Source organism: Chenopodium quinoa, unplaced genomic scaffold (assembly GCF_001683475.1).
Source record: "Chenopodium quinoa cultivar QQ74 unplaced genomic scaffold, ASM168347v1, whole genome shotgun sequence".
In the NCBI taxonomy this organism is placed as follows: Eukaryota; Viridiplantae; Streptophyta; class Magnoliopsida; order Caryophyllales; family Amaranthaceae; genus Chenopodium; species Chenopodium quinoa.
Genome location: NW_018742630.1, coordinates 2,079,679 through 2,151,767, shown reverse-complemented (window position 1 = coordinate 2,151,767; position 72,089 = coordinate 2,079,679). Strand labels below are relative to the sequence as shown.

General features: G+C 34.5%; 5 protein-coding genes and 1 pseudogene across 5 annotated transcripts; 4 read left to right on the top strand and 2 right to left on the bottom strand.

Moving 5' to 3' along the window:
- Window positions 1–10,760: 10,760 nt before the first annotated feature.
- On the top strand, window positions 10,761–12,990 carry LOC110721830 (geraniol 8-hydroxylase-like). Its single transcript, XM_021901029.1, has 2 exons — window positions 10,761–11,992; window positions 12,085–12,990. The coding sequence occupies exons 1-2, from the start codon at window positions 11,099–11,101 to the stop codon at window positions 12,691–12,693; spliced, it is 1,503 nt and encodes a 500-aa protein (XP_021756721.1). The 5' UTR covers window positions 10,761–11,098; the 3' UTR covers window positions 12,694–12,990.
- A 559-nt stretch (window positions 12,991–13,549) lies between these two features.
- LOC110721765 lies at window positions 13,550–15,523 on the top strand (annotated as a pseudogene).
- A 29,131-nt stretch (window positions 15,524–44,654) lies between these two features.
- LOC110721829 (respiratory burst oxidase homolog protein E-like) lies at window positions 44,655–51,725 on the top strand. The gene is made up of 14 exons (XM_021901028.1): window positions 44,655–45,631; window positions 45,789–45,945; window positions 46,499–46,547; window positions 47,820–47,933; window positions 48,138–48,560; window positions 48,661–49,044; window positions 49,138–49,233; window positions 49,352–49,467; window positions 49,560–49,730; window positions 49,814–49,964; window positions 50,056–50,250; window positions 50,344–50,472; window positions 50,732–50,810; window positions 51,206–51,725. The coding sequence occupies exons 1-14, from the start codon at window positions 45,004–45,006 to the stop codon at window positions 51,313–51,315; spliced, it is 2,802 nt and encodes a 933-aa protein (XP_021756720.1). The 5' UTR covers window positions 44,655–45,003; the 3' UTR covers window positions 51,316–51,725.
- A 1,910-nt stretch (window positions 51,726–53,635) lies between these two features.
- On the bottom strand, window positions 53,636–58,868 carry LOC110721828. The gene is made up of 2 exons (XM_021901027.1): window positions 58,638–58,868; window positions 53,636–54,020 (listed from the first exon to the last, which is right to left on the bottom strand). The coding sequence occupies exons 1-2, from the start codon at window positions 58,787–58,789 to the stop codon at window positions 53,885–53,887; spliced, it is 288 nt and encodes a 95-aa protein (XP_021756719.1). The 5' UTR covers window positions 58,790–58,868; the 3' UTR covers window positions 53,636–53,884.
- A 990-nt stretch (window positions 58,869–59,858) lies between these two features.
- Window positions 59,859–64,333, top strand: LOC110721827 (peroxiredoxin Q, chloroplastic-like). Its single transcript, XM_021901025.1, has 4 exons — window positions 59,859–60,239; window positions 60,360–60,497; window positions 63,051–63,140; window positions 63,926–64,333. Exons 1-4 carry the CDS (start codon window positions 60,039–60,041, stop codon window positions 64,142–64,144), a joined length of 648 nt encoding a protein of 215 aa, XP_021756717.1. The 5' UTR covers window positions 59,859–60,038; the 3' UTR covers window positions 64,145–64,333.
- A 699-nt stretch (window positions 64,334–65,032) lies between these two features.
- On the bottom strand, window positions 65,033–71,694 carry LOC110721826 (probable flavin-containing monooxygenase 1). The gene is made up of 5 exons (XM_021901024.1): window positions 70,831–71,694; window positions 69,599–69,839; window positions 66,647–66,825; window positions 65,963–66,309; window positions 65,033–65,632 (listed from the first exon to the last, which is right to left on the bottom strand). The coding sequence occupies exons 1-5, from the start codon at window positions 71,263–71,265 to the stop codon at window positions 65,290–65,292; spliced, it is 1,545 nt and encodes a 514-aa protein (XP_021756716.1). The 5' UTR covers window positions 71,266–71,694; the 3' UTR covers window positions 65,033–65,289.
- Window positions 71,695–72,089: the final 395 nt, after the last annotated feature.

Here is a 72,089-nt window from a genome sequence, read left to right as displayed (position 1 = left end):
TATTACAATAGCATAATACTTCAATAATTAATTTAATGTATTGGTAAAAGACAGACGATTAATATTAAAAAGTATATATAGATCAGATTATCAAAATAATACTATCTATAAATCTACAGTAGATAGTAATTCAAAGATTACATATCAATCAAGATATAACAAACTATTGATCAAAACGGTAAAACTATGTATATGCTACTTAAAGAGTATAATTTCCAGCAAAAAAATTTTGAATTCTGGGTATTAATTCATGAAGAATCTAATTAATTTATTGTTCTCATTAAATCTTAAACCTTAATCTTATATATTCATAATTGGCTACCTACTAAAGAAAGATAAAGTAGGCCAATGTTATAAGGCAGATTCAATCATATATATTATACAATGAGCCGGAGTGTTGGACATCATACATAACTAATAGGAAAAATTCATGGGAATAATCTCACCTTTGGGTCATTCATTTTTAATATTCCCACCTTTGAGATACTTTTTTAATAATCCGACCTTTACCCCTCATTCTTTTTAATGGTCCCAACCGGTCATGTAACCTGTTATAACAGGTTACATGACACATGGCGACCTGTGATTGGTCTTAATAATAAAATTTAAAAAAAATTAAAAAAATCAATTAATTAACTTTTTAAAATCTTAAATAAAAAAAAACCACCTCTTTCTTCCTGTTCAGACCCCCTCCACCTTCACCCCTCCTCTCTCTCCCCGTTTAGACCCCCAACCCCAGCCCTCCACCGACTCCCGCCACCTCAAAACCCCTCCGAATCGAACCACCCTGACCATGGCAGCCTACTCCTCTTCCCGACCCAACTTCACCTTGAAATCCCACCCAACTCCCTTAGCTTGTCCCAAGAATCCGGCCACCCCCCCCCCCAAATTTCGACCTTGCTGACCAACCCCATCCCCCGATTCCGGCGTCGCTGACCTTCCCCATCCTCCGATTCAAGCCGCGTCCCTTGCTCAAATAGCCATTGATTTTGGTGAAGTTTCAGAAGATAGTTTTCAAGGGTTTGGTTCTGATTTAGAGGAGGAAGATGTGCAGGAAGAAGAATTTGTTAATGGGCTTCTTAATGTTGATGGTTATGGTGATGATTTTGAGTCAAATTCATTGATGATGATTTAATGGATTTTGTGGTGGGTTTATGGTGGTTAAGTGGCGACGCAGGGGGTGGGGGAGGGGCAGTGCTGGCGAGGGGAATTGGTAGTTTTGGGCGCAACGGGGGTGGGGCGGAGGGCAGGGAGGGGTGTGGGGGCACCGGGGCAGGAGGTTGGCTGGTGGTGGTGGTTTTAAATAATGGAGGATAATTTTTTTTTTTTTACCAATTAAGTAACGACACATGTAAATTAATCTTTTAAAAAAAAATTTACCTCTTCAACCGGTTACTAGTCACCCGGGACCATTAAAAAAAAAAATGGGGGTCGGATTATTAAAAAATATCTCAAAGGTGGGATTATTAAAAACGAATGGCCCAAAGATGGGATTATTCCCATGAATTTTTCCTAACTAATAAACTAGCATCATAGCATCTCCATTAAAGTATTTTGCATGTGCTCACATTTTTGCTAAAATAAAAAATTAGATAGTGGACTAAATTAATAAAACCTAATTATGTAAATTTAGCAAGCAAAACTCAATTATATATCATCGGAAAAACTAAACAATGATAACGGATAACCTGATCGAATGCAATGATAATTTGGGGCAATCATATTTACAATATATTAAAGCTTTAATATCATATCATAATTCAAGAAAGAAAAAAGGAATATAGAAGTAACCTTTTTCACCAAAGAAAAAGCAAAGTCGAAGCAGGGTTATATGTCATATGAATTCTTTTGTTTTGGAGAAACATAAGAGATCGAGAGGGAATTGATCTGTGTATATTTATTTCATATTATGGGGCTATATACACATACAATATGATTACGGTTTGTTTAGATAAGAATAAACCCTATATCTAGAATATTCCAGAATGATATAAGGAGTATAATGGTCATTCACACAATATTTCATAACACAACTATCATTATTTTCAATATAATTCCAATTTTGACAAAATATGCTCAAATTGGTCTATAACCTGTTAAAAGGTACGATGTTGGTAACCGGTAAAATAGGTTAATTAGACAATTGCTTTGTTTTTATTGGTTCTAATTTAATTAATCAAAATTTTATATAATTAATTTGAATAATTTAGTTTTTATTACTTTAACCCACCCAACACTATAACCATAAGCCATCCGCCATTCCACCACCATTGGAATAGAGGTGATCATTGGGCGGGCCAAAGTAAAAAAAAAAAAAAAGCTTGTTTCTTGGGTCGGGCCGGGCCAAACTTCGGCCTGAAAAGTTCATGCCCAAACCCGTCCAAAATGACCGAGCCAAGGGGGTTTTTCAGGCCAATTTCGGGCCGGACAAAAAAAAACTAAATTTTGCATAAAAATGATTTCCCAAGCCCATCCAAAGTTTTTGAAAAATCAAGTTGAGCTGGGCCGGGCTAGCGGGCCGGACCACATTTGATCAGCTCTACATTGAAACACCAAACCACTGCTATTATTGCCCCACTACAGCTCCACCATCGCTGCCACAGCCCCACCGCCTTTACCTCTATCACACTACTACACCCTTGAATTGTAAACCACAATGTAAGATGAATTGTGCATTATTTTACTTGATAATTGGAAGCACCATTAAGAAAATAAGTGTGTGGCAGCGCTCGAGAAAGGACATGATGGTCACCACCCCACAACCACAACCAAACCCACCCCTTAGCATCATTGGTCAATTTTTATAGAAAAATTAGAAAATGAAACGGAGGAGGAAGAGTTGCAGCAAAGAGAGAGAGGGGGGGAGGGGGAAAGGAGTTGATCGCAGAATAAGATGGTGGTGGCGGCGGCAGAGTGAGACGGCGGCATAGTAGTAGGGAATCGAAAAGGATGAACATGAGAGGGAGAAGAAATGAGGAGAGAAAAAACAAAAAAAATAAAAAAACTTCATAGTACTACTAATGTAACATAATTTCAAACCTTATTTTTTTTTTTTTTTGAAGTAACATAATTACAATAATTATCTTTAAAACGGAAAAGAAAAAAATTATTTAATTTTACAACCTGCTTAGCAAGTATCCAATCAATTAGACCAAATTGAGAAGATTTTGTCAAAGTTGAGATTATATTGAGAATAATCATATTTATTCAATGTGATCTTACGGCTCAAATTGTTGGACTTTTTTTGTTATTTAATCACCCCAGGGAAGTCTAAAATAGGTAAGCTTGCTAAGTTTTTGACTTAATATGTTACTTCCTTCATTATTTTTTACTTGACCTGTTTTGACTTTTACACTATTCACTATCTCCCCTTTGACCGTCTTTTGTGAATGATATGTAAAGAAAAACATATTCATGTGGGGTTTTTATAAATTCGTCTCAATAAGTATTATTATAATATATAACTTTTATAATTTTTACTTAAGAAGAATTAGAGTTATTGATCGTTAAAGTTTTACATTGGCAAACGTGATAAAAGAACCAAGTTAAGTAAAAAAGAATAGAGGAAGTATGTGATTACGTTGCTCTTGTATGACCATTAGTACAAGTCATTCTGATTTTTTTGGGAACGGGCTTCATGTTACCTGGTACATAGGTAGCTATGATAGTGATTCGGAACTACACAATTTTTGTAGTTAGTTTGGAGATCCACTTCCCTTCTTATTAAAAAGACATTTCACGCAACTATTAAGATGACGAGTAAGAATGTTTTTTAGAAAGTAGTGGATGAAAAGAACCCAATGTTTGCCACAACACATAACAAATAAAAATGAAAATAAATTTAAGTATAAAAAAATAGAACATAAAAAATAAAGAATAAAATTCAACGAACCAATTATTCGTTATTAATTCTAATGTAAAAGTAATTAAACTTCAAGTTAAAGTCTTTAATTAATCAAAGCAACACTAAAGGCACATAAAATGAAGAGCTAATTTGTGTAAGATACAGTACAAGAAAATCTTGATACACTTGGTTCCTAATTATGTCTGGTGTCTTCTTGACAATGGGAACAAACTCTCTACATATTTATAACGGAAACCAGGAGGATGTGGGCTTTCCAAATTGCTAAAGCGACATCATAAATGTACTCAGTTTCACTTGTCAATGTTTCGTCTTCACTTTGAACAACAATGGACAAGAGAAGATCACCGTTAATTAGTATGGTAGCAAGACAAATATGGGGTATATCAAAATTTGGTCTGATGGTAAATCATCAAACAGATGCCCATTCCTGGACCTCATGACACATGACCAATGCAAGAGATTCCTTGTACAACGTAATCATCCCTTGACCTATATATAAGATATAAGATAGGATAACTTGACACAAGGGACGCAACATCGTATGACCTTAGAAAACCACCATCCACCCACTCCTAACGCGACTTTACTTATCCCTGGTGCCCAGAAACAGAGTAATTCAGAGCCAGCCATCGAAGAGGATTTAAAAGTGGTTTGGGGATCTGGGCGGCGCTGGCGTCAGGGGAAGGGGGGTGGAGGGGTTCGTTTAGGCTGGGCGTGGGAGGCTAAGCGTGGCGGGCCTTTTTTTAAAAAAAAAACAAAAAACGTGTCTTGGTAATTTGTAATAACAAGTTTTTGACCACTTAGACTATTAGAGACAAACTGATGTCAAAGTTAGTTAGAATTATTATATAATAATCCAAAGCTAGGATTGTTAAAAGTATATCGCTCAAAGTTGGGATTATTAAAGTGAATTTTTCTTAATTTTAATAGTTAATTATGGGATTGTTTGTTTTAAACCAAATAAAAATGGCTGCAAAATCATTTTCAAGAAGTTACCAGACAGTTTGAACTTATTTATCTTTCTACATGAATAATAGCAGTAGTGAGACATAATGAAAAGAGTTTTGTATTGTATGACACTATATCAATACTTATTTAAGCGAAATGTTGTCTTGGCATAAGCTCAATTTAAAAGATGAGTACTGTCATTCTTTAAAATTTCTAAATTTAAGTGGTTCAATTTTGAGGTTTAGTTACATTATGGCTTGGTCCATTTTCATGAGATATATCAATTGAAAGTTGCTACCCGTTTCGTTAATAGGTCTTTGGACTACACTAAATCAGAGATTAGAATTGGTGGGACTATGCCAGGATGTGATGAGCGAGTCGTGATGATTTATAGTGCAAGTGATGAAGCAAATGCCTTTGAAATGGATAGTAAGGTATGTCTAGCCCAGGATGCACTCTTCTTTAGGGTCCATGACAGATTGATTGTTGAGGATGCTGGTTCTGCAATGAGCCGAAAAGTAATCAACATGTTACTGCTTAGCTGCTTGTCCCTTTTGATCATATTGGATGTATTATTGGTAAAGGTGGTCAGATAATTCAAACCATTCCTAGCTGGTGCTCAAATTTGGATCCTAAAGGATGATCATTTGTCAGCACGTGCCTTAAGCACCAATGAACTTTTGCAGGTAATTTGAGATATAGTTTTTGGATTAATGTCGTAGTAGAGTCGTTTTTGCCAGTATCATTGCATACTCCATTAAAAAATATTTGTAAATTCTAATTATGTGAAAGATAGATTGTCTTTCCTTTTTCTTTTTAATTGGCAGGTCTTGTTAGCTAAGTGTTTAGTTTTTAGGTTTATGATGCTCTTTTTATGTTGGTCGTGATAGGTTTGTTTAATAGTTGCTGTTGGTAGGATTATCAGATTATCGATAACAGATAATTGGAATAACAATAAAAGATATTATATTTTATTAGCTCTCTCAAATGGATGTAAGAAGTATTATATATATCTTTTCAAATTATGATAATTTCTATATGATGCATGTAGTGTTAGATTCCAATTTCTTAGGAGGAATTTTGTATTTTTGAATTGATGAATACTCGAGCTTTCAGTCCTGCATGATTGATTTCAGTGATGCTTGTGAGAGAGGTTGTTGCTGTTGTTGGCTGCCTTTCATCTATTCTGATGAATAATTGTGAGAGGAGAGAAAAAGGAAGGGTCATTAAAGTCACATAACTAGGTCAACTCTGGACTAATGGGTCAACTCTCATTTTCCGTCACTATGTGCTAACTTATAACAAAATTATGTAAAAAGGGCGTTAATTACCGCATTTTAGGTGATTTTTTGCAAAATTAGGATTTATAAGGTGTTTTTTTAATCAAAATTTTCTAAATTTAAAAACACGCCTCTCCTTTACCTATTTTTGGGATCATTTGAGCTCTAAAACTCATATTTTCCACCTTTCTCCCCTCTTCTCTCTAATATATTCCTCACGACTATTAAATCACTAATCTCATGGCTTTACAGTGCTCTTGTGCTATTTTGTTGTTCCTCTCTTGCCTTTTTTTTGTGTAGGGATGAAGAAAAGTGGCACTTATGAGATGATTATAGAAGAGTATTGGCATGCTTGAGGTGCAATTCAAAGGCTTTGCAGCACTATGCGCGTTCACACTCATATAAACAAAGGCTTTCGCACATTTACTAATAGCGCTTTTAATGCAAGACGCATTTAATTTTCGCCGACGTGCAACTGTCATATAGTGCATCCGTGCAAAAGCCCTCTAGAAATGCAGATTTGAGCTTTGCGCGTCCACGAAATGAGTTTGGGAGGCTTATTACGACCATTGCACATCCGTGCACCCCCATCACTACGCGTCCGCGCATCCCTCCTTGAGCAGTTATTGACGGAGTTTTCTACGTGATTTTTGTAGGGGTTATATAAATACCCCAAAGCGTCTTTCTACGAGACATTTTCTTTTCCCTTTAGACTTCATAGGCCCTTAGTTTCTTAGAACTCTCATCAATTAGCTTAGTTTATCTCAAACTCAATCATTTGTACTTACTTTAATTTTAGATTATTCTTTTGATTTCAACAATTTCTCAACTTGAAGCTTCATTTAGTAACTATTTCCTCTATCTATCTTTATTTTTTGTTTTTTATTACTTTCTATTGTTAATTTCTCCCTTAATCTTGCTTAATTGTTGTTGCGTGTTCAATATACTTCCTTCTTATTACCTTACTAAACTTGATAAATGAATGCTAGAATAAGAACTTGTACCTTTGTTGTTCTTCACCATGATGAGTGAGTAGCTCCTTAGGTAGGGGTTAGGTGACGACCCAACCAAGCCATGGGTTGATTAATTATAAGTGCTTGCATGTTAACCTTGGGTTGATGATTGATTGTTTAAGGATTAATTAATGGGAAATTCTCAACGGCGACCCCAAACTTTTGCTATGCACCAACGGTAACCCCCCTTTTTTTGGATTATACAAAATGACACTACTTTTCTTTTTTCTCCTAAAGATGATATTAATGATGGTGTTTTAACATAAAATAGTTAATTAAAATTAACTATGGTTAGTTTTTTTTTAAAGAAAAAAAGAAAAACATTTAGAAAAATTAACAACCACAACCATCAATCCACACCACCATCTCCACCATCCAGCCACCGCCATATCCCTCCCCTTTCACTGCCGGCGACCCCAACTACCCGACCACCTGGACTCTAGACCGCCGAACAGAGATGACCATCCCAGACCAGCAAATTACCCAGAACCCCAAACCCCGACCACCGATCCTCCACCACCACCACCGACTCATCTACCATGACAACCATCCACTACCACTGATTTAGCATCGAACAAACCCAACCACCCACAAATCAACCAACATCAATCCATCGACAACCCACAAACCCACTCAAATTCGAACTCACCACAACAACCCCAGATCGAAACACCACTAACCACCAAAACTGAACCTACAAAACATTCAAACTGCCACCACAACCGCAATTCATAAATTTAGATCGAAAAATCCAAATCGAAATTCGCACTTTGTTGATAAAAAGCCACCACAACGAACCCCTTTTGAGTTTCAGAGGAGAGAGAACTGGGGTTTCGAGTGGTTGTTACGATTCGGGGGTTGGGTTGGGTTGGGCTGCCGGGAAAGGAGAGTGGCGATGGGGAGGGGAAGGGGATTGATGTCGCCGGAGAAGGAGAGGTGGAGGTGGCGATGGGGAGAATTCTCGGCCTTGATGTCGCCGGATAAGGGCTAACCGACGGCTGGGGGCTTTGATTTTTTTTTTCTTTTAATTTTTGTTTTATAAATAAAATCCGTCAAATAAAAGGGGACATTTTTATCATTTCACTATTTTGGTTAACCATGGTTTAATTTTATGTTAAAACACCATCATTAATGTCATCATTAGAGGAAAAAAAATAACTAAGGTCATTTCGTATAATCCAAAAAAAGGGGGTTACCGTTGGTGCGTAGCAATTGTTGGGGGTCGCCGTTGAGAATTTCTCTTAATTAATTGCATGTGTAATTAGATGACCACTTTTTGCTCATGTTTTCACTTCTATGCTTGCATAGAAAGATGAAGTTTAGTTGAGAGTCTTTTCTTGTATGATTAGGCTAAATTCCTATCTTGATTACGGTTCCTTGTTTAGATGATGTGGCAGTCTTAGTTGCAATAATTAGGTGAGAAATCCCAATTACTTGTGTTTTATTGCTTTCTGGAACCAATCAAAAGACAACCCGAGTTAGTAGTCTACTTTTTATCATTGAGACTTGGTTGACATATCTTGTTAGTTGAGTTTGGTTTAAGAATGCTTAGTGTTCTGACTTCGAAAGAAGACAATTTTGAGTTCTTGTTTCATCACCAAGGTCTGATTCATGTTTGCCTGTTGTATTGATCTATATTGGTTTGGTTGGTGCCGATTCCCATTTTCCCCTAGCGTTTGTCTCCATAGTAGTTAATTAATCAATTAAATCCGAATCTTATGACTGGACTAGCTTATAGCCGTATCATATTCTTGGTGTACTCATACCATTCCCTGTGGGTACGATCCTTTACTTGCCCTAGACTTGTCCTTATATTGGTTTAGGTAGAAATATTGCTTGTTTTTAGGGTGTTTGTCCAACGATCAAATACCCCTCTACCAGATGCCCACCTAGTTCACCGAAGCTTAGCTTCGACTACATCCGGATGATTTGTGTTGCTCACTTGGCTTATGGTGGGTGAGTCTCCCAACAAGAGTTTCCGCATACGGCGAGGCTCAAACTCGAGACCTCTCTTAAGCGACATCAAATTGCTTAACATTTGAGCTAACTCTTGTTGGTTAAATCATGGGTGTTGATCTAATATAACATGATTGTATCCCTCTAAACCTAAATATTCCCTCATCTATGTACTCGTAGAGTCGTAGTATGTTAATTGGATATCAGACACCCACTTGAATAAGTACTACCTCTATTCTTTTATGTTCAACTTGCTTATTGAAGATGCGTAATTTAAGAAATTATTGAAGAATGATTGTGGGTAAGATAGAGTAAGAGAGAGTATGCAAAGGTGTAATTATTGTGGAGTTAGGGTAAAATGATAAAACTCATAAAAGGGGTATGTCACAAAAAAACATATAAACTAAATTATGTACGGAGAACTTTAAGAACAGTGTAAAATGAAAAATAGGTTAAAAAAAAAAAAAAAAAACATAGGACTCGTCCGGTCGTCCTCACGTCAATCAATTGATTTTGATTTGGATTAAGATTGTAATCATGGGCCAATCACTGGACTATACTACTATAGAACTTGTTTGGATTGGATTAATTTACTACTTTATAATTTTCTAGTCTACAGATAACTTGTTTAGATTAGACTATACATAGCCTAAAGCAATCCAAGACTAGTGTTGGATGTAATCTAACAATGAAAAACCATCTTCCTACCTCACAATCATGTATTACGTGACAGTGAGGGATAGCTGAAATAGTTAAAGCTTCCCTCCTAGGTGTTCTTGGGATCGATTTTTATCACTCGTCCTTGTGAGCATAAATTGAATTTTACAAAGTATTTATTACGGTACTATGTGCTATTTATTTTCCCCCAATTTCATCCACCATAAAGTAGAAGAGCATGTTGTATTGTTTTCTATCGTACATACGGAAGTTAAATTACTCCCTATCAAATTATCTACATCACATTATCTATCATCCTTCTCTTTCTCATCTTCCTCTTGACTACCAATTTACCATTCTCCTCCTTTTTCACAGAAGTCAGGGTATAGGAATAACGATAATGAGGTAATTAAATGAGATTATAAGAATGTAAATCATTGAAAATACCCAACATGACCAAGAGTAGGATTTTATGAAGATACGAAATACTTTTTAAAATATACTTCTTATAAACCATTTGGAAATTAAAATAATAGTCAAATTAATAGTGTAATTTGAACTAGTAACGTGATAATCAAGTCTAAACAAAGTGCATATTTTATCTTCGTGGACAACCGGAAATTTCACAATGTTACATATGAAATAACAACCTTTGTAAAATTAGTTTTTTTTTTTTTTTTTTAAAGTTAAATTTCCTAATATTGCCAACCCAAAATACAACTTAAATTGTTTTAAAATAATGTACCTTTAATATTAGTATATATGAAAAAAATATTAGTATAAAACATTAATTGCTGGAATACAAGTAGTAATACAAAAATATTAAGAGGAATACATGGTAGAATGGATATACATGAGGACTTGTGATTATCAGAAACAACTGTCCCTTAATTTTGTCAGATAATTAATACAAAAATATAGGAGTTTTACAGATTTTTTTACCCTAAATAGCTAAAGTCTAATACTATTCCACTAATTAGCTAAAAATTTGAGGTGGCAATTGTATAAATAACAAAACTAGTAATTAGAACAATTGAACCAACTTTCTGATATTTTTCTTTGCAACAAAACCTGAAATCTCTTCTCTGCAGGACCTGTTGATATCTCTTTTTACAGGACCTATTTGATATCCTTCACGGCATCAAATAGGTCCTGCACCATTTCACTGCATCAGATAGGTCCTGAACCAAATCTAATTCTTGAATTAATCTCAATCTAATCGCGTTGAAGCTACCAAGTGCATGGTGAAATTGATACATAAGAATTCTTTCTGGTAAATTTGGGTGATAATATTATACTCAGGCCATTCAGGAAATTCATTTAGCCGAAACAGCTATATCTAGATCAAATTCAAATAGAGCATAAAACTACAGGAGGCCATGGATTACCTGAGTTTTGTGTTGTGCCTATTGCTAGCATGGATCGTAATCAACCTCCTTTCAACTGTAAAGAAACGTAATAAATCGAAGCCTAGGATACTACCACCAGGTCCACCCAAAATACCCGTCTTTGGGAACCTCTTCAGCCTCGGCACAAACCCACATATTTCCGTGACTGAACTTGCCAAGACTTATGGCCCTCTCATGACTTTACAGCTTGGCCAAGTGCCAACCGTGGTTGTTTCCTCGGTTGACTTGGCCAAAGAAGTGCTTCAAAAGAATGATATTTTCTTCTGCAACAGATTTGTTATTGATGCTTTTGATGCACTTAACCACCAACAAAGCTCACTGGCATTCATGCCAGTATGTCCTGCATGGCGAAAGCTTCGCAAAATCTCCAACTCCAAAGTATTTTCAGCCAGTAAACTTAACTCGAGCCAAAGTCTAAGGAAGAAAAAGGTGACAGACCTCCTTGACTATGTCCAAAAACAAAGCGAAGCTGGTTTGGCAGTGGACATTGGGCAAGTAGCATTCACCACCACCTTGAATTTGTTGTCGAACACAATATTTTCAGTGGATTTGGGTGATCCTAGTTCAGGGTATGCCGGTGGATTCAGAGAGACTGTACGAGGTATAATGGAGGAAATGGGGAAACCTAACTTTGCTGATTATTTCCCTCTGTTGAAGAAGATAGATCCACAAGGTATTAGACGGCGTCAAACTGTACACTTTGGGAAGCTGATTGATCTATTTGAAACCATGATTGACCAACGATTGCAAGGCAAAAGACCACCAGGATCAACACCAGGCGACGATGTTTTGGATGCTTTACTAGGCATTAATCAAGAAAACTCTGAGGAATTAGAACTAGAAAAAATTCCACATCTTTTGCTGGTAGTCATTTGCACTAGTTGATTTAGACATTTATTTTTGCAGATCATCATCCCTGCATTACTTAAAAAATACTTGATATCTCTTGTCTGCAGGACCTGTTTGGCGCAGGAACTGATACAACATCGACTACCCTTGAATGGGCATTGGCAGAACTTATTCGCAACCCTGAAAAACTGACGAAAGCACAGGCAGAGCTTGAAGAAATCATAGGAAAAGGAAACCCTGTGGAAGAATCAGACATTGCACAGCTCCCATACTTGCAGGCCGTTGTCAAGGAAACCTTCAGGCTACACCCACCAACACCCTTTCTAGTACCGAGAAAAGTTGATGCAGATGTGAAGCTCTACGGTTACACAGTGCCTCAAAACGCACAAGTCCTGGTCAATGTACGTGCAATTGGAAGGGAACCGAATCTATGGAAGAACCCAAACTCCTTTGAGCCAGAGAGATTTATAGGATCTAAAATTGATGTAAAAGGTTGTGATTTTGAGCTGATTCCATTTGGTGCTGGTCGTAGGATATGCCCCGGATTGCCATTGGCTCATCGGATGATCCATCTGATGCTGGGTTCACTAATTCACAGGTTTGACTGGAAGCTAGAAGGAGGAATTCCACCAGAAAAAATGGATATGGAAGATAAATTTGGGATCACGTTGGAAAAAGCTCAGCGACTTCGTGTCATTCCAGCCCTTCGCAGTTAAGGGAACATTAGAGTTTGCATCGCCTTGGAAAATATTCAGTGACTTCATGAAATTTTTTGTTTGTGTCTGAGTATGATAATTTCATGTTAATAACGAACACTTGGTTCCAAATTTAGCAAATTTTCTAGCTTAATTCAACTCGCATATTAGCAGAAGGCAGATTATATGCAGAATGGTGTAAAGCATGAATTAAAGATGAGCAATAAGATAGAGATCCTATACTTGTAGTAATCTGTAATGATCCAGCTCCAGAAATATTAACATGTTTAACTCAACCACGCTGCAAGAATTAATATATGCCGGTAAATTTTAATATGTGGATATTATTTTTCTGTCCTTGCAGTTTTTAGTTGATCTCCAACGCAATTTCTAACCAACTTTGTCCAGTTGCTAACAGAAATTATGATACTGCAGTTATTTCAGCTCATTGCAGTCATTTTCAATTATCATAAATCAGTAGTATAAGTTGGACTGGTGCAATATGAAATCAGTTTACAACCACATACTGATGATTTTTCATTGAAACATATCTTAAAGACTCTAAAACCCAACTCATTCCATGACTTAAATTTTCGAAATAATATAGCATCTATAACCAATTGTGCATGAACAAAAAAGTTTAAGGCATCAGACGCCGTACAAGTCTACACTGTGGGAAGTTGATTGGTTTTTTCAACATCATAATTGACCAATGATTGCAGGGCAAGAGACTACCAGGATCAACGATACAAGGCGATGATGTTCTGGATACCTTACTTGGCATCAGTCAAGAAAAATCTGAGGAATTACCACTATCAACAATTCCTCATCTGCTAATTGTAATCACCTACTCTTATTCATTTAAAGTTTTTGCTGAACATGTTCCTCCGCGTTATACAAAATCCTTGACATCTCTTCTCTGCATAACCTGTTTGGTGCAGGAACTGACACAACATCGTCTACACTCGAATGGGCGATGGCAGAATTGCTTTGCAACCCAGAAAAGCTGAAGAAAGCACAAGCAGAGCTCCAAGAAACCATTGGAAAAGGAAACCCAGTTGAAGAATCTGATATGGCCCGGCTCCCATACTTGCAGGCCATTGTCAAGGAAACCTTAAGACTACACCCAGCAGCACCACTTCTGGTGCCAAGAAAAGCTGACTCGGATGTGAAGCTTTGTGGTTTTACTGTCAAGCTAAGTGCTGGTCAATGTATGGGCAATTGGGAGAGATCCAGAGCTGTGGGAAAACCCAAACTCATATGAGCCAGAGAGATTTATGGAGTCTGCAATCGACGTAAAAGGTCGTGATTTTGAGCTGATTCCATTCAGTTTGAGTGTGATAATCTCATTGTTAGTTAAAAAAAAAACACACACACACACACTATTTCCATTCCAGCAAAATTTCTGTAGTTCTTTTAACTTTGGTTATTATCCAGATGTCCTGGGTTCAGAAGATTGATGTTAATAAGAGTAATAGTTGCACAAAAGCACTAAATAATCACATGCTTCAAATCAAGGATGTCAAGAAACCTGATATAACATAATACTGGTCTTGAAACTGAAAATAAAAAATAATTAAATCCATGGACCAGTGATAAAAGGCAGAACAATGCAATTCCCACTCCATACATGCATGAAGCGTTGAACCCACAGAAAAAAGAAAGACAGAATCAGCAGAATGATGATTATGAAGTATGACAGATTATTAAACTATATGATATTCTTAATATAGAATTAATATAAGCTCATTTCATCAAAACTCAAATTGATTTGACGAAATTGTCCAAAAAAAAAAACAATAAATTGATGAAAGAAGAGGGCGTTATCCTTGTAAAAAGTCTATATCACTATATACCTTCCATTTCATCGTGTAAAAAAACTCTTTTCCCCAAATGATTCATCTTTCATTCACAGCTAAATCTTTAGCTTCCTTAAGGCCCAAATAAGTAAAACTCTCATATTAGATTGAACTCACGTAAGATTTCTGACTTTCCCACCTTTGTACTTCATGGACCATAGAAATGAGGGAGAGAATAAAGTGGAAGGTTAATGCTAGTACTACAGCCTCCCAACCTCTGTCATCATAATGTGGTGGTTTTTTTTTTTGGATTAACTCTCAGATAATGCTTCAAATGGCTGAGGTTTCCTTTCGAGCTATTAGAAAATCTATGTTATGATACAGAGTTGCCACTGCCCATCGAGTAGCAATTTAAAACCTCAACACCGGCCAAAGCTGAAGTGCTGAACAACATACTGGCTAAAGGCACGCAGATGCAGTGCAGTTTATCTGATTTTGAAATGATATAAACAAATAATCTAGAAAATTCAAACTCGTTTTCCAATAAAATTAGTCTTTTGCACACTACATAGGATCATGCACAAAACAACTATATCCAAAAAAATAGTAGAATAAATCCAAGCATTCTAAACAAACCTCCGCTCATAATTATTGAACAAGAGTTGAGGAGTAACATAGATTATAACCTTGGATGTAGAAAACGGAAAGGATGTGGCTGACTATGTGCCCTAATAGTGGGTCTGACTAACATCCTAGCAGGGTATATATGAATCACTGAAGAAGAATGAAAACAAATTACCATTGTGAAACAACATACGACAGGTTATAGAACAAATATTATATAAGCTACAGAACAAACAAACAAACAGATCATCAATCATTAAAATCTGAAGGAAATATTAAAGTATAAACAAGTAACAAGAATCCTTTGAAGAAATGAAAGTTTTAGGTTGTCCCAGCATTTTACTCCAATTTCAGGTTATTGTTTACAAACCAGGTGAAGGATTAGTTTAATTGAGTGTCATCAATCATAGCAGTCATAAAATTGAGTGTCTCCACGGACTGACTTCCCACCCACCCCCCCCCTCCCTCCAAACAACCGCTTAATGTTTGCACGAAGCTCTTGTAAAGTTTCTACAAAACAATAGAGTTTTAAAACAATGCCCCCCCCCCCCCAAACAACCACTAAATGTTTGCACGAAGCTCTTATAGAATTTCTACAAAACAATAGAGTTAACAATGCAAGGCTCTTAGAAAAAGAACATTATCAATTTGTGTTGTAATCTACTGTATTTGCAAATAATAACCTCAATACATGTATAACACCAAGCAACCCAGACCCAGTAAAATAGTTATAGATAGGTACAACATACTTATTTTTTGGAAAAAAAAACATACATACATACATACATATATAGAACAGCAATACAAGCAAACTTCCAATAATTAGAAAACATTAAACTGATAAAATAAGAGTTCTCCTTCTCCTAGCTATCTATGTCACTGACTTAAAATCTGGGTTCATCCAACAGCAACTAGCATTAATACAGCTTCCCTACAAAAGTAAGCTTTATACTTTCTAATGACCTCCCATCGAAAAATTTGACTTGGTGGGCAGCAACAACAATTCTTGGAGAAACATATGGGCAATTGGGCATACCCAAGAAGCAAATAACAGCAAAATAGCACAGAATAAAGAGAAACCCTTGGGTCATTCACTCATTTTTGTTCCTTTTCAAATGTGGACTTGTCAATTAATTCTATTCTCCCTAAGCCCCAATTTGTTGGAAGTCTGATTTCCATTTCCTTGACAATGTACCTCAAAAGTAACTTCAAATCACTCCAACTTTCAACTAAAACAGCGTCTTCCGACTTTGTCATTAGAATTAGCCAATTTTAACCCCATTTGACCTAGATATAAGATAGGTATCAGGAAAAGGAGACTGATCTTTCATAAACCACGTCTACATCTAAGGAATCGGTATCAGGAACCTGCTACTGGTAGTGCTTCATCGGCTTCTGAATCCCCAAGTGATGATTGGAACGAGGGTTTCCTGTACAGCAAACACACGTAAACTGGCCTCGGGGGTTTTGCCGAAGAAGGCCCCTCCGATGCCAAAGTCAGTACAATGTTTCTAGTGAGAGAAAGCTAAGAGAATTAATTGCTTGAGGCTTGAAGTGAATGAATTGAGAGAGAGAAGTGAAGGCTTTTATACCTTGCTCAAATAGAATAAGTGGACCTTGAGGTCAAATGGGCTTGTCATGTTGACTGGGCCTTTGACTAACTTGGCATGCATGACTTGAGAGAGGGTTGAACCTTCTTTGGGCTTGTAATTGAATTATTTGTGGACCGGTCCAATTAGGGTGAATTGGACCCAAATAACTTGCCCCCCAAACCTGGTTCGGAATTTTGACAAGTCGGGTTTTGACTTGCAATTTGGAGGGAAGCAAATGATGCAATTAGCATTTAAATTTTTGGAGAGTTATTAAAATAATAACTGTTGTTTGGAGTTAATGGAGGATGTGGATAGTTTAGTGGGCGGTTAATAAGAGAAGTAGATGAATAGTTGAAGCATTGAATTGAAGTGGAGTTAGTGGGGGCTTTAGTGGTGCGGACTCCCAAGATTCCCATTTCTGGAAGGTATTTAAGCCACTCATCCCACTCTCTCTCCTTATTTCATTTCGCTAATTTCACATTTCTTCTTGCTAATCACCGCTGCTAAACCCTTTTCCTTTTTTTCACTCATATTCAGCAATCCGAGGCTTGAAACAGAAATTTGTTGCTACGAACTTATAGATCGGCAAATTCCGCATCTGACCCAGATAATTTTCTTCGGAATTTCTTCGTTTTTCTTGCTTTTTCAAATACCCTTCTTTTTTCGATTACTCATACATCCACCGCTAAAAATGGCCGACGATCGTGGAAAGAGGAAGGTGGAGGTTGAGCTAAGTGTTGAAGAAGAGGAGGAGGTTCCACAGTTGATTATGCGGCGAAACCGCCCTCTAGCGATGATGCCCCCCCCCCCTCAGCGACCAAAATCCTAGGATTAAGGCAGGTCACGCCGCCGCCGCTAATGGTTCTGCCATCAGTGTTGTCCCATTGACTACTTTGCCGCCCTAGGCTTCGGGATTGGCTAGTACTTCTGGCTGAAGCGCGACTATAGCATCTAGGTCTTTGCCCCCCTAAGGAAAGGGAATGGCTTGACGAGGCGGCAAATGTGGGCATTATGTCGTCCCCATAATGCGGAGGTTGAGCTAAGTGTTGAAGAAGAGGAGGAGGTTCCACAGTTGATTATGCGGCGAAACCGCCCTCTAGCGATGATGCCCCCCCCCCTCAGCGACCAAAATCCTAGGATTAAGGCAGGTCACGCCGCCGCCGCTAATGGTTCTGCCATCAGTGTTGTCCCATTGACTACTTTGCCGCCCTAGGCTTCGGGATTGGCTAGTACTTCTGGCTGAAGCGCGACTATAGCATCTAGGTCTTTGCCCCCCTAAGGAAAGGGAATGGCTTGACGAGGCGGCAAATGTGGGCATTATGTCGTCCCCATAATGCGGAGGTTGAGCTAAGTGTTGAAGAAGAGGAGGAGGTTCCACAGTTGATTATGCGGCGAAACCGCCCTCTAGCGATGATGCCCCCCCCCCCTCAGCGACCAAAATCCTAGGATTAAGGCAGGTCACGCCGCCGCCGCTAATGGTTCTGCCATCAGTGTTGTCCCATTGACTACTTTGCCGCCCTAGGCTTCGGGATTGGCTAGTACTTCTGGCTGAAGCGCGACTATAGCATCTAGGTCTTTGCCCCCCTAAGGAAAGGGAATGGCTTGACGAGGCGGCAAATGTGGGCATTATGTCGTCCCCCCCCCCCCCTTACGGCTGGTGGATTGGGAACGACGCCGAGTTCTGCTTTGCCGAGCAAATTGAGATTTGCTATGGAATTATGGAGGAAGATGGGTATTGGTGTTAAATGCCCTCTTCGAATGAAAGGATTCATCGCCCTTCGCCAAGCTACATCGGGGTTTACACTCGCCAGCTGTAATATGGACTTCGGTTCCCCCTTCATTCCTTTATAACTTAGGTGCTGAATGGGTACAACATCTCGTTGTACCAGCTGATTCCTGTGAGCATCCGAGAGTGATGACCTATCTCTGGATTTTTGCTTGAACAGATTCAGCGACCCTTCAAAGTACTCCTTAACCAGCATATTTGAGCACACTCCATGCTTTTTCCATTGGTCTTGCCAAAAATCTTTATCTTCCTCAAATTAGCTTGTCCATAGCATATGAATATCTTCTATATCCTACAATAATATATCAAAAATTATTCGTTAATCATATTATTCTTCAATGTAATTATTTGATACATAATAACAAAAGAAAAGGGAAATGTATTAACCGTACCTTAATTGTCGTGTAAGAGTAACTGTATTTAGTTGGACAGAACGTCATCTCTTGGTTATTGGCCTTTGTAGGCCAAACACCATGAAGCCGGAAAGCGTCAGTAATAGTACCATGCGTGCAGCTTTCTAAATGGCAAAGGGCCATTGGCCATTGATACGCAACCTTGACAAAAGGTTGCGCTGGAGCGGGAGCAGGAGGAGGAGCGGGAGCGGAGGAGGAGGACGAGGAGGAACAGGAGCGGGAGCGGGAGGAGGAGGAGGACGAAGACGAGGAGCAGGAGGACGAGGAGCAGGAGCAACTTGTGTGGCGGTTGAAATCAAACATAATGCTAATAAGAAGAAAAGAGCCATTAGTAATTAGTAAAGGAGATGGAAAATATTTGATTAAAGATGAATTAAGTAGTATGAAACTTTGTCTAAGATTGCTTCTCATATACTACTGAGTGGCCGAAGACTATGAACGAATGAATCACAGGAAGTTGAGCACTCACATAATTCACTTTGCAGTTTATGGAATTATTATTCATTCCTTCAAATTAGAACCAACACTGATTTCCTAATTCTGCAGATTCCACTAACATATCATATCAACACTCTTACACTGTCAAATCAGAGAGGAAAAGATAATTGTGTGGCTTGCCTTCTCATTAATCACCATGAAAAATATATAGAGTTACAACCTTCTAACCTCCTGTAAAAAGATAATCCTAGGATATTAGGAAGTTAACTAAAATATACAAGATAATATTCTACCATATCAAATAATATCCCAAAATATCTCAATACACTCCATTCCTAATTCTGTAGATTCCACTAGCAAATGCATAACCCTGTTTTTTTTTGCTCATTCAAGATTAACACTCTTACACTCCATTCCTAATTCTTCAATTCCCATGACTTTCACTTTGAAATTTTGATAATTTTGCTCAAAAAAAAGGAATCCCTTTCGATTTGCACCAAAAACCATCACAGTTATAAAAACCAATTAATAAATATTTTCGAATTAATCATCATAGAAATGATTCAAAATATCAATCAAAATCCCAGAATTAGAAATTAAAAATTAAAAGAAAACTCACCCCATTACAAGAATCACAACAAGAAGAAAGATTTTACGATACGAATGAATGCGTACCAGGCTCAGGAGTGAGGTTGAAAATCTTCTGGCAAATACAAGTATCAGACAGTAGTGCTTTTCATAATAGACATCCAAAATAATGGACATGATGAAACAAATAAAGCCAATAAACGCATCGTTTCATCCAATAAAACAGCAAAACTACCGCGTTTTAATTTACAGAAATAAAAAAGGTTCTGACATACATGGTAAATGGCTTGAACCTTGAAGTTTCCAACGGCTAGTTTGCAAATTGTTTTGTGTCTTTGCTTCACAAATGGCAAAGTCTTATGTGTCATCTTTATTTTTAGAGTTTTCAGGCACGGTAATTTTATAATGACCATTAATAAAAAAAAAATAATGATGAAATATTTTTGAAAACTTATTTCACTAATGGCTTTATTTTTTTTTTCTTTATAAAATGAACCTAATTTTGATCATTTATTATGTCGCATTTTAATTTTGACCATTTTTTTTTCTATACCATTGGCTTGAAGTTTTAAGTACGGAGTACCTAACATTGACAACTATTATCGTAAATCTGGTTGTATGGCTTGTAAAATACAATTGGTTTTCATATAATCATATTACTCACTTGCATGAATAAGTAAAGATTTTTTTTTTTTGCTAAGCTAGTGTGCGCAACTAAACAACTTTTTTACAAAATGTTTGTCCCAAGAGCAGAATAATAAAATAGTAGACAAACGCATAAAACAAAATTATAGATTAATCAAGAAAAGGGTTTTAAGTTTATTATATAAGACAAAATTTCAAAATTTAGTGATTCATGAAGTGAAATTTATACTTAACATATTCTAAGTACTAAAATCTAGTTTCTAATTCCAACATGATAGGGACAGAGCTACAATGAGCTTCAATTTTGAAATTGCTACCCACCTATTGTAGGTGAGTACTAAAATCTAGTTTCTAAGAGTTCTTTATTCAATGCCTTTTCCAAAATCTCAAAAAAGAAGAGTGAAAGGAGGGACCATATTCACAATAATAAAGATGAAATTGAATTAATAAGAATTAATTATGCATATATTCAAAGCTTTACATTGTAGCTAAGTTGGTTTACCTTGAGGAATTGGAAGGGAATTTCTTCCCAAAGACTAAAGTTCGACTCCTGCTATACCAAAAAAAAAAAAAAAAAAAAAAAAAAATAAGAAACTTTATGCGGGATCCTAATATGTCCTCTTAAAGGCTTTATATTTGCTAGTGGGCTTGCTCCATATTGGAATCTAATATGTCCTCTTGAAGAATAAAGTCCCCTTAGCATTTACAGTTTTTTAAATTTTTTTTTTAAAAAAAAATACACTTTAATAATCCCAACTAAGGTGATAGCATAGTTGAGATTATTAGATAATAAATCTTAGTTGAGATAACTAAAAGTAATCTTTAATAGTTAGAATTATTAAAGTGTATTTTTTTCCAAAAATTTATTATTTTTTTTTAAAAAAAACGTAGCAGTTTTATATGTTAGGATACATTTTTTTCATAAGGTTAGTTATAGCTTAGTATACAAAATTTAATAAGTTGTTCCATGAAAGATTAAAAATTATTTATAGATGAAATAAATAAATATGTCGTATATTTGATCTTGGCCCTCTTAGTGTAAAATTTCTGGTTACACCACTGATTCCAGGGGCAATTATTTGTAGCAAAGTTTATTTTTAGATTTTTCAAGCATAATAATTTTATAACAGTCATTAATAAAAAACGATAAATTATTTTTAAAAATTGATTTTACCAACGGCTTTATTTATTTTATTTTTTTTCTCTATAAAATGAACCTAGTTTTTACCATTTATTATGCACTTCAATTTTGACCATTTTTTTTTTTTCTCTATACCAATGACTTGAAGTTTTAATAGGTACATAAAATTGGCAACTATTATCATAAATCTGGTTGTATGGCTTGTATTGTACAATTTGTTATCATATAGTTATACTACTCACTTGCATGAATGAGTAAAGAATTTCCATTGTTGTGAGCTCTGTGAAGTGTAGTGCAAGAAAGTAGAAAGACGTTGCAAATAAAGTGGGCTTACAATTTCTTAAGAAAGGCTCGCTATTTCTCACATTTGCCCAAACATCTTTAAGTTTAGGCCCACTTTGTAACTAAGGGGTTCCTTATGCCAAAACATATGGAGTATCTAAATGTTAATACGAAGTATTAAATTGATGTGCAAATAAAATATTGGATAAGTGGGTAATCAAAGCTAGTTCATGGACTCATAGCCTGACTAGCAAATAATATACCAAAAAAAACTGTGCATGAGGTTTTTTGCGGTTAAAATAAACGAAATTTTACGTAAAACTTTCTTATAAAAGCATTTTTTTCCGAAATCATACCTTAATCAATTTTTTTTTTTGAAATCATACCTTTATGCCGGAAAATGGAGTCTAACTCTTTTCCGGCGTTGACCCCCAATCCACCCACGAAACCACCTCCCTCCCCAGCCCCACCCGCAAAACCACCCTTTCACGATGTTGACCACTCTAAACCCTCCTCTATATCCCTTCCACTGTCGGTGCCGACACTACTAGCCGCACCCCCCAAACCCTAAATTTACACTCGAACCACCCTAAACCTAGATTTCGCGGGGTGGTAGAAAGGAGGGGGTTTGATTTCGTTGGTGGGGATGAGGAGGGGAGGCGGTTTCGTGGGTGGAGCTAAGGAGGGGGTGATTTCGTGAATGGGGCTGGGGAGGGGGCGGTTTCATGGGTGGGGTTGGGGTCGTCAACACCGGAAAATGGGGTTTGACCAGGCCATTTTCCGGCATAAGGTATGACTTAGAAAAAAAAAATTGATTAAGGTATGACTTTGCAAAAAAAAAAAATATTATAAGATGGTTTTCTGAAAAAAAAAATTGCTTTTATAAGGAGATTTTTTGCAATATTTCCTAAAATAAATGTTTAAAACACTTATTTATTCAATAGGTACCTAGTAATGAACTGGTTCGATTGGTTTAAATTCCATATTTTGGACTTGGTTCCATCTAACTCCATTGAGTAAGTTTAATTTGATCATTTTGTGTAATTTAGCAAAACAAACCAAGGAAAGGAAAGACCGAAAGAGTAATGGAAAATTGATCCCATTTTTAACATATATAATAATAATTGCACCAAATAAAAAAAAAAAAAAATTGAGGAAAGTGAAAACTTTTAAGAAACACAGATATGATTAAATAGAACTTCATAAGTTCATATAAGTAAATTAATGTCAAGTGATGGGTGATGGAGGTTAAAAGAACAGAAAATGTAGACCATTGAACTATTTCCCTTTTGAGGCTTTGTACGATAGTAGATTTAATGTCGTCCTATCTCTTTCTCAATTTCTGTCAACAAGCATGAATTTGATGCTCCTTAATATTTACCTCAAATAATGCACCACATTAATCTGACAAAATTTTGCCGCAAGATTGCACCAACTGACATACACATAAAACAAATAACAGAATCTAGTACCAAGTTCTTCTTATAGTTATAAGATGTACTAGCTCCGCAGGTCATAGCTTGAGAGTAGAGGGGAGAGATAAGAGAATCCCTCTACTCCCAAGCATTTTATAGTTAGTGGGGCTTGAACTCATAACCTCAAAGTCACAAGGTGAATTCCCCACTAATTCCATCAAACTTTGCTTGGTCTATGATATATGATATGATGTAGTACTACATTATCATATATAGTGCCTACATAAGCCATATGGGTAGCAAAAAAGAAATTCATTTTTAAACAACTTTTTTTTTTTAATAATGTTTGAAGATTCATCACCTTCTAAATGTTCCTATTCCACTTCAATTTTAAACTTTTACTCCGTAATATGATATATGCATAATATATTATTATTATACTAAAAAACGCTGATTATGATTCATCATAAATTAATGAATCAAATTACAAAATGTTAATTCTTTTTAATAATTCTAATAGCTGCTACTTTTGCAAAACCATTCATACCATCAATGAAACAATTACTTTGACACGTGTGACGACTAAAAATTCCACCCACATACTATTAGTTGACAACTACCTACCAGTTACACATAAGAGCACTCCCAGCAGTGAGGAGAAAAGCCCTCACGAGTAAAAATAAGGGTGTAAAAAAAAAAATCCGAACACTACATCAGCGAGTGAAAAAACACTTACCGATGAGTGAAAATAAAAACCCTCAAGAGTTGAGGGCTTTTGGTGATGAACAGTAACATGTGGCCCCCACTGCTTTTGTTGTTTTTTTACAACGGTTATATTTTGTATTTGAAATATAACCGTTGTAATTATTTTTAAAAAAAAAAAAAAAAATTCATCAACGACCATAAAATTTTTTTCTCTATAAATAGACATGCATTTTGATATACTTTCAAAAAAACCCATAAATTAGAGAAATTAACATATTTTCCCAATTTCTTCTTGTTATTATTATTATTATAATTATTTCTTATAAAAAAAATTTCTAGTTAGTATTATTAATATTTTTAAACGTAATTATAAATTTTTATTAAATTATTTTTAAACGTAATTAAAAAATAAATTAAAAAATAGTGGAGGAGAAAGTGATGAGAGGTTTTTTTTCTCCTCATTGCTGTGGTGAAAAAAACATTTGATGAGAGAAATTGTATGGGAGGAGTGAGAAAGTGGGTAGAGAGAGATTGAGAGGTTTTTTTTTTTCCTCACTGCTGAGAATGGTCTAACATCTAGATATACAAAAGCTTATTAACAACTAACAGCTATCTGTTACCATTAATTTTACCGAAAAGGGTCTAAGTTTGAGAAATATAATACGAAATATGTTCAATATAGTGAGTAATAACCTCTAGAAAAATTTAATCCAAAAACCATGGTATAGGAGGAACAGAAGTAGTGATAAATAATGGGAGTTTTTTTGTTTTTTATCAATCGTCAAATGAATTGAAGGAAATTTCAATAAAGCTAAAGTTATACCATCTCTATCAAATGTATATGTATATTAGTATAAATTATTTGGATCAAATATTATAGCTTAGGGAGTATATAAGCTAATCTCGTACCTCAAAAGCTAGCTAGTATTTTAAACGAATGCTTACTCTAGTACTCTACAGCATGTTTAAAAAACAATCATGGTAACAAAGCAATATGAGCCACAAATAAATTTTGCCAAACTAACAAATCTTACAAATATTGTTACTTTCTTACAATGGTCAAAGATTTTATGAAGCATAGACGCATAGTATTGTCTTCAATTTTAGATATATGTGTGTCGACAATAATTATATTCTAATTGGAGGTTGATACATACATATTTACTAGACATGTTATAATAAATTCACTCGTGTAAATCATTTTCTTTTGATAGATATTGCTACATACAGACGATACAGTCATACAACATATTTTCTCTGTAAAGAAAAACGGAAAATGTCCGACCATTTGAGCAATAAGGTCACATTTTTTATATATGTTGTCCTATGTGCTATGTCTCGTTGGTTTGATTAGTGAATCTCACCCACCTGCGACCTTGCATACTTTTGGAGCTTGCTTAAGCTTTGATTCTCCAAACATAAACAAAATTCAGATGTACTAAAAAAAACTAAGTACAACTTAAGTTTTTGTACGATAAATAGATATAGTACATTGGTACATGCTATTAATTTACCAAAGCTAAATAAAGTTGGTACGTTTGTTACTCAATCTTCATAGTTCATACACAAGAAAATATATATATGTACACATTGTACTACTGAAATTCAGCAGAAAAGCTAAGAAGAATAAAATTAATTATTTACTTTTTAGTACAACTTCCTTATAAGTGAATCATTTTATTTATCTTATAATATAAGCAACAAACAATATATATTTTATACCATATGATTTCATAAAATTTGAATGCATGGTACTCATTTTGCCAACGACATGCAAAAGCTTTGAAGTCTTTTTCCTTCTAGAACGACATATTACATAATTACAAATTCTTGCATCATTATTTTTATTTTATTTACTTAATTAATGTGTAAGTTTAACAACCTTGTTGATGTGAAGTAGGTTATTACATTTGTTTTCTTTCCTTTAACTGAAGACTGATGAGGCAATAACTTGTACATGCATGCATTCATGCATGGATAGATATACTTTACTTTTGATGCTAGGGTAATTTCTTATATCTTAATCTTAATCATTATTAACTTTTAATTTTTGTTACTTTTCCTTGAAGGGTATGTTTATAAATTTTGTGGCTATCATTTTTGTAAGAAGCTTAAATCAAGGATAGATTCAAGGTGACAAGATTATACTCCTAGAGTGAATTCATAAATATTAGTCGCTTAAAGCCTATCCTCCCCCCTACTAACTTAAATGGAAAACAATAGGTCAAAAAACAAGGTTTAAAAAATTAAGATAAAGTAAGGTATGTGAATCATACGTGTAAAAGTCAAAATAGTGAAGCAATGAAAGAATTAAATATATACTCATACTTCATATTAAATGTTAAAACAAATACAATACTCAGAGTCATTTTGATGAAATTTTCTCATTTGTATAGGTAGATTGTATACATACATATAGTAAGAAATTTTATTACTTGTAACATGTGTGATTACGTTGAATCTTTTAATAAATTAAATTCTCTATCAGCAAATTAATTAGTTAGAAATTTATTTTGATAATCGAATTATATTGTCTTGGTCACGGTCTAGACACAACATTATTATATATGCACAATTAGTTGACCAAAGCTACTAATGTTTGCTCATCAAGAAGCTAGATTAAAACCAGTAACAAATTAAAATAGTGTTAATTTTACCATAGTACAACTAAGGTACAACCGATTATACGGTCAAGATTTCGATGTCGACCCAAGAGAAAAGGCCGATTGAACAGTGGCCGTACTTAGAGATAGATCTACCCACAAAAGAGAGGAAGCACATGTTAGACAAAACATGTTGCATTATTGTGTAAGATTTTTGTAAAGTAGGGAAGGCATGCATAAAGATTAAAGACCGACATACATATACACTACATTTTCAAGTAGATATGACTTTTAAATTGTTCACCAATTAAATCACTTCCATTAAAAATACAAGAGTTTAACTAGTTGATTTGGAGTAGATATAAAGTTATACCAAGTACAAGTAAATTGCAACAACACATAAACACGAGGAAATAAATGCACAACGATCATGTTAATTGCCTTTTCATCCATCTCCTTTTCAACCTTAGTACATCAATCTTTTCTTTTTTCTGTTTTTGATAAGAGATCATACATCAATCTTTTCAACTTTATGCTACGAATTCTTTGCAGCCTCAAAGATAGTTGTTGGCTATTTTCTCTAATTTTTGTTTTGAGTTTAAGGTAGTATTTTCTTTACGAGAAGATGTTTTATGAATTCAGACTCACGATGAGACATAGGTAAGTTACTGGCCTGGATATTCATATGTGTAACATATCTGAATATCTCGACTTTTAATTGAAATTTAAATATAAGTTTTTGGACATTTCATATAAGTTATTGAAAGTTTCATTTAAGTTATAAGACATACAGAATATATATTAACTTTTAGGTAAATAAACTCATGATGAAACGAACTCACTCAATACATATAAAGCATATTTCAATATAAAATAGTTATCATGTCATTAGGATTTAGTTTTCATATTAGTAGTTTATATGTTACTTCGTAGATTTTTCGACTTATTCCTTCATCGTATCTTTTCTTGCTAACATAAGATATAATTATTGTCACATTCTATAATTAAGCATCTTAGATTCTTAGAGAATGTCTTAATTAGGATTAAATTTGTTCCTTTGTCTATACTTGGTCATTGTATGGAAATAGAAACTTTAATCTCATCTCAATTATTATTCAATCTATATATAATTGCTTTCATTTTCAACACATAATTTTTTTTTTTTATAATATAGTTGAGTGTATATAATACGAAGTATTGATTAATAAATGTTGTGAAGTAAATTAATTGACAATAGATTCATATATAACTAATTAAATTTGTATTTATATACGTACATGAATCATTCTAAAATTGAATTAGATCAAATAACTCGGCACCCAAATAATCTAAGTTTTGAAAGACTATTTTTCCAACTAGTTGACCTACCTATAGACGTACTACATATCGATGGTTAGATGAATGTATGCATAAGATGTCGGTACCTTACCTAGCATAAAATGAAGTGTTAGAAATATATATATATATATATATATATAATGTGAATTATGAAATTATGACAAGCCCGTATTAAATGACTTATGTTAATTGGTAAATGTTACAATGATTCATATAACAATTGAGTACGAATTGAAGTACTAACTAAATATGTATACAATTACATGAATCATTCCAAATTTGAATCAAATGACTTCGCACCCAAACATGATTAGAAAAACTTATGATCCAAATAGTTGACCTTTTTACCACCTGAGTCTATATACTCCACATATTGATGATTCGATGAATACATAAGATGTCGGTACCTTCAAATTGCCTAAAACTGAGTACTCATAATGTGATGTGAATCGTGATACTATGACAAGCCCTTGTTACATGGGTTATGTTTGTTGGTAACTTGCTACATAGCCTTATTTCCAACTCTTTCAATTCGTATTGTTTTTTCTTTGTTTTAGTAAACATTTCAAATTGAAAAACATGACAAAATTGACTATAATATATTAAATGGGTTCAGAAATGACACTAACTAGTTGGAATATGACAAGTGTGGCTACCAAATTTAATCTCCAAAAATGAGAAAAATTGATCCAAGGCAAATATATAGTGACTAATAACACAACTCACGCATATAATCAATCAATAGCCTAAAAGAAGAAGGAAAAAAAATAAATAAAGAAGACAATTTGACTCGTTTTTATTTGCATATTTTTAATACATTTATTTATTTTATAGTCTTTCTTCCATATCATGTTACAAATTCATAATTTTTCTTCAAAGAATTGGTCAATTTTTTTAATTAATAATGTCAATTTTGTTTATACTAATATTAATGTCTATTTTCTTTTAATGAGTAGTATATGTAAATGTCAATTTAAATATTTACGTATCTATCATCTACTATAACTTGATATTTGTATATCCTCCTTTTCATAGAAAAAAAATTTAAGCACTCCATCCTCAATCCTTTGACCTGGGGATATACTTATGCCACGCCACTAATACCACACCATACTATATATATTATTGATACAACGTAACAAATACTAAAAAATATTGAGCATGCGATTTGTATTATAAGTGGCCAAAATCGGACCCTTAAAAAGAAAAGAAATGCACTAGATTGAAGATGAGATAGATATATTACATGGCTCACAAGTTAGAATACGTAAAATCTGTCTTTTCTCTTTATGGATGGTCTCCAATATATTACGACTTAAAATTATTTACTCTATATATATCTCTCCGATTATGTCACTGATTAGACTCGCTTAGAGGAGTTGTAGGATACAACATTTAGGGATATTTTACAGGTATAACAATCATTCTTAATTAATTTCAGAGTATTTTTTTAAAACTATTTCAATCGAGTTTTGATTTACGTAACATTATAACAAGGGCTTTGAGTGTTTAAATGAACAAAATAACAATAATAGTTAGATAGTTATTATCAGATAGTGAGATGGATCAGATGCAGGTTATGGAGGAACTCTTTTCAAAAGCTTTGCAAAATTCAATACAGTAAGAAGGTTGAATTATTGTAAATTTTCTAATTGCAAATTCTATGATTTTCACTTCTAAACTGCCACAAAAGTATGTGACTTAACTTCACCTTTTCCTTAATGTACTCAACCTTTTGTCTTCACACCAACTACGCATTGCATTGCATGATTTGCTAAAAACACTCTGAAGTGGAATTCTATTTTCAAGAAATTCTCAGCCACTAATGACTAGTATTGAATGACCGACTCTAATAACACTAATCACTGATAAAGTTGCATCAAGACTATATCATCTTAGTACCAACAATACATTTTGATACTAAGAAATTTTTAATTTTAATTTTGCATTTGTTGGTACTAATAAATTAAAATTGTTTGAGAATAATTTTATACCAATGAACGAACATTATTAAAATTCATAGAAGACTCAAGTGGCTGAGAATTTCTTGTTAATAAAAGCTCTATTATGTCCCTTTTGAAAAACACTTTCTCATTTTATTATAGAGCATCAAAATTCAAAATTTTCTCGATCAGTATTATAAATTTAAACGAAACCCTTCAGTATATTAAAAAGTTATTGATCTGAATATTTTATTTTTAATTTTATTACGAGACATCAAAATTTATTTACCTCTTAATATTTTTATATTTTATGTCGTCCTTTAATATAGAAACGTTACCAAATCTTCTCATACATATATAAATTTTTAATCTACCTAAGTCAAAGTGACTTTAATTAGCTGTACCAACGCCCAATTAAGTGTATGGTTTTGACTTTATAGAGAAAACAAACATTAAACATGAAATAAATTATCCTAGTACTTCAGTCGTGTTTTTGTCCATTGAGCCACTTTTAATTGATAACAAATATTCCAACTAATAATACAAACTGTCAAACTGATCGTGGAATTTTATATTATTATTCACAATATATTATTATTTATTCTTCATTCTTATTCTTCCTATGTACCTATTTTTATGTTCCTATATATTTGTTTTTTGTGAAAGTTGGAGAAAAAAATGTTAATGGTTAAACTAGTTGGAGTTGTCCATTCAAAAAAAAAAAAAAAAAAAAAAAAACTAGTTGGAGTTGTTTAGCGGACAATATTTCTTGTATGCTCCAAGTAACATTATTGTTCAAGTTGGGGACGTAAATAGGTCAAGTAATGACGTATTAATTAAGGAATTTAAAAATTTATTAGAACAATAACTCATACATAACTGTTAAGATATATACGAAGTATATAGAATATATATAGCTTCTCCAATTATGTTTATAATATGTTACACATTCTCGAGTCAATATATAACACTTCATTTATTTACGATTAATAAAAGTTAAATTTTTGAAGCCTAGCTAGGCATAAAAACATATTAGGAAATTCCTTGACAAGTTGATACTTGATATGATTAGCTTAAAGATATTACTCATGCCCAATGCATCCATAATGTTGTTTTTTTTTTCGGCAAATTAAAATTTGTTTCTTCATTATGTGAAATTGAGGTTGAACAAGTTTTCATTGAGCTCGTTTGATAAACAATAAGCTCGAACAAATATAAACAAAACTATACTCATTCGATCATATAAATTCATGAACTACTAATATCTTTAATTCGATCCATAAACAAGCTCATTTATTTTCATTAAAATAAAAGCTCAACTCCAATTCTCTGAATCAGATTAATCGATAAATGAGCTAGATTCAGCATAAGAATCTAGTCAATTACTATATAATGTAATCGGTCATCAATTAGGTAATCAAATTAAAGTATATATGTAAACAGTGACGCTAGTAATCTATGTCTCAAATTGATCCAGTAATATTGATATGCAAATTTAAGTTTGGTACTGGCTGTTATACGTTTACTTATGAAGACGTACTTCATGCAAATACAACTATACAAATACAACGAACCAATAAATGTCCGATAATATTGTGCCGGATTTTATACTTTATTTATGCATGCCGCCTTACGTGGAATATTATGGAAGTTGTGTCATAATTTTTGTTTGTTTGGTATGGCCGTATGGGGAATCAAATTAATTGATACTCGTACTATTTGTATTAGATAATTATATACTTCCTCTGTTTCACAAATATTACAACAAGAATGAAATTACGCATCTTAAATCACATTTTATATACTAAATATCTATAATTTTATAAGAGTAAAAATTATAAAAAGTTGATATTGTGAAAGTATTTTACAAGACGAATCTAACAAGACCCCACATGATTGTATTTTACTTTATGTATAAATTATAATATGTAGTCAAACAAGCATGATGAATAGTGTAAAAGTCCAATTGTTGCAATATTACTATAACAGAGAAAGTATATTCCTATAATATTATATATACTTCCTCCGTTTTTTAATTATTGCACCACTTGCCTTTTAAGGAAGTTTCACAAATATTGCACCATAATAAAAGAACGGGGAAAGTATATAATATGACTTCTAAAATTATTTACAATTTTGTCAAATAATCCTCTTCAGTTTAGAAGAGACCCGTAACCCGAGTTTTGATACCAAATGGGCCTGGGCAACCCGACCTGAATAAGGAGGAGAAAAGTTTGGTCCACAAATAAGGCTAAGGAGATTCCATACTAAAATCAATTGGCAATAATAAGAGTTACTCCTCTACCTTATAAAGTGAAACCATCCTTCCACTTTCTCCAATGTGAGACACTCACAAGTGGACTACAATGTATTTCAATAATTACTAACCCCTTTGGCATCAAATGAAAATGTATGTACTTTGTAAATATATAATTTCGAGATAGAGGAAATATATCATTACAAGGAACAAACATTTTTGCCGTCTAAAAATAATAGACCACAATTGATTTTAATTATGATTGTATAAAAAGAGTTGTCAGGTTTACTACAGTAGTAGTAACTCATTGTTTTGTGATTAGTCTAGTCGATACACCGTTATTGAAATTGATTAGTGAGAAGAATATGGGTATGATCAAACTATTACAAGATTATATTTTTGAGTGACACGAAGAGTTGGAACAACGTGACTAATATTCCGAATAGGTGGGAGTTTTTTTTTAGGTTTAATCCTTCTTCTTTTCCATTTTAGTTAAGACTTAATTAAGAGGTAGTATATCCAAATATTGGATACTACCTTAAAACGTATTTATCGAGATATACTCAACATTCACAAGAGATATAGCATAATAATTTCTATTATTAACGTCTAACTTACACTATAGATTACAATAAAAGTTTAATTTAATTTGTTTTTGATGCAAAGATAAGAACATGAATTAGAAATAGGGTATACCATACACCTAAGAAGTTGGTATTATAATGCACGATTTCTCTTGTTATCGTTGACTTGTTAATCTTCCATAGGCGGTGGTTAAACGTGCAAGCAAAAAGTTCTCATCTTTTTAAGGTAAAAAGCGAAATGATCGAGTAATCTAGATAAATTCCACTTTAGTTCTTATATCAATTAAATATTGAGTTTATCATTAGATGATGCTTGATTGCTTGATATAAATCTATTGAGATGTTTTGCAGCAAACATATTAGAATTTATGTTTACTCAAGTATAGAAGAGAGCTAGTAATAACAATCTTAACCAGTTAAAGCAATAATTTCAATACAAGCAAGAAATACATAATAATGAACTAGTATTTGGACTCAGGTAATGGCGTAATGCTTCATGTCATTACTTAAAATTAGACATTATATATTCATGACTTAATCTTCTCTTAATTAAATTTTATTTTTCAGATTAATATTCACTACATTTCTATCTTATGTTTGCAAAAAAAAAAAAAAAAAAAAAAAAAAGAACATGAAAAAGACATAATTTAGTGGCATGCAAGATATTTGGTGTTAGAACTTTAGGTTACATGTTCGAATTTTATATAGACTACATTTACAATTTTTCAGATGTAATTTGAAGATATGAAAAAAAATAGTACAATCCAATGATGGAGATAATCTGATCATCACGTGACACTTAAACTTTCTTTGAAATATTTTTCAAAATAACTTGCACTGCACGATTAATTAAAATTTGGCACATGCACTTGCCAACACACTAATTTGATCACTAATATATATGACTAACTAAATATTAACACAAATTATAAGAGGTTAATATTATGAAAATTTCTTGTAATATCTATTTAACAACATTTTGCAAGTTAACATTTGTTTTAATACATTAATTAATTAAAATAAAATATAGTTAAAAGTTGGTTATGAATTGTACAAAAGGTCAAAATATGTCAATTAATTTGAAATACAGTGAATATATCAGTATATACGTCTTTGTATTAACTTGTTCGAATAATAAGTCAATCAAGTCTTTGTTGAATTCAGGGGCGAATCCAAAATTTCCGAGATGGTGAGTCACCATCAATTATTGATTGTTTGTGAAAGTACAATTTTTTTCCCCGTGTCTTAATTAATTTCAATCCAAAAATTATATTACAACCAAATGAATTTCAATCCAAAAATAGGACAAAAAAATCCATACTACAACCGAATAGTAATAAGTAAAAATTCCATCTTACAAGCCGATAGTAGTACAAATAACATATTAAATGGTACTATAAAACTACTCGTATTACTTAACTTTATGATTTTTTTTAACTTAATTGAGAAGCTTTAGGGAAAAATTTAAAAATTAGTTGTACACATAAAAGATATAAATAGAAGCAAGAAAAAAAGAAAAAAAAAAAAAAAAAGAAGATAACTTAAGAGACCTACTATAAAGATAACAGTTCTCTTTAATTATAAACAATCAAAGAGACCTGTTATATAGATGATAGGTCTCTTTGATATTACACTTTTAGCTTTAAGCGCTCGTTCACGCTCAGTAGAAGTAGCAAAGAGACTGGTTATCTTTGAATTTTTTTTTTTTTGGCTTATGATGCACGTGCACCAGTGTGCACACACATAGATCAACGAATGGTTGAATTTATGTATTAACTTGTTTGGATATCTATTATATTATTTTCTCTATTAAATATTAAAGAAAGAAGACATGTATATCAATTAAAATAACTTAAAGATCTGTAAGAAGAAAGATCACTAGGCCCTATGAGAGAAGGGTAAATCCCTCAATGGGGAAGACAGGTATTCAAAAGGTTATCCAAGTCTTCAAGGATGGCTTTACTTGGAAAGTAGGTAATGGAAGGGATATCAAGGCTATTAGTATGCCTTGGGTGAAAGGGGAAATTCCAACGGTTAATTCTAACCAAGTGATGGGGGTCTCTCTAAACTGGAAAGTGCAGGACTTCATCGATAGGGACACAGCTAAGTGGAACGCTAGAACGGTAAGGGAGTGTTTCGACTGGAATAGCGCAAATCAATTATGTCCATGGAACTTCCCCACACAAGGGAAAATGATTTCAGTTATTGGAAATACCACCCATCAAGAAGATACACAGTCAAAACAGGGTACTACTACCTCTCGAAGGAATTAGGGCTAGAGCGATCCTCCTTTTCCACGAGGGATCAGGATTTTATAAAGCTAGTTTGGAGATTGAAGATTCAACCAAAATGGAAGTTGTTCCTGTGGAAACTTTTTCATGATGGTATTGCAGTGAAGTTTAACTTAGCTAAATGAGGAATACAGGTTGATGCAACTTGTGACTATTGTGGAATAGAGTTGGAAGATAGCCAACATTTGTTTCAGTTTTGTGATATGGCAAAGGAAGTTTGGGAGAATGGTTCCCTCACTATTTGCCCTGACTCTGCTGGTTTCGACTCTCTGAGATAGTGGATCCAAAACTATATCCTGCTCTTTTATAGCGAGGATGGTAAACATGGGACTCGTAGTGTTCAGTTTATTGCTACATTATGGGGGTTGTGGAAAACTAAGAATGCAAGGTGCTTCAATGGGAATAATGGGGCGACAAGCTTAGTTACGGAATTCATAAATATGGCTATGCACGAGCATGAGGTACTCCAGGCTTTAACTACGTGCATCTAGGTAGAGAAAGGGAATGTCTTGACAACTTCATGGTGGAAGCTAATGGTTCATGGGATAAAGACGACATCAAGGGGTCGGGATTGGATGGGCGTTCATGAGGAATGGTCAAGAAAACACTACGGACGCGGGGGGGGGGGGGGGGGATATGGAGTAGCCGTGTCGGCTATTCATTGCGAGGCTTGGGCTTGCCTTGAAGCTATGAAAAGGGCCCGAACAAAAGGGCTGACAGGGATCCTCCTCCTCTTGGATTCCATTTCCCTCATTACCAACCTTCAAGATGACCTTGGTAAGGATGTCTCTATTACTTGGATGTTAAAGGAAATCAGGGAAGTGGGCGCTTCGTTCCAAAGATGTGCAATTCTAAAAGTTTCAAGAGACCAGGTACAAAGGGCAAACGACATTGCTAGGAAATGCCGTATTACCCTTTCTAATTATTTGTAGTTTATGTTGTTTTTTTGCCTTTGCTATTGTCAAAAAAATAAAAAAATAAAAAAAAAAAGAAGAAGAAGAAGAAGAAGAAGAAGAAGAAGGAGAAGAAGAAAGACTAGAGCTAAAAAGATGATTATTAATGATTTTAATTGATGTGTCTGTTTACCAGTTCTAATATTGAACTTCCTGAATCCATGAGTTAAGACTTAAGAAGATAAGTTGCCAATAATAACAACAAATAAACAAAAGAAATTTTGAGCTCCCTACAGTAAATTTAGATAAGAAGATCAATAAGATCGAGCTTCCAAGTATAGTATATTCTAGTATAAGTATTGAATTAGATATTTTAATTAGTTCCATTTTTAACTGTGTAAATGACATGCATGCCTAAATTTCAAAGGATTATACCATAATGTAATCAATTGACTTTTTAGTCTTGTCGTCAAATCTCAAATCAACAACAATACGACTTGTTAATTTGTCTAGTAGTACTTGTAATCGGGTGGCCCATCAATTCTTCTTCTTGCATTTCTTAGTAAATTCTTCTAGAAATAAGCTACATTAGGGAAATTCTCTTGGTATAGTTCATCATTATTTCATGACTTCCCTTCTCAAGCCAATCAGTTACGCAAGTCCATGTATGATTAAACCTACACTTAATGCATAATATACGAGCCATTGCAATACTTTTTTGTCATTTATTATTACGACGATTATGAGAAAGAATAAATGCGTCTACGTACCCTTCAGGAATTTCGATGCTTTTATTTATGATAGTGAAATTGTTACTTCTATGTAGTTACATATATATGTTTATCCTTTAATTTATTAACTATGTTCATGTGTATTTGTAGCTAAACTTAATTAGTTAATTACTCTTTTGTTATTGATTTCACATCTCTTCAATAATTTTTGAGTTCCATATTTGTTTTGAAAGATTGGATGATATCCCCTATTTTATGGGTTTTGTTGCAATACAAGAATTACTTGTAACTATCATTTTCTTTCTCACCACAAACATCATTTTACTATGAACTATCTGGTCGTACAACATCACTTGTGTCTTGGACTTCTTTTGGATAGTTACTTGCTTACTACCCTCCAGATTACAGGTACAAATTTGGAGGTATCTCATATATACATACCTAAATTTTATGCTTCATATCATGGTTTTAATAACTACGAGTATGTTTTACAAGATGTATGATGGTATGAGACATCTATAATATAATGTGGGTGTACATAATTACGGGAGTATAAGAAATATACCATCAATAACAATGCCACGTGTAATCATCAATTAAGAAGAATTTTTTGAATTAACATAACTGTAACACGTAATGATTCTAAGAAAAATAAAATATTACTCGCTAATATATAAGCAAGATAAAAAGAATACTCCGTATTTGAAAAGTCCGAAGAAACTACTTTTGTGATTTACTTTAGAAAACAAATTTGCAAACCCTTGATTAAAAAAGAAATGAAACCCAATAATTGACATCCAACATGGTAACAAAAGCTCTTACACTTTACACGGTTCAAATAACATTTCCACAATTTGGCAAATCCAATAATAATAGGTTAAAATGGAAAATCCAACATGGTAACAAATACTCCTACTACTAGCTTAGGCTGCTCTGAAATCTAAATTATCATAATACGCAGCCCCTTAGAATGAAAATGACGTTATAAACTTGTTATATATATTATATAGTTTACAATCAATATAACTATACTTTTGTGCATGATGAAGTTGGACTTTTATTTATTGGACATGAGGGTTCAGTTGGTAGTTTCAATAATGCAATCAATTCCAATTCCCTTCCTTCTCCAATTATTACTTGTATTATTTTTTTCCCGTAAGTTCATCATTGATAATACATTAAACGACATTTATAATTTTCAATACCAATTTACTCTATCAAAGCCATGTCTATAATACTAATCTAAATTTCAACTCGTGGTATTATATTATATGTTCATGTCTGCTTAGATATATCAATCCGACAAGTTAAAATTATTTGATCATGTTAGATTTTCATGAAAATGTACCATTTATATGGCGAAGATTTTATCTTTATAGCCCAACAACTTTAACAATTTTCTGTTTCAATTCTTTTGTCCTCATCTCCTCTAAGGGACTCAGACATCCCAGTGTAACGTTCCAAAGGAAATAAAACACTTTATATTTCAAAAACATTGAACAAAAACGTGACCAAGACCAATTTGGAATTGACTACCCTTAATTTTGGATTAATATCATAACAAGTCCCCAATCCCCTTTGATTATAAAGATTAAAACGTATAAGTACTTTTTTTTTTTCATGCCAACTTTTCATTAATGAAATTTAATCCATAAGTCTAAAAAACATGACCTTAGAGTTAAAAATTAAAAAACACTTGTCCACCAATTAATTACCAGTAACTCTCGTAATTTACAAAACTATTTACTCTTATAATCCCAAACTAGTTAAATTATACGTCATACAAGACACAACATATAGAAACATTGTCCGAACGAGATAATAGTCCAATAAAAGTATAAAACCCTTGTTGGGTGTACCATTTTAAAAGTATCAATCTAGACATTGTTGGAACAACAAGTGTGTAGTGTGTGAATTTTGTGAAAAACTCAAAGTCCCACATTGGTGGGAAATGAGAGTTTTACTCTCTTTATAATATAGAGAGTGGGCTAAAGGGGTGTGGCCCTTGGGCTACCCACATTTTGTGGAGAGGGAGGACCTATATGGTAAACCATCTATCACACGCGCACCGAACCGAGCCGGGTCGGGTCGGGTCGGGTTTATTAAATAAACTTATTTTTTGGACAAGGCTAATTGCGTGATTAGTTCCTTGATTTTTGCTAAACGTTTTTGACTGATTGCATTTGACCGTTTTTATTCAAAACTGATTAATGGAGCGTTAATCATGCAAACGTTTTCACTGATTTTTTGCTAAACGTTTTGCCACGCATTAATCTTCTGTAACCGTTTTGAACGTTCAACTTATGACCGTTTTAATTGCGTGATTAGTGCCTAATTAAACAGCAGCAGTTACGTTGCAATTTTTCCTATAAAAGGCGTGTTGATTTCCTGTTTTTGATACACAAAAAAAAATACGAACAGCAATCTTCTTCTCCTCTCTATTTTTCCTCACAAAAACAAAACCCTCGAGCAGTTTCTTTTCTTTTTGGGTGTTTAGTTGCCCGCTGGTTTTGTGCAGTTCCACCGGTATAATTTCAATACAGAAAGGCTGTTTTATCCTGGGGAACATCCGGTTTAGTACGAACTGCTTGCACCATTTCAGGGCAGTGCCGTGAATGTTCTAAAGAAAGCGACATAGTCCGCGACTCAGTCTATTTTTCGGTAACTTTGTTCTTACTGTTTTTGTTCCCGCAGTTCCGTTTATAACAATTTTAGAACATTCATTTTCTGCCTGTAAGAACCATATGTCTACCGAAGATATTACTATGTCTGCTGACCTTAACAAGCCCTTCCGTTTTGAAGGAGCTCACTTTAAAAGATGGAAACAAAAAATGCAATTTTTCTTAACTGTCAAAAAAGTTAATTCTGCCTTAACAGCCCCTCGGCCATTTATTCCTGATAATGCTCCTGAAGATGAATTAGCTTACTTGAATAGTGAAATCGAAACCTGGAATGAAACTGACTTCGTGTGCAAAAACTATATACTTAATGGTCTGTCTGATAACCTCTATGACTATTATAATATGGAAAATACTGCTAAGGATTTGTGGGATGCCCTACAAAAAAAGTATGATACTGAAGAAGCAGGTGCCAAAAAGTATGCTGTCAGTAGGTACCTAAAATTCCAGATGACTGATGATAAGTCCGTGGAAGTGCAGTCTCACGACCTTCAGAAAATTGCCCATGAGATAATTTCCGAAGGTATGGCCCTTGATGAACAATTTCAAATTGCTGTTATTATTAACAAGTTGCCTCCTTCCTGGAAAGATTTCAAAAATAATCTCAGGCATAAGACTAAGGAATTCTCCTTAGAGAGTTTGATCACTCGGCTACGTATAGAAGAAGAATCCAGAAAACAGGATCTAAAGGAAGAGATTTTACAAATCTCTGCTAATAATGCTCCTAGGCGATCTGCTGCAGTACTTAAACCTGCTGGTAAGAATTTCAAACCTCAGAACCGGAAGAATAACTTCAATAAACCGAATGTTCAAAAGAACAATGGAAGACAACAGTCACAACCCCCTAAGAATGGTACTGGTCAATTTCTGTGCTATCGGTGTGGAAAACCAGGCCATATGGCACGAAAGTGCAGGAACATGCCTAACCCTGTGCCAGCGCAGGCTAGCATGATTGAAGAGCCTTTTGTGGCTATGATTACTGAGATCAACCTTACTGGTGGATCAGATGGGTGGTGGATAGACACTGGTGCCACACGCCATGTCTGTTATGATCGTCGAATGTTTAAAACATACACTGAAAAGACCGATGATAAGAAAGTACTGTTGGGTGATTCCCATTCCACTAACATTGCTGGTGTTGGAAATGTTGAGTTGAAGTTTACTTCTGGCAGGACTCTCATTCTGAAAGATGTGTTACACACTCCGGAAATGAGGAAGAATTTAGTTTCTGGTTTTTTGCTTAATAAGGCTGGTTTTATACAAACCATAGGTTCTGATTTGTTTACTTTAACTAAGAATGGAATATTTGTAGGAAAAGGATATGCTACTGATGGCATGTTCAAACTGAATGTTGAAGTTAATAAAATTTCTAATTCTGCTTATATGTTGTGTTCTACTATTAATGTTTGGCATACTAGACTTTGTCATGTGAACAAAAGACTCATAAAAAATATGAGCAATTTAGGCCTTATTCCAAATATCTCTCTCAATGACTTTGACAAATGTGATTCTTGTAGTCAGGCTAAGATTACAAAAACTCCTCATAAATCAGTGATTAGAAATTCAGAACCATTAGACTTAATTCATTCGGATATTTGTGAACTAAATGGGACGTTGACCAGAAATGGACAACGATACTTTATCACCTTTATTGATGATTGTTCTGATTATACTTGTATTTATTTGATGAAAAATAAGAGTGATGCTTTTGAAATGTTTAAGTTGTTTATAACAGAATTTGAGAATCAGTTTAACAAGAAAATAAAAAGATTACGAAGTGATCGTGGAACTGAGTATGGTACTGATGCTTTTGTAGAATTTTATAATTCACATGGTATCATACATGAAAGGACAGCTCCTTATTCCCCAGAAATGAATGGAAAGGCTGAAAGGAAAAATAGGACCTTTACAGAATTAGTAGTTGCTATTTCCTTATATTCTGGTGCTGCTGATCATTGGTGGGGTGAAATTCTACTAACTGTTTGTTATGTCTTAAATCGTATTCCAAAGACTAAGAGTAAGGTTTCTCCCTATGAAATACTTCGTAATAAACGACCTAACATTTCTTATTTCAGAACTTGGGGTTGTCTAGCATATGTTAGGATTCCTGATCCTAAAAGAGTCAAATTAGCTAGTAGAGCTTATGAATGCGTATTCATTGGATATGCTATTAACAGTAAGGCATATAGATTCTTTGATTTAAATGCTCGTGTAATTATTGAATCTAATGATGTTGATTTTTATGAGGACAGGTTTCCTTTTAAATCTAGAAATAGTGGGGGCACGTCCTCCTCTATTATTCCTAAAGACAGGTCTAACTCACAAGACTTGGATGCTGAACCCGAACTAAGAAAGAGCAAGCGGGCTAGAGTAGCAAAAGACTTCGGCCCAGACTTTGTAGTTCTGAATGTAGAGGAGGATCCTTCTACCCTCCAAGAAGCTCTAACCTCAGTGGATGCAGATTTATGGCAAGAAGCCGTGAACGACGAAATGGACTCACTTGAGTCTAATCGAACTTGGCATCTAACTGAGTTGCCACCAGGTTGCAAGTCAATTGGTTGCAAATGGGTCCTAAAAAGAAAGCTGAAAGTTGATGGGACCATTGATAAGTTCAAAGCCCGTTTAGTAGCTAAAGGCTACAGACAAAGGGAGAATGTTGATTTCTTTGATACCTATTCACCTGTAACTAGAGTAACATCTATTAGAGTATTAATATCTCTTGCTTCTGTTTTTAATCTTGTAGTACATCAAATGGATGTGAAGACTGCATTCTTGAACGGTGAATTGGAAGAAGAAATCTACATGGATCAACCGGAAGGATTCGTTGTTCAAGGAAAAGAGCATCTGGTATGTAAGCTAGATAAATCTCTTTATGGTCTCAAACAAGCACCTAAACAATGGCATGAAAAATTTGATAACTTAGTCATCTCACATGGTTTTAAGATAAATGGTAGTGACAAATGCATATATGTAAAATTTGAGAATGACATATGCACTATAATTTGTCTATATGTGGATGACTTGTTAATTTTTGGCTCGAACATTCATGCTGTGAATGATGTAAAGCTATTGTTGAATGCTGAGTTTGATATGAAAGACCTAGGAGAGGCTAATGTAATCCTTGGAATTAAGATTACTAGGACAGAAAATGGAGTTTCTTTGGATCAATCTCATTACATTGAGAAGATCCTAAAGAAATATAGTTACTTTGACTGTAAACCTGCTAGTACACCTTATGATTCCAGTGTTAAATTATTTAAGAACACTGGTGATGCCGTAAGGCAATCGGATTATGCGAGCATCATTGGCAGCCTTCGGTATGCCACTGATTGTACTAGACCCGACATTGCCTATGTCGTGGGATTGTTAGGCAGGTTTACTAGTTGTCCTGGTAATGAGCATTGGCATGCTATTGAAAGGGTCATGAGATACCTTAAGAGGACCATGAACCTAGGGTTGCATTATGAAAGGTTTCCAGCTGTACTAGAAGGCTATAGTGATGCTGACTGGAACACCTTATCAGATGACTCTAAGGCTACTAGTGGATATATTTTTTCTATAGCCGGTGGAGCTGTATCTTGGAAGTCTAGGAAACAGACTATTTTGGCTCAGTCCACCATGGAGTCAGAAATGATAGCACTAGCTACGGCTAGTGAAGAAGCAGGTTGGTTAAGAGGCCTGCTAGGTGAAATTCCCCTATGGGAAAAGCCATTACCGGCTGTCTTGATCCATTGCGATAGTACCGCGGCTATTGCAAAAGTTCAGAACCGTTATTACAACGGTAAGAGACGACAAATACGTCGTAAGCACAGCACTGTGAGAGAATATCTCTCTATCGGAGCTGTTAGAGTGGATCACGTACGCACTGAGAATAACTTGGCTGATCCTTTGACGAAAGGATTAGCTAGGGAGAAAGTCCATTTTTCTTCTAAGAAAATGGGACTATTGCCATTGAAATGAACCACACATAATGGTAACCCAACCTATGAACTGGAGATCCCAAGAAATAGGTTCAAAGGGTAATAACAAGTTATGGTGTGTTATGAGTTGAATATGTTCAAAAGACATAATTTCCTGAAGCGATCAAGGATGAGTTAATAGGAACTCTTAATGAAATCTATACTCCAATTTGGAGTGGAGTACCAAGCTACAGGAGTACTCTTGATAGATTCACCTATGTGAATGTGGAAGTTAGGCCGCTTCCTATGAAATGTGTGGCAGCATTTCTAGAGCATTCACTACACTGGGATAGACGTGCATGGCCGAAATAGCACGGGTCTAGAACAACACCAAGAGTAGGTTGTGTGGGGTACGTTGTCAGAGATAGGGTTCAAAACTTCGAGTCACCCTTGTTGAATCTGAATCGTACTCACTACGTCGAAGTTCAAGTTGAAAAACACTTCTGTTTATGCGCAACCTATATATGTATGGATTCTGCTCGAAAATGTTTTCAAAAAATTCAAGTGGGGGATTGTTGGAACAACAAGTGTGTAGTGTGTGAATTTTGTGAAAAACTCAAAGTCCCACATTGGTGGGAAATGAGAGTTTTACTCTCTTTATAATATAGAGAGTGGGCTAAAGGGGTGTGGCCCTTGGGCTACCCACATTTTGTGGAGAGGGAGGACCTATATGGTAAACCATCTATCACACACACGCGCGCCGAACCGAACCGAGCCGGGCCGGGCCGGGTTGGGTTGGGTCGGGTCGGGTCGGGTTTATTAAATAAACTTATTTTTTGGACAAGGCTAATTGCGTGATTAGTTCCTTGATTTTTGCTAAACGTTTTTGACTGATTGCAGTTGACCGTTTTTATTCAAAACTGATTAATGGAGCGTTAATCATGCAAACGTTTTCACTGATTTTTTGCTAAACGTTTTGCCACGCATTAATCTTCTGTAACCGTTTTGAACGTTCAACTTATGACCGTTTTAATTGCGTGATTAGTGCCTAATTAAACAGCAGCAGTTACGTTGCAATTTTTCCTATAAAAGGCGTGTTGATTTCCTGTTTTTGATACACAAAAAAAAATACGAACAGCAATCTTCTTCTCCTCTCTATTTTTCCTCACAAAAACAAAACCCTCGAGCAGTTTCTTTTCTTTTTGGGTGTTTAGTTGCCCGCTGGTTTTGTGCAGTTCCACCGGTATAATTTCAATAGACAAATGTGCAGTTCCACCAGTACATTGTAGTATTATTGTACCAACAAGTCGTTATCTACTAAGCTGTATAAATCGGTTTACAAATCCCCTTCAAAGAAAGTTGAGAAACAAATTCTCATACTATTAATTTTTTCTCATTATTATTATTTTAAAAAGAATTTTTTATATAATTATATAAAACCCCCCTAACTTCACCTACTTCTCTCTCCTACACATTATTCACAACCATTCTTACAAATTACAAGCTCTGAAAAATACTCAAACCAAAAGAAAAAAAAAGGCGTTGAATTCATGTTTGCGGAGGAGGTAATTAATCAGTTCAGAAGTACCCACCAAGCGTGTGACACACCCCCCTCCTTTGGTTATTATCTTCTCTTCTCAGCCATTTCTTTGCCCATTTCAAAGTGCTAGAGAGAAGGTATCGGCGATGAGACTCTCATCGGTGGGGAGCCCGAGCGGTTCGAGGAGATCGAATTACAGTAGGAGCTTTCATTTACCCGACGAGGAGACAGGGTTTGATAATTCGTCGTCGGTTGGTGGTGCAATGCTGCCTGTCTTTCTTAATGATCTTGGCCGAGCCTCCACCTCGATGAACAACGATGAGCTCGTCGAGGTGGAGTTGCAACTCGAGGATGATAACATTTATATATGTAGTGTTACTCCGAGGGCTGTTACACCTAGGAGTGTAAGAGCCGAGGATGGAGCCTCGGGTTCTGGCGGTGGTGGGTTGTTGTCGAGGAGCCTATCGGCTGCCTCGAAATTAAGGAAGAAATTTGGGTGGCCTTCTTCTAGGGCGTCATCGGAGGCGGGGGATAATCAGCCTCCGCCCCCGATGACGGATAGGGAAAAAAGAAAAATGAAAGCACAACTTCAAAGGACCACGTCAGGTGCCCAAAGGGCGCTGACGGGGTTACGATTTATCAGTAAAACGACAACGTGTCCGAGGACGGGGGATAACGGTGGATGTGAAGAGTTGTGGAAACAAGTGGAAGAAAAGTTTGATGAGTTAGCTCCGTCTGGGTTGCTTGCTAGGGAAGATTTTGGGGCCTGCATTGGTTCGTTTTCTTTTTTTCTTACCTTTATACGACGATTTTTTTTTTTTTTTATTTTTTTTTTTTTCCTATCAATATCATCGAGTTTATCGATGTTTTAATATAAATTAAATGATCCCGACCAATAATAAATTGATGTCGTTTTATCTATTTTGTTTAGGGATGGACTCGAAGGAGTTCGCGGTGGGAATATTTGATGCATTAGCAAGGCGAAAGAGGCAGAGATTGAGTAAAATTAGTAAAGAAGAGTTGCAAGATTTTTGGTTGCAACTTACCAATCAAAGCTTCGATGCCCGCCTTCAAATTTTCTTTGACATGTAATAATTTCATTACCTTCTCTCTTTTGAATTATTATTTCTTTAATAATTCGCGACATAATATATTTTTTTTATTAAATCGCGAATTAGTGACATTTTAGGTTCATGTAACAGGTGATTTTGGAGGTTGTAATTTGGAATTTTGGGTTGATTATGATTTGTGGGGCAGGTTTATAGTGAACAATTAATTCATTATATCCCATTATAAATTTCTATTTCATTTTTTGACAAAAAATATTACTTATAAATATAGTTTCAACATTGGGGTCATTTCTTAAAAAGTGAAAATTCTTTGTCACTTACAGAAGTCATACTTTTTATGGTGAATTGCTAGTGATTTTCTGCCACTGGGGTCTTTTTCTATATAGAAAAATGAAAAAAAAAATAAAAATTATATGTTTTTATTTACGGTTGAGACCGTACTCTGAACAAAACTAACATAAGCGGTAAAAATTTTATAAAGTAGCTTGTTGTTGAGTCATAAGAAAAATGTTTTTTATTTTTTTGGAAATAGTCTAAAATATAATGATGCATGTATGCTTCATGTCAACAGTGCAGATAGCAATGAAGATGGAAGAATAACAAGAGAAGAAGTCCAAGAGGTAATTTGTAGTTTTCTATTAAACCGATCTTTTTATATTATTCTATTTTTGGTCTCCTAGATGTTGGTTGTTTTGTCGCTGTTACCAAGAAAATAAAAAATATGCCAAAATTATTCTTCAACACAGTATTTTTCAATCATCAACCAGTTCATCATTATCTGGTTGATGATTCTTAATATCGGTCATTTTATCGCGTATTGAAGACTTAGTAACATTGTTGATGTAGTGTTACTTTTAGTATGTGAAGTAAACGGCAGGAAAATGACTTATGTTCTTTTAAGGGTGGTTATTGTCCTTGGAAAAGCCTATAAGAAGAATCCGAAAGACGGGAAATAAAAAAAATGTACAAAAAATGGAATGATTAGAAATCTAGAGCTTTAACTAATGAGCCAAAATACACTTTGGTTTGTAGCATAATTGCACAAGCAACAACTAGTATACATTCAGATCTCCTTTGCATACCAATTATAAAGACAATAATTGCATTCACCTAATTAAAATCAATAGATTTGTTTGGTAAGTTAAGTTGTTGTACCTCTTATTGGAACTTTTCTTCTCCAATGAGGAAAACTTTGGTTTATAAATTGTAAGATTAACCATCATTGGAAAATATTCGATTGATTGGGCAAAAAACAATCAAAGTTGCTTTTGTTTGTAAGTCTAGTTTGTCATTTGATGTTAATGTTTCTTCTTTATGATATGATCATATATTAGTATATATATCTTCCTTTTTCTTTTTAGATGCCAGCTTATGTTAAAGAAAAAAAATATATATATATATATATATATTCTCTTATTTGCCTTAATAGGGGCGACTATTGAGCTACCTTGCATTAGCAAAAGTATACTGGTCCTGTTTTTAACTAGCTTTAGAACTTTCTTTTTATCCTCCTTTTTTTTTGGCATAAAGTTTATATTTGCGGATACGTTGCGAAAACTATGCTGTACTATACAAAGGATATGGATGCGCAATCTGCCCGCATTCATTATGTATACAAGGTTGTCGGTTCCTTCCAAGAAAATTGTTTCCGAGTCATCCTGTCAAAGATAAGCAAAAAGATCCAATTTCAGGGGTGTTTTTTGATATTTTAACATATGTAAAGGCGTTTTGGTGTTTCATAACTATGTGACGGGTTTATTTGTTGGAAAAGCCCCTAAAATTGTTGTGACATTTTTTGTTCCTCCCGGAAAACAGTTTAAACCATATTGTTGCCTTATTTATTATTGATTGTATTAATTCTCTAAATAAGTTGTTATTTTGATTGTATGCAGCTTATTATGCTTAGTGCTTCAGCAAATAATCTAAAAGCTTTGAAGTCACAAGCACATGAGTATGCAAACTTGATTATGGAAGAGCTAGACCCTGAAAACCTTGGTTACATTGAGGTACTTATCATGTTCAACTTATAATGTTAGTGATTAGAGAACGTCTTGATACGAACTATTACTTATAATTCCTTGATTAGCATCATATGAACGTATGCACACGTAAATGATACTAAATCCAAGAGAACACAATATTAAGCGCGGAAAAGCCCCATTGCACAAATAAATTCCTAAGGTAAAACAATTGTGTTCTGTTTTTGACAGTTATGGCAGTTAGAAGCATTACTGCTACAAAGAGATGTATACATGGAGTACAGCAGGCCACTAAGCACAGTAAGTGCAGGGTGGAGTCAAAACTTGGGCAACTTACGGCCGATAAGCATAGTGAGGAAAGTAAGCTGCACATTGAGGTGCCTCATCTTAGAAAACTGGCAGAGAGGGTGGATTCTACTGCTGTGGGTGACGGCGATGGCTTCCCTCTTCATCTGGAAATTTCTTCAGTACAGACAAAAGAACGCATTTCAAGTCATGGGTTATTGCTTATGCACAGCCAAAGGGGCCGCAGAAACCCTTAAGTTCAACATGGCTTTGATCCTACTTCCGGTTTCAAGGAACACCCTTACTTGGCTTCGATCCACTCGAATCAGATGCTTCATCCCATTTGATGATAACATCAACTTCCATAAGGTAAATGATGTAGCTAGGATATCAATCAGTCCCATATACAAGTATACTCTTCTTAGTAAACGCACTCTTACATCATTCTAAATCAATGATGACCTTGCAGATGATCGCGGGTGCTATAGCAATTGGAGTGGTCCTTCATGCAGGAATGCATTTGACATGTGATTTTCCTCGTTTGATCAACTCTTCTCCTGATAAATTTGCACTCATAGCCTCCGATTTCCACAACAAAAAGCCAACATACTGGGATCTTATTAAAGGTATCGAAGGAGTTACAGGTATTGGTATGGTGGTTTTGATGACGATAGCCTTCACATTAGCAACAAGCCGGTTTAGAAGAAATGTAGTGAAGCTACCAACACCCTTCAACAGATTGGCAGGATACAACGCATTTTGGTATGCTCACCATTTGCTAGCTATAGTCTACGTCTTGCTCTTGGTTCATGGTTTCTTCTTGTTCCTAGTAAAGGATTGGACTAAAAAGACGGTAAGACCTCATACCAAAATCCATTTTCGCAAGACTACTCTGTAAATGAGATCAACATCAGCATTTCCTGATCTAATTTTTATGTGTTTTCAGACATGGATGTATATTGCTATTCCACTCCTGCTTTACATAGCTGAACGAAGTTTAAGGACTTGTCGGTCAGAGATTCGTTCCGTTAAACTCTTGAAGGTGCAGAAACCACTATCATTACATTCCTCCCATAATCTTCAACTATTTAAACCAGAAATTTTACATGGAAAACTGTCGAAAATTCAGACAATTTACGATAGGTTTCCGTATTTCTCAGGTTTCAGAGCTACCAGGAAATGTCTTCAGCCTAATGATGTCAAAACCTCAAGGATTCAAGTACAAAAGTGGACAGTACATTTTTGTCCAGTGCCCTTGCATTTCTAAATTTGAATGGTAAGCTATAACCTGCTTTTCTTTCAGAGTTTTATTTTAGAAATATAATTATTCCTTCATCGGATACTAAATGAAATCATCGGCCTATTTAGGCACCCATTTTCTATTACCTCAGCACCAGGAGACAACTTCCTCAGTGTTCACATCAGGATCGTAGGAGACTGGACACGAGAGCTAAAGCGGGTTCTTACTGAAGGCCAAATGCCAGTTTCTTCCATTGGTCGGCTTAAATTTGGGGAAGAGGGTCACATTCGTCAAAGCGGGTAAAAAACTTGATCTATTTCCATTAGGAATTTCCCTACTTACTTGAGGAAACTTACACAAATGTCAAAATCATTCACTTCAGTTTACCTAGACTACATGTTGATGGACCTTATGGCGCACCAGCACAAGAATACCAGAATTACGATGTATTGCTTCTCGTGGGACTAGGAATAGGAGCAACACCCTTTATCAGCATTCTGAAAGATCTTCTTAACAATGCAAGAGCAGCAACCGTAAGCTTGTCTAATTTACTACCCATAATGTGGATTTTCTGCTATGATTGAGAATGATATATCTGCTAACTGTCTAATTGATAAATTACAGGACTCGAATGCCACTGACTTGAGTATTATATCAGATGAAAGCTTAAGCAGCTTTGCGTCAACAAGTACATCACATAGTACAAACAAAAGACCAATGAGAGTAAAGAGTGCGCATTTTTACTGGGTTACTAGGGAGCCTGGCTCCTTCGAATGGTTCAAAGGGGTGATGGATGAAGTAGCAGAAATGGATCATAAGGTAAAACTCGCAAAAGTCATATCATCATAACATAATTATGTTCACAGATGATGTTAAAAAAATGCCTTACACTGATGTTCAAAATTACTATAGGGTTTGATCGAGATGCACAACTACCTTACTAGCGTGTACGAAGAGGGTGACGCGAGATCAACCCTGCTAACGTTGGTCCAAGCTTTGACTCATGCCAAGTATGGTGTTGATATATTGTCTGGTACCAGGGTATGACCTACTCTACCTTATCAGTAATCTATTAATTTTCTGAAATCATCTGTCACATCTCTAACAACCTCAAAGCTTACAACTGCAAAGTATGATAATGATGATTAGGTCAGAAAAGAGAGGGAATTAGAATGAGTCTCCTAGTCAAACTGCATCATTCATTTTTATTTTCATTCTACCAAATTGTTTCATTTCTGAACTAATCTTGATTCAAGCCAGACAAGTTACTAACAGGCATTTCGATGCTGATGTGCTGCAGGTGAAGACACACTTTGCAAGACCAGATTGGAAAGAAGTGTTTGCTAAAATAGCTAAAAAACATCCATACAGCACCATAGGTAAATCTTGCAGGTTTAACCTGTCTTTCAAGTCTGTCCAAGGGTGCACATATTTTTAAAGCAAAATATTCCTTGAAGTTCATTCAAACCACCAAGGATTTCATAAACATACCTACTTAATTATACATTCTAACCCACCACCTAATCTGTATTATGAACTAAGTTCTTCAGCTAGGCATAGATTTGCCATATCTTTGTTTTGACCTATTATGTGAGACATCAAGCACCACCTGAATAATATTAATAATAAGAAGAGAGAGGGTAATAATTATCCTCGATACACCAACAAGAATATACACGCATTAATCTGAGACTTGAACACATACTCATGTTAGTATGAATAACACAGTATATGTATCCATCAACTATTTTAACGAATGTGGTTAATTATGCAGGCGTTTTCTACTGCGGACGACCAGTGTTAGCAAAAGAGTTGAAGAAATTATCTCATGAAATGAGTCACAAGACATCAACTCGGTTCGAGTTTCACAAAGAGCAGTTTTAGGACAGAAATATAGCCTCTACCTCCTCCCTTCTCCCTCCCTCCCTCCTTAAAACATAAACCAATAAGTCAATAGCAAGCTAAGCTAACCATATCCACCTTTTTGCCTATATTGTAACATGTAAGTATTCAGATTTCTGACATTCTTACTGAGAAAATCTCGGTAACATTGTATACATATACTATACACATCCATCGTAATCGACTCGGGTGACTTTGTAAATGAAAAAATTATAGCAAATGTTAATACAAAATTCATACTACATAGTCCTATAGAATATCATATAGTTCTAGCCCTTAATTTAACTAAGATTCTTGTCTTTGACAAACATGCTATTTCATGCATGGTTTTAGGATCTATGTACCTTACTTTACTATATTCATTGAAATAAATATACAAATTATTTTTCACATTAATAAAATTTGCTACTTTATAATATACAGAGGCCGGTGTTACTTCTTAGCTTACACCAGTCATATTTGATACGTGATCGCACGTCTAAAATTGTCAACTGATTACCAACTAAACAACTAGCTCAATGTTTGACCTTAATCTCTTTTAAATTTGTGATTAGTCTATCAAAATATTATTATGTTATTCAGTAAAATTTGTTGGTATGCTAACTATTAACAAACTGAAAATATATGTTTCATTAGGTGTAATTAGTAGTATTTTAAAGAGAAGGAGGAGCATCAAAGATATATTCTTGACAGCCACACCTTCTAGATGATATAAACTGTATTGACAGTTCATTAATTAAGAACTAAATAATCGCGGCTGCCCAAGTTTTGTTTAAGCTAGATGTAAAATTGGGTTAGGACATGTGCGCAATTCACTACCTAATTTGTAATACTTCCTCTGCCCACAATTATCTGCACCAAACGTCCTTTTTGCGGACTCCTATGAAAAATTTCTTAAACAAGATTATTGAAAATTAAGAGGAGAGCGAAGGGATAATTAATCCAAATAAAATAAAAACACAATTAAACATTGGAGAACAACCACCACTCACGAACGCAGAACCACCACGCCACCCCACAAACCACCAACACCCAACCCCACTTACGCAACCCCCACGAAACCACCACCAAAACCCACCACCCCAAAAACCAAACCACCAAAACCACCACCCCACAAACAATGTTCTATCTTTCACAAACCAAACCACCGAAACCAACACCCCACGAACCCAAACCACAGAAACCCACCACTGAAACCCACGACTCCAAGAACGCACGAAACCCAGAAACTCAGACCACCGAAACCCACCACCAAACCCAGATCTGGAATCGAAACCCACGAAGTCAAACCACCGAAATCCACGAACTCAGATTATTGGTTGTGGTGGATTAGTGGCGATGGAAAGGGGTAGGGGATGGTCGGAGAATTGCGCGACGACCTAGGGTCTTGTCGCGGTGGTGCTGGTGATCTGGCCACGAAACCCAGATCTGGAATCGAAACCCACCACAAAACCCACGAACTCAAACACATTTACTATAAGAGGAAAGAAAAAAATTTGTTGCACATAACAGAGAGCACCCATTTATGGCAAATGTTGCAGATAATTGTGTGCAGAGAGAGTATGTTATATTGGACCAAAAATTCTGAATTTACTAGTATAATTCGCCTTTTTTGGTTGAAGGGGGTGGGAAGCTAGGAAGGGATGAATTAGGTGACACTACTGCAGCTTATTAACCTGATATACTTGTATGAAAATTAAGTGGCATATCAAATACGAAGTTTAGAAAACAGGTTATTAGTCTGTATTACTCATTTATAGAAACATACTCCTCGGTCCTCTGACTGTCAACATTGCACACATGTTAGTGCACTAGTTTAGCTTTATTTTTATATAATTAAATATTAATGAAATTATTAAAAAATTATATTATAAAACTTTATATTAATACCTATCTAACAACATATTTTATGATTAAATATGTTTTTATTATATTTGTAAAAAATTATGGTCAAAGCTAGTACATGAATAGTAAAAGAAGTCCAACGTTTCATGACGGAGGGAGTAACAATATTGTTACTAAAACAGAATTGGCATTATTCTTTTTCAAACCAAAACAAAATAGAGCATTGTAATGAAATATAAAATCATTAAATGCCTTCTCCTCAACCCATTTCTCTCTTCTTTTTCTTATCTGAAGAACAGCCCCTATGTCAGGAAAAAAGGGAGGGGAGGGGGCATGACGATCAGTCCTGGCACCAATACCAATTGGAGGTACACGATTACTATCACGGGTGTTTCCTGCAGTATACTATATGAACGATGCAGTATATACTTTAGGTAAACAAAAAATATATACGATATATATGTGAACATATTCAATCACTCAACATAAATATAAATCACCAAGGTACATTGAAAAGTATTTGGGTGCCTAACAATTTTATTTTACTGAAGCCCTATCACATATACACCAAAAGTGAGACAGAGGCCTATTAATCTTCCTAGATATGATTTCCTGAGTTTGTTTAGAGAAGGAAAAGTCAAACTTTGTTTCTCGGGTCTTTAAAAATTCAAGCTATAAGATCATACCAGTAGCAAAGAGCTTCTTCTCAGTCATCCTTTAATCTCCTCGCAAGACTGGAGAGCCAGCGTCTAACTCGTCGCTTCAAAGTGTAGCCGACAACAATCCCAGCAACAAAGCAAACAGCACAAAGCTTAGAGCATGTCCACAGTGACACAGATTGTCTGCATACAGATGCAAAAGTTTGAGAAAATGACACAATACTTTCATAATCCAAGGCAAGCTTGATAGGGGAAATGAAAAGGACAATAAGACAAATAAGAGATGCTCGCAAATAGGATTTGCTACAAGTTACTTATAAACGATTGAGGAAGATATAGAACAAAGCATTAGTCCTAGTTACATGAGCTATCTTAATTGCTTAGACTAGTTGAATAGCAAATACTTGATCTCAATTCAAAGACTAGACAGGAGAGAAGCCTATGCCAATAGGCCCCTTGTAAGTAGTAAAGTCATCACCAAAGATGATTCTCAGCAAAAATGGTCTAACTTATAGTAGAGAACTTCAAAAGAATTTTAATACAACGTATTTTAACTTGAATGTCGTCCAAGTGATGTAATTTGTTTTATCATGCCATTAGGAGGCATGAGAATAAGAAACACATCTTCAAGCACAAGACTCATTGAGTCACTTTAAAAGAAACTGTGGCTACATGAATGCAGAACGTCGAGAGGTAATCCAAGCCTTTACTTTATATGCAAAATATCACAAAGACTCAGCTTTACAAAGCTTTCTATGTTGCTATGATGCTATCCACTTTAAAGTACCCTTCTTTGAAGCCCAAATTCCATAGTAAGCACAAAAAAAACAAAGGGTGAAAACAAAAGTTTTCAAGACATTAAACTGGTCAATAACCTCAAGTGCAACATTGTTTGAGACCTGAACATAGCAAGAGAAATAAAAAAAAATTAAAAAAAAAAAAAAAAGGCTGCATGGATATGGAATTTCAAGCATTTTAACAGTCACCATTATTGCCCAATATGTTCCCTTGATATATGTTTTAGCAACATTTTGCTGTAGAATAAAGATTTATAATTAAATTCATATTCAACCAGTCAACACTCTGAAGTCTGAACTATATGGTATCCGCCTACATCATGTCTCAATTGGAGTCAATAATATTTCATGGCAAACACCAAGGCCCCAATTAAACAACAGAGTATATACACCACAACTGAAACAGCTTGTCCTAGTAATTGTTAAAATGTGAACATATTTTTCTAGTTCTAGTTAACATGAGTATACCATACACATGTGAACCCCAAAGTCCCAGCAGAAACTTGCAAAGAAAGCATAGAATACGAGGAATTGTTCAGCCCAAAATCCTTTAACAGTATGTTTGGAGAAGGGAATAGAAAGTCAAGGATTCATTTTCAGGAAAGGAAGAGAAAGGAATTGGAATAATTCATTTACCCTCCCCTTTTAAATAAACCCAATCCCCTTCCTAATCTCCTATCCTTCACCTGCCCTCATCACCTTTCTTTCCCTATGTGATTGCTATCCAACAAACCCTAAATTAATTTGTAAATAACAGCCTCCTAGTGAGTTGATGCAACAATTTATAACGACCACCACCTAGACCATGTCCCAATAAACTTCCGTAGTATCTCAATAATTTATTTTACTTTACTTGAGTCTGCAACAAATAAGGAAAGGCCAATGCGGCAATGACTTAGCAGAAACTTGCAATAAAAGCATTGCACAAGACAAAGTCTGATAGATATCCTTAGATGATCCCTTCAACAAGGGTGTTTAGGTAACTGATCCAACTTACCCATGAAGCCGTGATGTCTTCACACATCAGCAAAAGCCAAGTGAGTCCCACATTCTTTTGAATCCCAATGTTTTTCTATGATGCTACTAAAGAGCAAGTTAGCAACTATTCCAAGTGTTCATATAGTGCAAGCAACATGGCCAAGGATTAAACAAAAGAGCTAGGACATTTGAACCACACCCATACCCACCATCACTTCTGCTCCAAAGGGTTCTTTACATTCAAATTCTATCTCACTCTATATCCCACAGTCCCACCATTTCTTCTTTTTACATGGCAGCACTTCTGGAATTAATGATTTGCTTTGATGGTATTTGATCATTTGGTGTGATGACAGTAAATAAGAAAATGATAGGATACAAGATGAAACACGTAATCAGACAAGGTATCTTCAAAGAATGACCTCTGCTAGATGACGTGGATCTTGATGTCAACAACTTTCTCGTATGCTAAACCAAGTTCCAGTCTTCCAGGGTCTTGGCCTACGACAAAAATGAACTTACATGGATGACCTACATGCACTACCAAACTGGTAATGACTGTCACAACTCTCCACCAGGCTAGCTTATTACAATGAAAAAGACTGAATTAAGCAGCCAATTTACAAGGTCATTAACCCCATACCCTATACCATAAAATATCCAGGATTATATCCACACTCCATAACATCACATCTATGGATGATCATGTAACTAAAATTCATACATCTAGCAATGTATCCTTACTGCTTGGCAGTGAAGCTTGGTTTCTGCTTCAGCCTTAATCTGCCATTATATATTGATCAACACTGCATTTAGATTTAAATTACTTTGGTTAAAATCCAAACTGAATTTTAGAATAAAGCATATAATGGGGAATTGCAAGCATTCTTCCCACATCCCATATCTGTTTTTCATTTACAAATCCATATAGCATGAATGACTTAAGTTATTAAAAGACAAAGGGATCTTTTAAGGGCATATTAGCAAAATATATGAAATGGCACAAAACCAAAAGGGATGACCGTTATACACAAGGATCCTCCTATGCAAGTAATGCAACTTCAATATGTTATTCTTTCAGTCTTAACTTATCCAGCAGAACAAGATATATGATAAGATGGAGATATAAAAAAAATATCCGTCAAGTTACCAAATGCAAACCACAGTTGATTTAAGCTTACTCTAGAAATTCCTTACCTCACAGGATTACACTAGCTTCCCATCTCTGGATCAAAGAGATAACATCCACATAAGGCATGATTCGAAATTTAGTGACATCTAGAATTAGGTTATACTTCATTAAAAATATAGACAAAGATTAGCTCTATCAATATATTGTCAAAAGGCTTTTGAATTGGCATGCAGCTTTTGCTATGATTGATAGGGAAGCGGCCAATATGCATCACTTATCTTCGATAGCATCACATTAATAACAATTATATTCAAGCGGCTCATTCAATAGATTCAAGTCATTCAACCACAAATTCACAACTCACAAGGTCATTTTAGCAGCACTAAGAATGATCTTTTTTATTGCTGTTATGTCCATCCATGTCAGTACGTCCACTCCACACAATTTGACATTTAAAAGAGGGAAAGTTTGGCTAAATAAATTGAAATTGTGATTGCATATTTTATACTCAGATCTAAATTTCTAGGATTACAAACAGTTATGCCAAACCACCTATGTGTTTCATATCCTATTCATAGAATTTTAAGACCACCCTTCTCTATCAACCTTCTCTCAGTACAATTACTAAATATTTCCTTCGGATTGGAATAATTATAGAAGCCCCTCCACAACCACGTGCCTCTAGGAAAATTTAACAGATTTGTCTGGACATAATGGTAAAATTATCCCATCTTAGTTATTAACTATCTGTCAACCCAAAAGAAGCCTCCATAATATCTGCATCATCTCCATATCTATATAACATTATGCCACCCAAAAGAAGATGGCGGGCAAGCAAGGAAGAAAGGAAGAAAATTGTGGAGCAAATTAGCAGAGGAATGGTGATAGCAGGAGAGAAGCTATGGAGTATTTTGTGTTTATTCAACTACTCAACCCAGACAACATATCATGTTAAACGGATTTACATTCTTTTACTTCCCTATCCCTTTCTTCATACCTTTCCCTTTCCCCTATCTCAACATAACGGCCCCTAATATTATTCGCATGAGAAATAAATTAAAGCCACTCAAACTCACACACACTAAAGTCCACCCAAACCGTCCTAATATATTGTTATGAAACTACATTACCTTTGAAATTTTAATGTAAAACGGATTAAAATATGTCTCCCCACAAGGTTTCATAACAAATAATTCATCAACCTAGTACTCCAAATCAATTCTCTTTCAGATGTCTCAATATGCAATCATTAGCTAAATCTAACCTAAAATGATGAAAGTTAACTGACAATCCAATAAAGATGTCCATAATCAATTCCTAGGCAGCTAAATCACACCATCCAATAAATTCTTCCTACTACTGCGAAATCGTCCAAAGTAAGAACCCATTTCATTGCCACAAAGTCAAGAAACATAACTCTACAAGCTAGTGCACTATTGCAACTATTCAAACCTCAGAACCCCCCACCCCCACACACACCCGGCATGTCGAACTACCGGACAATATCCATAAAAGTAGTCATACTAGTCAATTTACACCATATATTACTATTCATTCAGGTCCTAACCAAGGACTAACATAACAATAACAACATGAAAATCTTCCTAAGAAGATGGTAACATGAACATCATTTCCTCAATTACTCTCATTCAGGTTAACAAACCCACTAATTGCAGGAAAACAGAGATAACAAATACTTAGTAGAAAACTTATCTCTTTAACCCAACCCCCAAATCCACTGCTTTTCACAACACCAACATTACCAAATGCGATTTTCAGTCAAAAGGGCAGCATTTCAATAGCATAAAGATTGTAGCATAAATTTATCAAATTATACAAATGGCATCAATAGATAGCATGAATTATGAGGAAATTACCCAATAAAAGTAGTACCTTGGAGGTCTGGTGACTAGAACACCGGAATGCCCATAAGAAGCAGATGGTGGAGGTGGAGGTGGAGGTGATGATTGTGGTTGGAAAGCTGAAGATCCCATCAATTTGACATCGTTTGAGAACTTATTAAATGCGCTTTGAACACTCTCCATTTCACCCCCAATCCCACTCTGGAAACCAAAACCCTTTTTAGGGTTTATACGGTAAACAATGTGTTGAGGTTTTTTTTTTTTTTTTTTTTTTTTTACTGGAAACAAAAGCATACAAAATTTAAAATTAGAAAGATTTACCATAAAGTTGGGTCAATTCGAGTATTCAAGACAGGTTCAGATCGAATTTAATTGGATTTTGGGTCAAACTCAAGTAATGTCGTGTAAATCTAGCATTTAAATCAGGTTTATATCAAGTTAAGTTTGATTTGATTAAGTTATGCATTTTTTCGCCTGTAAGTTCGATTCGATTCAAATTCAAGTCAGGTTCACTTTCAGATTCGGGATGTATCAAGTCGTGTTTGAGCCTTTGAGGTAGGTTCATGAGTGGTAAATTCGAGTTTAGATAGGTTGGGTCGAATGATTAGGTCAAATAATATTCATGTTAGGTCATTCTTGATTTTAGGTCAAGTTCAAGTTAGATGAATAACGATCTTTTTTAGTTGAGCCTATATAATTACTATGTGTTTTTTAAAAAATTTGATCAAACGTTTTGAATATGATGTCGAACCTATATAATTGCATACATGAGGTATAAAGTATATGACGTGACATGAACAAATTGTATCTATATGTTGTTGACCCAAACTTAAAACATCTATTAATAAAATGATTCTACAATATTACCATGGTAATAAAATAATTCTACAATTTCATGCTTTTTTGGTCTGGTCAATGGGTAGGCGAGATAACAATGATGTGGCAAATAAGTTTGAGTTACAAACTATCACGAGTCAGGACAATAACAGGTTGTGTCAGGTTATTAATTGTTTCAGACTCTAATTGGTTAGGTATCTATTCAAGTTTGAATTCTTTTCGAGTCGAATTAAATTAATTGTTGGTTAATGTCAGATCTGCAAATTTGAGTTCGAATCATAAATAATCGAGTCAAATTGGCTGTCAGTTGACAACTTGACATCAATCTGAGTCGCTCGAAGAGTCGAAGATAGATTTATTATTGCTTAATGCTTGTGAATTGAGGGACAAACACTGGACTTGGTTACTTGACTGGCCACCATTTGTCCACAACACAAACGAAATCCACTTGAAAAGCCACAAACCTCACTCATCCTTTTCACCTCTTCCTCCTTATCTTTCTTCTTCTTCTTCTCCCACAACACTATAATCATCTACTACTCATATTAACTTAACACAACAACTTCCAACAATTTAAAGCTTTCTTTCTTTAACAATGGCTGCCCTTTCTCTTCCCAAACACTCCCTTCCTTTCACTCTTCCTTCCCAAACCCCAAAACCCCATTCTTCTCAAAATCTCTGCATCATCTCTAATTCAACTCAATCCCAATTTTGTGGCCTCAAATTATCACCCCCTTCGCCTTTCTCCTCCCCCTTTTCTTCTCGAACTTCCAAATCCGCCATTGTTAATGCCAAGGTGCAACATTTTGCTGGAATTATATAATTTTATTGGGACTTTCTGATTTTAGAGTGAATTTTCTATCTGGGTTTTTGAATAATTATATAATAATGATTGAATTTTGGTTGGAAAATGCAGGTTTCTGAAGGTAGTTTGGCACCTGCATTTACTTTGAGAGATCAAGATGGAAGAAATGTGAGCTTAACTAAATTTAAAGGGAAGCCTGTTGTTGTCTACTTTTACCCTGCTGATGAAACCCCTGGTTGCACTAAACAGGTCCTTACCTTTATTTCCCTGTCGTTTATTTGCATATTTTTAACTGCTGGTCAAATTTATGTTACTCCGACTCTTCATTTCACCCCTTTTAGTCATGTTGAATCCTGGACACTCTTACATGGGTAACAAAATAGGTGAGTCAGACATTTGGCTATGTACCCGAGTCTGAGTAACAAAGGTACACAACTACACATTATACGTATCCACTTGTTAATTTTGGCTTACTATATGCCATAGTTATTTGTTATGCTTTTGCTCCTTATATGTAGAATATAAATTTGGTTCTATAATAAATTTTGATTCTTATGCTATTTTTTCTTAGGAGATGGCAGATGACATTGTGAAAGAACTACTTAAATAGCCTTGTAAACTCTTCAAGAACCAATATCATAGGGATTAGAATGATAAATGATATTACAAAGGGTAATCTTGTTTAGGTTAATTGAAGATTTGAAGCAATATTGAGTCTTTATGTACATTCACTATTTGAGAATATTAAGCATAGCCATCCGTTGCCCTTTTGTAATGGGCATGAAGAGAGAGAAGATGAAGTAATATTATAAAATACAAAAAGTAGCATTTTTGGAGAGAGAAATGCCATGACCTCTAGCAAAAGGTGGGCAAAGGTGAGGGTGCGCCACTTGTCTTGTAATAATTGGCCTATAGTGTTATTTTTAATATTCTTTTTAGTGTTTTTTGTGCATAAGATATTAATGATCATGGTAACCAATGAGAGTATATGGGTATAACTGGGTTTGAGAATTGGACATGAATGAAGTAGAAGAGAGAGATATGTATTAAATATTTGATGACCACTATTGGCCTGGGTAACCAATGGCTTTGCTCTGCCAAAATTTACCTTGGTTGTTGATGCTTTCTAATATCAATCCTTTATATATGTGTATTATGTTGTCATGTGAGATGTTGGTGCATACTTTTATTCACTATCTTCAAGATGAGTTGAAATGAGCAGTTATATATCAAATGTTGATTTCATCATTCTCGGGTTTAAAAAGTCATGTTCAATGATATAATATATAAGTCAAGGGTGCTAATTTTCATTTTGCATGTAGATAGTGTTTAAAAATTGGTCAGCCAAACGTGTCTATTGTACTGTGTAGTAGTTATTGGAAGATGATAACGGACTTTCAAATGAAGTAATTTGGACGATGAGGCCAAGGAAAATGATCTTGCTTTATGAAACTGTCATTACTCACTAGCAGTTGTGGCTTAGATTGGTTTGTTCACAATGTTAAAGGTATGCTATATGTAAAGTAGTGGACCAGGGTGATTAACAGTTTCAGGGGGGTCAACAATTTAGATGAATAGGCTAATGGATTAGTTAGGTCACATCATATATACAAGGATTTGCAAATTATCTCGAGCATCCTTAGGAAGCATTGAAAAATGTTATCTTCCTGCAGTTCGCATCAGAGTAGGCCGACTATTGAATGAGGAAGTAAGATATAGGAGCCAAACCCGTATATGCAAAGGCCAGTACTTCTCCCCAATAATTTGATTTATAACTGATGGTATTTCTAATATGATGGTGGCATCAACATTAATAATTAACCCCCCCCCCCTCTTCCCTCCCCTTATAAGTGAACCTACAAAGCAGAGCCAAAATTTTAAGTCGCGGGAAATTTTTGTTGGTTTATGTAAAATACTTGTGAACTTGCCAATGGGTGAAAGGGAGAGTCCCTGGACAACAGCAATCTATCTGGGTCCAAGTAGCATGATTGCTGCCTATATCTATTATCTCTGCAATAGCCATTCCATCAATCTAGTTTTTCTGCTTAATTGCAGTAATTCAATGAGACTTACTATATGCCAAGAAAAAGCATCTCTTTTTTCTCTAAAGTATAGTTGCTAAGATGATGAATGATACACAGAGCAGCCATAATGTGTAATGATTGGTCTCATCCCTCTAGCAAAAGTACTTCCAAAATTGAGTAAGTGTTCTAGATCTCTGGAAACCTGGATACATTTTTGGTTAAAAGTCAATAGATAAAATATCTAAGCTGTCAAATAATATACTAAGTTTCATGGACCGATTTAACTATTGGGTGGTAGTGAAACCTACTCAACATCAAATACATGCATTATTGTTGAGGACCAAGATTTACACTGGTCAACTGTTTTCTGTTTCCAAGGCTATTCTTGTAGCCCCTCATGTAAAGCTCCCATTGCAGTTTGCTTTCTTTGAGATAGATTAATATCCTATACTTATGCTGTGCAGATGTGCAGTTGGCTTAGGGCTTTTGCAGTTCTGCTTCTCTTTTTTATACGGAGTAATAAGCAATTTAGTAGTCAATTTAATTGCACTTGAATTAGAATCATTGTAGAATGTCAGTGCACTTTTAAGAATCTAACTGAATGCGGGATTTTCTCTTCCACGTGTATGAGATTGTCCTTTTAATCGAGTTGTCATTGCACCGATAAATGGCTTTGAAGATTGATGGTTAAAATGTTATCTGAACTTTTGTTTGAAACTATGTATTTTCTTTGTTTCTCTTAGTGCCATCACTTGACCTTTTTGCATTTTCTCCACAGGCTTGTGCTTTTAGAGACTCATATGAAAAGTTTAAGAAAGCAGGGGCAGAGGTTATTGGTATCAGCGGTGATGATTCATCGTCTCACAAGGTAAATACAGAATTCTAGTGCAGCGCAGTCCATAGTTATTCAGCAAAAATTTTAATTTAATTGGACGACTGTTAGATTATTTTGGCATAGGAGATAGGAGAATTATAGTCTCCCTCAATACATGCATTTCTTTGTTATCAATGACCAAAATCCATATGCTTCATGATAAATCTAGTATTTTTCCCTTAATCCCCCCTCCCACCCGAGAAAAAAAAAAAAAAAAAAAAAAAAAAAAAAATATATATATATATATATATATATATATATATATATATATTCTTGCACCTTTTGTACATGTACACATATGAAGGACTAGCCAAAGAATAGGAAGGTGGGGTTGGTTGAGGCTTTACATGAAGTGCTAGGAAATTACCAGTGATAAAGAAGTTGGATGGTGGTGTTTTTCAATTCCTGTCTCTGAAATTGTATCCCCGTACTTTGTGGCTATCAAAACTAGTGAAGAAAAAACAATGTAAATTTTAAAGGTTGTGTTTGTAACCTGCAGTATAGCTTATTCTTTGTTATAAGACATACGAAGTACTTCATAAGGCTTTGTGTTAAGCCTTAAGGATTTCCACTTAACTATTAGTTGACATTCTTGTTTGACGTTGAATATGCAAAACCTTTAGCATTCCTAAATCTGTGAGGCAGAAAGAAGAAAAACCTATTGCAGTTCTTCTCAAGAGAAATCAGATGACCACTGTCCACTGCACAGAAAAAATACACCAAATTTATCCCCTCATATATGTTGGAAGTTTCTGACGTGTACTCTTGTATGAATTCAGTCATTCAAACAGAAGTACAAGCTTCCTTTCACTTTGCTAAGTGATGAGGGTAACAAGGTGAGAAAAGAATGGGGAGTCCCATCAGATCTTTTTGGAGCTCTCCCCGGGAGACAAACCTATGTCCTTGACAAGAATGGAGTTGTCCGGCTCGTTTACAACAATCAATTTCAGCCTGAGAAGCATATTGACGAGACCCTCAAGTTTCTACAAAGCCTTTGAGCAAGATCTCTGATAGCAGATTCTGTGAATCCTTCTCTCTTCAAACTAGCAACCACGAATCCTTGACTCTCCAATGTATGTCTTAGATCTTTCTCTGCAGTAATTGTGATTAATTCTGTATACTATTCCCAAAATTTCTATCAACAATTAAATGCAATAAAAGTTGAGAATATCAGAATTCGGCAGATATGTGCTCACTATTATCAGAAGCTCTTTGGGATATTGATATACTGCTAGTTTTTTTCTTGTTTGTTACGATTTTTTTAATCTGTCATCCATGAATAAGTTTCAGGTTACTCCATTCATTTGCTATAAAATCAATAATTTACCAACTGAACTAACATATGCCCTTCTCTATAGTTGTGAGTGACTAGAATATGTCACGTGGCGAAATTTTCTTGCATTGCCACAATGGTAATTGTATGAGCTTTGGACATCTCCTTCTCTTAAAGTTTTGTTTACTTTTTGTTTCTCTCCCTAACTGCCAATTTTTCCTTTGGGTGAGGTTTGTTGGTGTTTTGTGAGGTCTAGTTGAACATACATGCTTGCTGGCAAGCTTCATTTGACACTCGTCACGGTCTAAAATATAGGCTGGTGATTTGAGTTGATGAGGAAGTCTGTATTATCATATCCTCATGAAGATACAAAATGATACTGTCAGATGCTCTTTCTGGGACCATATTTTGTTTATATTGTGCATTTGCATCATTAGACCTTCTTTTAGGTAGGTAAAGGAGAAGGCCCTACTCGAGTTAGCGGGTTAGGCCCTTTGGGGGTGGGGAGTGGGGAAGGAGATAGATCTTGCTATTGCAGCTGTGATAAAAGTTACCAAAAGACAAGATAGAAGGGAAAGGAATACAAACGGTAACTCAAATGTAACACAGAAGATAATATATTGCTTATCATGTTATTGCATGCTACTATACTGATTGTTACATGCTATTGCAATGCCCTACAAAATTACAGAAATATAAAAGCTTACTACAGATTTTCAGACTAGTATCTGTTTTATTTTGCATCTTCACCACTAGAATTATAGCTTGGCATATTAGCTAAATCCATAAATACACCTAGTGATAACGAAATAAAATGATGATAAATGATCATAATAGTAGTTGCACATAATTAGTTGCTCGTTGCTTTGATTAGTTGTCTTCGTCGTAATCTTGACTGGTGTAAGGGCTGAATGCTTCAGACAACCAGCTATTCTTCCTCCAGGAATTCCATCCCATCTCCTCACAAAGTTCATCATTATGATTAATGATATAGGTTGAAATGCATTGCCTTTTGTAGAACCTGGTTGTCCTCTTCATAACTTCCACCTCCTTTTCGATATGCCCTAGCATATTCTCTACACTAGGGAGCTTGAATCGGTCATCCACGAGCCTTGCTAGCCACTTGCACCGTAGCTCAGCTGTTTGTAGGTTCGATACTGTCTCAACATAGCCTATAAAAGCCATGTTTGGAAACATAGGGTTTATGGTGCTCCTGCAATTTAGGCAAGTAGGATCCATTATAAGTTCATCTTACAAGTAAAATGGAAGAAGGTCAAAGATTTAATTTAAATAATTACATTAGGTTAATATAAGCAAGAAAATTGAAAACAAGCTATGATTTTTCCAAGGCAATATTCATCTGTCAAAGAAAATTTAGTTAATAATTAAGACAAAAATGCCTCATCTAAAACTACTTGCGTAACATACCATCAATGAATATTGCCTTGGAAAAACCAACACGTACGTGCCCTTAAGTTTAGCGGATAAGATAATAATTACGGAGTATTGAAAATACTCAAAAAAAAGTCAGTATTGTTCTTACTTGTACAATGGCATAACACCATTATAATCAAGGAAGCTAGTGAAAGGTTGTGGTAGAATGGATTCTAGCTTCTTCTTCCCATCATAACCAGTTGCACAAATCACTATGTCTGCCTCAAGCTTGCTACCATCATCGAATTGGAGTCCATTTTCGTAAAACCACCATTTCGACGCCTTCTTAAACTTGATTCTTCCCTCATCAGCCTCAGGGAAGAACTTTTCAGGCAAGATTGCCATTTGACAACTTGCATAATCCTCATGGAAGGGATGCTCTGGTTTTAGCCCATGCTTCTCATATGGAAGCTTCCATAGCAAATAACTCTCTATAATTTTCGACACAACTCGTCTCTGAAACAAGCAATAGTGCATCATGGTTAGATATGTGCACAATTCATTAACCTAATCTCAATGTCATAATCTTAATAGTTTTAATTTTAAGGTAAATATATAAGACCGAAGTCTCCAATATAAAGCTTCGTATCATATTGTTATATATTTATTTATCGTAATTATATACAAATCCTTGGATTAGAATTTGTATCTAATTAATTATAATAATGTTTGCAAGATTTTAAACAAGTTTACTTTTGAAGTATTATTCCCTACATTTTAATTGAAATTAATAGTTAAAGTTAGGTAAGGAGCAACAACCCGAGTATACATTATTATAGGGGAAAAAAATTACCATAGGCGATAGGAGGAGGCACATTAAAGCCCTAAGAGAGTTTTGGTCAGGTCTCTCATGGATGTATTGGGAAGATCTTGTTGAGTAAAACAAGTAAAATGGCAAACCCCAAATAGTGTAATGAGGAACTGTCCAATGCAACGTTCTTATCACCATTGTGCACGCTTTCCCATTTGGTCCTACAATCATGCATTATATGCATAAATTACGTGTAAATCAGTGTTTTTTTTTTTAGTGAATAGTCACAAAATGTAAATGATATACGGAGTACTAAATAAACAAATTCAACGTCTTGTCATGTATAATGGTACCTGTAATACTGCCTCTAATAATTTTAACCCGATCATTTAGTAGAATTTCCACTAATATGAAAATTATGTGACTACTGAATTTAAAAGAGTATATTTTATATTACTAATTGCAAAAAAAGAATATTAATTAAATTTGGCTTAAAATTTCAAATGTGGCGAATATAATGTCGTAATATCTATTAAGTATATTGTTAAAGTAGTAAGAAAATATATAATCCGACAAATTTACAACCTTTTGCCGGTCTATTCCGTATTTGCAAGCAAGACACCTATTAACAGAGGTCTATTCCGTATTTGCAAGCAAGACACCTATTAACAGAGGAAAAGGTATGGATTGCTACTTTGCTAGCTAATAGTTAATCATATATTAGTACTAGCTCTATTTGCATTGCTCTTTAGACTACATACTATACACATAGTATGAACTTGTCATTCAATAATTCAATATTCTTTTTCATTGAGCATATTATTCTGTCGTATATACAAGATGCATGGTATATCAATGATTACTAAGATATAAATCATATAATCGTAGATACTGAAGTTTAAGCAAACAATTAATATTTAATCATAGTTTAGGAGAACTAATTTAGATTATGTTCTGGTAGTATGAAAGCATATATTATAATGAATTAATCATGTATCATTTGCTTAACATCACTCTTATCAAGTATGAACACTATATATTTTTATTTTTTTGCATGCATACAACTAGTATGAACACTAATATTTTATAACACATGATATGAATTTCATGCATACTACTCGATCGTAATTAGATTCTGTCGGTCCATGCAATAAGAACAACATTTATTATATCATGTAAAGCTATAATAATTGTAGCTTACACACGCAAAAGAAAAGTAATTAGGAAGTCCAACCGAAATTTGAAAAAACAAAGGTCAACACTCACATGATTGGAAAATATTGACTAGAACAAAGGTCAAATAGATAGTCATCATAGAGAATTGACCCCAAATCTACTTCTTTCTTTGTTTAGGTAATATTTTAGGTTTTTTTTTTTTTTTTATTACTCCGTATTGTTTATTATTTTATTTATTTACTTCTTTTTTTTTCTAATGTTTTGCCTTGATTGTAAATACTAATTAATCGTAAAGTTGAATACTTCAATTGATTAGTATTACATTAGCAACAATATTAACAAAGTCAAGCTTTGAATTTATAGATATGAATGGAATTGAAGTCAAACCACTAATTGAATTGACCTATTCTTAAGAGTACTTGACAGAATACACATATGAGTATATGACCAACTAAGGGTGTAAAAAATTAAAATTAAAATTAAAATGAGAGAGAAAACTTTGTACTCCTATGATTATTTGTTAATTGCTTGCTTAATTCACAATTAAGTGTTACTTTTTGTAATAGATTTAATCAGGTTACTTGACCAATGTTTTTCTAGTACTTGTAAAATATTTATAATAATTTATAAAATGAAATATTTAGCGTAATAGTAATAATTAAGATATTTATGCATGCCAAAATATTTCAAGATATACATGTTAATGAGAAATTTTAAAACAATTTTTTGTTTAAATGAACCAAGGACATTGCAAATATTATACTACATTACTTACGTATAAAAGAAGGAAATTTTGAGCATGTAATCAAGTTTATAGGCCAAGACTCAAGAGGTACAGAATTTGAAACATGCATGTACACACTTTGTTAGGCTTAGGGAATGTAATTGCATCAAATTTATAGTACCAATTAATTAATAAATTAATACATGCATATATAATTAAATATTTTTTGTAAAAAAAAAAAAAAAAAAAAAAAAAGAACAACTTAAAAAAAAAAAAAATTGTATATATGCAACACACAACTAACTAAGTTGGAAATTGGCATGATGCATGACCACTATTTGCCACATGCAATGAAAATGGAGTTAGAGTGAAAAATATAGTTAACTTGTGACATAACATGTACGTTATTAGAAATTTAATTTATTTTTGAAATTTGATGAATAAATTTAACGGATCGATGTTGGAAATTTCATACTAATTTAATTTCAATAAAATAAGCTAAGGTACTGATTGATCGAGATTATATTCTAAGAGTGTTGACTATGTACATATAATTTTATTTTATTACAATGTTTCGTATAGATATCACAACTTATATTCCATGTAATAAAGATTGAGTCAATTATGCCAATTGTCATAAACAACTCAAATATTGAAAATTATGTAAGAGAACATAAAATTTGGTGTATATGGCCAATATGGGTTGCATCCGATCCAATGTTTGCATGTGTTACAATACGTATGCACACATAAATGATTAACCATGAGTAATATTGTGATACGTCCTCGGAAATTACCACTAAAAAATGGTGATAAAAAGCCTCATAACATAAATAAATTAATAAATTACTTTGACAAAATAATACTAACGTAATGTTATTAGTTGATCATCCAAAGTAATAATGATATGTACGAGTATATGCTAATAGTATGTATAATTACTCAATCAGTCTCTATCTGTTCTTTGTATAGTATATTTTGATAGTATTTATGATATTCTTGAGAGAAAAATATTAAAATGGAATGAACAAATCGAGATAGAGGCAGGAGTAGTCGATATAATAAGTAGTCAACTAATAAGAATAATAATATACCTTGGTTAGCTTCAGCACATTCAACAGCAAGGTCTATACCAGATTTCTTGTAACCAACAATTGCAACACTTTTTCCTTTAACAAGTGAAGAAGCTTCTTCCTTGTTTAATTTGCAATAATCAAGAGTATGTAGCACCTTTCCTTTGAATATTTCTGGCCCTTGTTTTGGTGGAAAAGTGGGAATTTTGGGTATGTCACCATATTTTCCAATACAGACCACCACAAACTCAAAAGTGTACCTCTGGAATAACATGTATAGAGGAACAAATTAACACAAAATATGAAATTAAAGAATATATTCAATTTATATAAATGACTTTTATATATAGAGTATTTATTAATTTATATGGGTTTTTTATGACAAAGTATACAAGTGGATGAACATTTTTACTTCAGTAAGAAAATAAAGTTAAAACACAGTCGTCAATCCCTAGAATGGGACCAACATATTACATGTTATCCTCTAGTACAACAAAATTAAATTTTGAAGAGAAATAATTTGAGTCCGGTAAGTTTGTCCAAGTTTAAAATTTTGCAAAACAAAAGAGTAAATTTAAGATGTTGTAACAAATTTTGCCTTATTTTAATTTGGTGCTATGACTTTTTTCTTAGTAAAACAAGATCCTTGGTGTTATAATACAAAACAATTATTGTTCTCCAAATTAGGTATATATTATTATGGCTTGATTATATAATTGAAACACACAATTTCTTTCCATTAGGTAAATATTATTATGGCTTGATTATATAATTGAAACACACAATTCTCTTTCCATCATTATGGAGATTAATACATTTTTTTTAGTTTTTCAAATCATTTTTTTTTTGGAGAACAAAGAGGGGCAAAGCCCCTAGTTTTTCAAATCATGATACTACGTACCTTTGTTTCAAAATAAATATAACGTTTTGACTTTGTTGTTTATCAAATCGTCGACCTCTAATTATTTTTATATGTTCATTTAGTAAAAATATGTACTCGTATATATCTTGAAAATATACATTAAAACCAATTCAACAATATTTTACATATTAGCATTAAATTTTTATATTTAAGTGAAAATGGTGTCAAAATTAATAAATGAATAATGTAAAAAGTCAAAACAGTATATATATTGTGAAACGGAGGTAGTATAATTGTGTTTTTTTTTTTTATAAGTAACACCCTACATGCAAAATGCAATAAATACCTCCTTACGACATGCATCAATTTCATAAAGGATATACAATTTTACCTCAATGGACTCAAAGTCGTCATTAGTTTGAACGGCAACCTCCCACGCCGGGTGGCCGGTCATCAACCTCCCATACTCCCCCTTCCCTTCCCGATGATTTTCATCACCGATGTAACGGAGCTCAACCACCTTAGAACGAAACTTAACAAACTTAAGGACATCAAAGTGGTTAGCATAGGAGTGCAAATAGTCAATGATCTCAACATAAGAAGGGAAAGAAGAATTATCCCTATCCGGCCAAGGAAAATCAGAAAATTCATAGTCACATCGCGGTGTTTGAAGTTTTGTAGTACGGAAGGAAGCATGTTTCCATACACCTCCTATCGAGTCACTAGCCTCAAAGACCATTGGCTCGTACTTGGCTAGTTGTTTAGCGGCCGCTATGCCACTAATCCCGGCCCCTATGATGGCTATCTTAGAGGAAATAGGAGCCATTTTGAAGGGATGGTGGAGTTGGAATTGAAGAGAATTGAAGGTTATGCTAGGAAGTAAGGAAGGTTTAGAATGTGATGAAGGTGTTTTTTTCAAGGGTTTGTATTTGTGTTTGTGTGTGATTTTGAAGGAGTGTTTATAAGGTATTTATAGTAAATAGAGAGTAAGGGGTGGGGCGCGTTATTATATTGGTCATGTGAATTATTCTATGACTTTGAAATAATCTTTGTAGAAATGGGAAAGAGGATCATAGTCTTAAGGGTATCATGATCAATGCATGCATGGATAGGGGACCGTTCGTTACTTCCTTCCTTTTCTTTTCGGTTATTTTTTTTACTAGTTGCTTCCTTCGTTTTATAATACTTGCAATATTTTGACTTGTATTACTAAATTATACTTTCTCTGTTCTTTTTTCTTAATGTGTTTCATTGATCATGCTTGTTAATGCAGAATTTTAATCATCAATAACTTTAATTTTGCATAAGTAAAAATTATAAAAGTTATATATATTATGATAGTACTTATTGAAACAATTCTAACAATATGTTACATGTATATGTTTTTTCTTACCTATAATTCACAAAAGATGGTAAAAGGAGGAGCGATAAATAGTGTAAAAGTCTAAGCGGATCAAATAAAAAAGAATGGAGAAAGTATATAACTCCGATTCTAACCGTAATTTATTTGTACAAAGCAATTAGCTTATCCTCTATTTTTAAAAAAAATTAAGAAAAAAAAATTTTATCCTTGTAATTCTATGTAGATTTAACGTCAAATGAGAAGTTAGATCCAGAAATTAATCCTCATAAACACCTACTTGTAATTCT

What these genes read in the sequence shown, in the direction of transcription:
- LOC110721830 (XM_021901029.1), top strand. Translation starts at nt 11,099, where the DNA reads ATGGATTACCTGAGTTTTGTGTTGTGCCTATTGCTAGCATGGATCGTA. An exon ending in AAATTCCACATCTTTTGCTG is followed by an intron (nt 11,993 to 12,084) that starts GTAGTCATTTGC and finishes TCTTGTCTGCAG; the next exon opens with GACCTGTTTGGCGCAGGAAC.
- LOC110721828 (XM_021901027.1), bottom strand. Translation starts at nt 58,789, where the DNA reads ATGGAGAGTGTTCAAAGCGCATTTAATAAGTTCTCAAACGATGTCAAA. An exon ending in CTAGTCACCAGACCTCCAAG is followed by an intron (nt 54,021 to 58,637) that starts GTACTACTTTTA and finishes ATCTGTATGCAG; the next exon opens with ACAATCTGTGTCACTGTGGA.
- LOC110721829 (XM_021901028.1), top strand. Translation starts at nt 45,004, where the DNA reads ATGAGACTCTCATCGGTGGGGAGCCCGAGCGGTTCGAGGAGATCGAAT. An exon ending in AGGATTGGACTAAAAAGACG is followed by an intron (nt 49,045 to 49,137) that starts GTAAGACCTCAT and finishes ATGTGTTTTCAG; the next exon opens with ACATGGATGTATATTGCTAT. An exon ending in ACATCCATACAGCACCATAG is followed by an intron (nt 50,811 to 51,205) that starts GTAAATCTTGCA and finishes TTAATTATGCAG; the next exon opens with GCGTTTTCTACTGCGGACGA.
- LOC110721827 (XM_021901025.1), top strand. Translation starts at nt 60,039, where the DNA reads ATGGCTGCCCTTTCTCTTCCCAAACACTCCCTTCCTTTCACTCTTCCT. An exon ending in CCGCCATTGTTAATGCCAAG is followed by an intron (nt 60,240 to 60,359) that starts GTGCAACATTTT and finishes TGGAAAATGCAG; the next exon opens with GTTTCTGAAGGTAGTTTGGC. An exon ending in ATGATTCATCGTCTCACAAG is followed by an intron (nt 63,141 to 63,925) that starts GTAAATACAGAA and finishes GTATGAATTCAG; the next exon opens with TCATTCAAACAGAAGTACAA.
- LOC110721826 (XM_021901024.1), bottom strand. Translation starts at nt 71,265, where the DNA reads ATGGCTCCTATTTCCTCTAAGATAGCCATCATAGGGGCCGGGATTAGT. An exon ending in ATGTGCTGAAGCTAACCAAG is followed by an intron (nt 66,826 to 69,598) that starts GTATATTATTAT and finishes GCATGATTGTAG; the next exon opens with GACCAAATGGGAAAGCGTGC. An exon ending in GGTGTTATGCCATTGTACAA is followed by an intron (nt 65,633 to 65,962) that starts GTAAGAACAATA and finishes CCTAAATTGCAG; the next exon opens with GAGCACCATAAACCCTATGT.